The 72,089-nt window shown below is 40.1% G+C and overlaps 1 protein-coding gene across 1 annotated transcript; it reads right to left on the bottom strand.

Moving 5' to 3' along the window:
* Window positions 1–23,018: 23,018 nt before the first annotated feature.
* On the bottom strand, window positions 23,019–67,601 carry LOC105747724 (melanoma antigen preferentially expressed in tumors-like). The gene is made up of 4 exons (XM_049704521.1): window positions 67,504–67,601; window positions 25,409–25,708; window positions 24,367–24,693; window positions 23,019–23,532 (listed from the first exon to the last, which is right to left on the bottom strand). The coding sequence occupies exons 1-4, from the start codon at window positions 67,599–67,601 to the stop codon at window positions 23,019–23,021; spliced, it is 1,239 nt and encodes a 412-aa protein (XP_049560478.1).
* Between the last annotated feature and the right edge of the window lie 4,488 nt (window positions 67,602–72,089).

The raw sequence follows: 72,089 nt of genomic DNA, 5'->3' as shown, positions 1-72,089 counted from the left end.
CCCTTGCAACTCAACAATATAAAGGTAAACACTCCAATTTTTTTAAACTGGGGAAAGGCTCTGAATGGACATTTCTCCAAAGAAGACATACAAATGGCCAAGAAGGAAATGAGAAACTTCTCAATATCGTTAGTCATCAAGGAAATGCAAATTGAAACCAAAGTGAGTTACCAGGTCACACCCACTAAGATGGCTTTAATCAGTGAAACAAATGATAACAAGTGTTGGTGAGGATGTGGAGACATTGGAATTCTCATGTGTTACTGATGGGAATATAAAAGGAAGCAGTGGTTTGGGAAAACAGTTTGGCATTTCCCCAAAATGTTAAACACAGAGTTACAATATGACCCTGTAATCCCACTCCTAAGTATCCTACCAGGAGAAATGAAAACATATGTTCACTCCAAAACTTGTTCAGGAACGTTCATAGCAGCATTATTGATAATGGCCGAAAAGTGGAAACAACCCAAATGTCCTGTAGCTGATGAATGGATGAATAAATCTTGGTACATCCATATAGTAGAATATTATTCAGTCATAAAAAAGAATACTGTTCTGATACACGTCATGACATGGATGAACCTTGAAAACATGATGCTAAGTGAAAGAAGCCAGTCACAAAAAGTCAAATATTGTATGAAATGTCCAGAATCGGAAAATCCACAGGGTCCAAAAACAGATTAGTGGTTGCCAGGGTCTGGGGGAAGGGGAGGAATAGGGAGTGATCACTAATGGTTAAGGAGCTTCTTTTTGGGGTGGTAAAATTACTTTGGAATTAGATAGTTGTGGTGGTTGCACAATCGTGTGAATGTACTAAAAAGCACTGATTTGTATACTTTAAAATGGTGTGTGCATTATATCTCAATAAAAGATGGTTGTAGACTTGTACTTTAGAATTTTCCATTTGTTATTTTCTTGAACATCTTTCTTGATCAGTATATATTGAATTCCCTTGTTCTTTTGAACAGCTCTACTTTTCTGTTTTGAATTCTAGTGGGCATGAATGCTAGTGATAGATGGTTTGCTTTTCACTGGGTCTTTCTTCGTCATTACACATAGTGTTCATACTGGTACATGTGTCCCAGCAAGAAAGTGGCATAGATTTAGTGGTGGCATTGCATGGTCAGCGTGACTGTACTGTGGTACTAATGGAGATCACCTGTTGTTCTCCCACTGCAGGTGCCTTCAGGACAATGAATGGAACTACACCAGAGCTGGTCAGATCTGCAGTATGCTCAAGGTGAGGTCTGGGAAACAAGTGGGTTAAAGATGAACGTTTCTGGGCCTTCAGGGAGGCCAAGAAGGTGGAGGCTGGTGGCCTGGGAATGGAACTCGGGGAGCAGACTCTTATGACATTCCGAGTCCTCCTCTCCAGATCGAGGGCAAGACCCCAGAGGAGGCCTTCAAAGAAATCCCCTAAAAGGAGCCCTTGGATGTCATCTTTGTCTTCATCCACATCATCTTTTCTCTCCAGCCTCAGGCCACGCCCATGCCTGGGGTTGGAGGCCTGACTGACCAAGAAGCCAAAGTTACGTTGTAGGCCAGGTAACATAGCCACCTGAAGGGTCAGCTGTTCTGTGTCTTTTCCCCACTCACGATTGCTGTTTGGTTTCATAATAAAGAGTGCTGTTGCAAGCTGTATGTTGTGTGTCCTCCATTGCTCTTCCCTGCCCCAATCACGAGCCAGTAGGTCCAGGCCTCAACGTTCCTGCCTTCATCCCCGAGGAGGAGGCACCTTCTAACCCAAACAAGTGGGTTTTTTATACACTTTTTTTCCATTTATAAAACATGAAGATTCTGCACAAAAATGGGATAACAATGGGATTTAAAGTGCATGCATCAAAACTCCTTTATGTCCCAGCTAGATGGGTTTACATATTTCATGTGTCAAGTTGGGAAATTTAAAAATACGTGTAGACAATTGAAAATGGAAACACAGCATACCAAAACCTGTGTGACAGAGCAAAAGCAATGATCAGAGGAAAATCTATTAGTTGTTAGGTAAACGCAAAATAAAGCCACAATAGGATGCCACTTCACACCTACTACATTGCCTATAGCTTTTTTTTTTAAGGAACATAACAAGATGAACTTTGGTGAGGATGTGGAGAAATTGGAACTTCTGTACATTGTTGGTGGGGATACAAATGGTTTTGCTGCTGTGGAGAACAGTTTGTTGGTTCCTCACAAAATTTAACACAGAAGTACCATATGACCCAGCTACTCCACTCCTAGGTGTACACCCAAAAGAATTGAAAGAGGCGCCAAAACAAATTATTGTACGTGAATGCTCACAGCAGCATTATTCATTATATTCAAAAGGTTGAAACAACCCATCTGTCCATCAAGGGATGAGTGGATAAACAAATTGTAGTATATACACACATTGGAATATGTATTTTTGCAATGATTGAAATCCTTGTGATATGTGCTCACGGAAGTTGTCCTTCTGTTTTATCAGTGGTCAGAGAGTGACTTGACAGAGATTTCCTGAAGGGCCTGGAGCCAAAAAGGAAAGGAAAACAATATTGTCTAGTCTTTGCAGATTGGCTTCTGATCGGGGGCACTCCACCAATGCTTAGCCAGGCTGCCTCCAACTCTGCCTTAGCCTTCACCTCCTGCTTTTGAGGAGCCCAAAGGTCAGCCACATGTGCAAGCCTGGCTTCCTGTCAGACCTTTGCTGAGCCTGTGTCCTACCTTGTGCATATGCATTGCATTCTGGAATCTATGCTATGCCTTCAAAACTCTTATTCCCCCAAGAATTTTCCTCATCACCCTCACCCTTTACAGGCTTTGCGGGCTCTCTGCTGCTTGACTTATCTTATTTCCCTTGCCCCAGGCAGCTATGGGTACGGTACGTTTTTAGATGTTTTTGAGAGACGCAACTGAGAAAGCCACTCCGTGCCTGGGAGGGGCAGTGGGAAGCAAAACTCATCCTCTGTGCCATTCCCTCAGAGGTCCTCCATAGAGGTCAGAAGGCACAATCACAGTTTTGGGGGAGAACAAGATCCATATTATGACCCCTGGGACCAGCCAAAAGCACCGTGAATATGGCTGCAAGTCTCATGGGAGATCCAAGAAGGAAAGAGATATGAGAACATATGTATATGTATAACTGATTCACTTTGTAATAAAGCAGAAACTAACACACCATTGTAAAGCAATTATACTCCAATAAAGATGTTAAAAAAAAGGAAACAGTTTGGGTTTAAGTGGTAGGTTACAAAAGCAAGATAGAATATTCCTGACACCTCATGATACAATGTGAAAGAAAAAAAAGTCAGAGTATAAAACTGTATATTACAGTATGGTTCCTCAGAAGAAGATATTAATGAATGCTTATGTTTTTATGTGTAATTATAAACATTAATAAGTCAAGGCAAAGGAATGCGTGAGCGTGTCATCTGTTTATAAATGGGTGACTGGAATGCAGAATTGTTATTCGTTCAGATGTATGCTTTGCTTGTATAAAAGGATGTTTGTGTCTGGGTCAGCGTCTTCCCAGGTGCTTAGGGTGAAGCACTATACCTGTTGGCTCCTTACGCAGCATAACAAGGACAATTTATCATTGATAAGCAGATATGAGTATCTCCTCGCTGATTAATAAGCTGCAACACTTTACATGACTCACCCAACTTTTCCTGATCCGCGGTTCCTTACATGTAAGAATCAGGGGTTAGGGCTAACCGCCAGCTTAATCAAGATATAGAACACATACCACACTCCCTAAAGGTTCCCAGTTAATCTCCTCTTCTTCCTCTGGCCCCATGCAAACTTTGATCTGCTTTCCATTTCCATATATTAGCTTTTCCTGCTCTAGAATTCCGTATAAATGGAATCACACATCCTGTACTCCTTTGTGTCTGGCTTCTTTAACTTAGCATAATTTTTTTTTCTTGAGATCCACCCGTGTTCTTGCCTTTTTATTGCTGGGTAATATACCATTGTATTGATTTGTTTACCTTTAATGTTGTTTTAATCAAGTTTCAGGAGGAAGTGAAAGTCCAACCTCGTGTTCAATCAGCCATCTTCCTGGTCAGTGTTCTTTTCTTATACAATGGATATAATTTCAACCTTTACCACTCCATTATCTCTCTAGAGAAATACTATCTTTAGGTCTTTTCCAGCCTTTTCTCTTTTTCCTGTTCCCTCAGTACCAATCACTCCATATGTTACGTTTGTTCTGTCCCTTCCACGCTTACGCTGTGTTGTGACCGTCTCCTGAAGAGAAGACTTCACTGTCGAGTCAGCCCTGGGCTCCTGGGTGTTTGGCTTTAACCCATACCTGGCTCTGGGCTCTAGCCTTCCTCCCTGACCCTAGCACTGGTGGCCCCTGCCTTACCGCTGTGTTTTCCCATTCCCTCCCTCCCTCGCTCGCTCTGTCCCTCGCTTGCTCCTTCCCTTCCTTCTTTCCTTCCTAGAAGGAGAGCATTCTCTGTTTATTACATGGGAATTCTTATTTCATACTTTCCAGCACAGTTATGTATTTATTATGATTGGAATATTCTATGTATTCATTATTGGAATGTTATTTTTCCAAAACCATGATTATAAGATTTTTAAACTAAATATTGTAAAATACTTGCACTCTTATCATTTAAATTGTTCAGGCAGTTCTCAACCTCGTTTACACACTAGAGTCACTTGGGAAGATTGAAAAAGTCACTAGCGCCAGCCTACACCCACAACAATTAAAACAGATTTGGGGGCAGACCCAAACAATCACATTTTTAAAACTCATCATGTGATTGCAGTGTGCAACCAAGGTTGAAAACCACTATGTTAAAAGGCATCAGCTTTGGGGTTATGCTTGGCAGAAGACCTTAGGAATGCCTGCCACCTCACTTTGCTGACTTTCTACTCAGTGCTCTTTTTGGGGACCTAGTGATTCCATTAGCTTACAGTGGGGATTGGTAAACTGTGGTCCACAAGCCTGTTTCTGTATGACCTGCAAGCTAAGAATGTTTTTCCATAGTCGAATGGTTAAAATAATCCAAAGAAGAATCGTATTTCCCGGCATGTGAAAATTATTTGAAATTCACATGTCCCTGTCCGTATATAAAGTTTTATAGGAAGACAGCCATGCTGTGTCTGTGGCAGCTTTTGCTCTACAATGCAGATCTGAGTAGCTCCATCGGAAACTGAAAGGCCTGCAAAGCCTCAAATATTGGTCATCTGGGCCTTTCCAGGGAAAGTTTTTTGAGCTCTGGCTTAAGAGCATGTGTCCTTAAAGCAAATGCACAGTAACAGCAGTAAATGGCTGATGGTCCCTTTGGCTAAGCCTGGGAAGAAAATTTACTGTAGTTACTTGCGACTTCACTGTAGGGTCCTTCCTTCGTAGTCCACTCATTCATCGTGTTCTGGGTCAAGTGTGGGAATTGAGTAAGGGACTACCATTCGCCATCACGATAGCTCGAGTCACCAGATCTAGAGCTTGATTTATTTATTTTTATGTTCTTATATTTTATTATAAATAAATACTTATCTATATTTATTTTTACACTGATCAAATGCAACTTTGGAGTATGTTCAGATATTTCAAGATCCAAGGGATCTGTTGATCAATTAGCCACCTTCAACGATTGCTGTAGGTCAAACCAATGTGACTACCCTTCCAGCCTTGCTGCTTATTAAGGTAAACAGCACTCACCTTGAGGCAGGAGGTTAAGTGCTCCTACTGGGCCTGCAACTCCAGGACCACAACATCCCCACTGAAATGAGGGGATCTCCCATCTCATCTGTGGCCTACACAAGTCAGCCACTTCAGAACACTTCGAAGATGAAGATGCCCTCTGCACTAATGTGTTTCTCAGTGCTGTGGGGAAGGGAGCATCCTGTGAGTCCCTAACAGCATCTGTTTGGTCCACCAACACATTGACTTCAAAGGCATTTCATTCAAGTGACCACAGGCAACAACTCCTGCAACTGTTTCACCATTGTGTGCCATGGAACACCAATATTTCATCCTCTAATGTCAGTTGGATCCTTACTGTCTTCAGATCCACCTACGCCAAATACCTTTTTTCAGATTCCCACTTCCTTCAGGGCCCCTGGCTTGCAACCAATTTTGGTGTCAAGTACTCTTTCAATCAAAGTTCCCACTTGCCTATGCCAGCTATTCGTTCTAATAGCTATTTTATAAAAATAAGACGCTCTTAATAAAATATATTCCATAGCTGACAAAAACTCTGTGAGGGCCAGAAAAGCTGGCTTGGATGCTATGCAGCCAGGGGAAGTCCACTCACGCTTTGGGACTGCTATAGCTGAAACACCACTGCTGCCTGTGTGCTAACTGACATGTATGCATTCCAGGCACTCTGCTGTGACTGCTCCATAAGAACCAGAGATCCCTCCCATCATACACAGTTGACCATGTCACTGAGCCATACGTGGCTCCCATGTCATTCAGTTACGCCTCCAAGTCTCAGGATGGTGCATATGCTTGAAACCACCGATATCCCATTTAGAACCCGAGCTGTAAGGGGTTCTGGTTAATGTGTACACACACACACACACACACACACACACACACACTGGTTTCATCACACACTGGTTTCATGTTTTTAGCTTTTTGGTCACTAAAGAACAGGAAAGCTTATGAGTGTTCATGTATGTCAGAAGAGTTGCCAATGGAATCCGATTCATAGTTGATTTTATAGAACGTTATAATTTTTGCTTCTGTAAATGGTATATTCCGAATGGAAATGGTACTTTCTATTTGTTACAATTATTTTGTGTATATTAGTCTTATACTCAACAAACTTATTAATCTCTATCATTAATCTTAGTTTCCTTAGCGTCTCTTGAATTTACATGAAGGTAACTATGTTATCTTGACAGCTTTATTTTCCCTTGTACACATTTATTAATTCCCATGTGTATAGATGCATATATACATTCTGGCTCACTGTACTGCCTAGGAGATGTAGTATGATGCTAAAACAAAGTGGTCATGTAAGTCATCTTTGTCTCTCTTCTGATTTTAAAGGGAATGCTTCCAACATTTCGCTATTAAGTATGATGTTTGATGTAGTTTACCCTATTTTTAATATCTGTTGTCAGTCTAAAGAAACATCTTTCAATTTATGAATTGCTGAGAATTCCTGTTATTGTCAGTTTTACTGCTGATTGGTTGTTTCAATTTTTGTAGGCCTTTTTTTACTGAATATTTTGTGATAATCCTCCTTCCTTTATTTCACTAATGGGCTAAGTTAACTTCACAGATCTCCTAATGTTAAACCAATGTGGCATGCTTGGGATTAAACACGACTTTGTCATACTGTGTTTCCTGTCTTCGCCGTGGCAGGATTTAGCTTGCTATTAATTTATGTATACGTTTTACATTTGTGTAACTAACTGAGATTGGCTAATAATTTTGCCTTCTTGTGTATTCTTTGTCAAGAATACGTTTAATAATATTAAGATTTTCTGTTTCTTTAGCATGGAAAATCATGTTTTTCTCTGGGATTGATCTGTTTTCTCTAAATTTTAAATTTATCAGCATATCTTTTCCATAACACTGTTGTATCTTTTGAATCTTTGCTGAAACTGAAAGTGTGGCAGCTTTTCTCATTTCAGAGTGGCTTCTCCGTGCCATATCTCTAATTTTCTTGACCCTTGTTGCCAGATGTTTCCTTATTATCTTATCTTTCTAAAGTGCTTGCAGCTGGCATTTTTTTATTGTTGTTGGTCTCTGTCATATCTGTTATCAGTTCCGTTCATTTCTATTCTTATTTTTATTATTTTTCCTTGAAAAGGGTGGAAAGACAGATTAAATTTTATAAAGTAAATGATCCATGAACAGGCTTTTCATCTACCACCATGCTTTATTTTCTAATTTTTATGTTTGAATATAATGAACACTCAAGTATCCAAGCCATTCATCTGTTTGGAAGAGGCCCGCAGCTTTGCAGTGCTGCCACTGCCACCACGTGTATTCAGTTCCACTGTTGGCACATCAGATGTTTAAGGAAGAGGGAACTGGAGCACTACTGCTAAGTACAGCTGACCCTGGAACAACAGGGTTTGAACTGCGCGGGTCTGCTTATACTGGCATTTTTTCAACAAATGTATAAAAAGTACTCGTGTAGAACATCGTGTACAAGACAGGTATTGAAGTGGATAGCCTATCCTTACACAGGCATAAGGTGAGTGATATTTAATAAAAAATTAATGACGTTAGTTTTCTTACTGTTTTATAACTTTGCTTTCAAAGAATTACATACCCGTACAGTACGTCTCTCTGTCTCTCTGTCTCTCTGTCTCTCTCTGTCTCTGTCTCATAATTGGAGAAACTACACATCAGCCTATCATCACCACTGGTATGTGTTTTTTTAGTATAACAATGTTTCCAATGCTGTATCATGAAGATGACTGTGATACTGTATGCCATAAAAGTTTTATAATGATTCATTCATTAGTGTATGGTCTAGGCTAGCATGAAGCAATGGTATCCATCACACTAGACAACCATAAAGCAATCATATTGCTGCTTCTTTGTTATCAATGCACGGATCCCGATACCTGTAAAAAAATATGAATTTCTTTGTCACACGATCTTTCTACTTTTGGTGTCTAGTGTTAGTAGTACGTATAACATCTACCATGTTTTGTATCACATAAGACAGTATTGATATAGGTACTGACGGACAGACGATTCAATTTGTAAGCAGATGATGCAAACTTACGGTATCAATAAATACAGCACAGTACTGTAAATGTATTTTCTCTTCCTTATGATTTTCTTAATAACATTTTCTTTCCTCTGGCTTACTTTATTGCAAGAATACACTATATAACACATATAACACACAAAATATGTGTTAATCCACTGTTTATGTTATCGGGAAGGCTTCCAGTCAACAGTAGGCTATTAGTAGTTACGTTTTGGGGGGACTCAAAAGTTATCTGCAGAGTTTTGACTGTGCAGGGGGTCGGCGTCCCCAACCCCCGCGTTGTTCAGGGGTCAAGGGTATACACGTATTTCATTTAAGAGAATAGCATACAATTCAGAAAAGAGTATGTAAAGAACATCGACTTTGAAAACATACCTGCCTGGATTCAAATCCTGCTCTGTCCCATACTGCCCATGTGACTTTACGCAAGTACTCAGTCTCTCTGCATTTCAGTTGCGTCATACAGCAGTCAGTGGTCCTGTTTGCCAAGTGTTTCCATTTCTCCCCTGTTCCAGGCCCCTGGAAGAACTGCACTTCTTGCTTTATCCCCTTTGTTTGGGCAGGGCCATAAATGTGAGTAGTTCTGGCTAATGGGTTTGAGTGATATGTGAAATAATTCTGGGCCACAACATATGGTTGTTGGTGTGAGACCTCCCTCCAGGCCCAGGGCCCTCTTCCCCTCAGGCACAGCGAATGACAACTTTCTAGATGGTGGCTGCTCTGTCGGGTTCAGTCTCCAAGTCATTCTAGTAAGAAGAGATCAGATCTCCGACATCCACCATCCTGTGATGGACGTGCACCTGCCATGGACATGTAGTGGGAGTGAGGAATAAGCCAGTGATATTTGGGGATTGTCTATGACCACAGCATAGCTCAGCCTCTCCTGACTCACGAATCTCATCTGCCAACTGAAATAACACCCTCTCAGGATTTTTCTGAGGGTGAAATGACTTAACTTACATGACGAGGTTATCACAGTGCTTGACATATAATAGGGACTCAAAACATGGCAGCTTTAATTATTACATAATAATAAAACTGTTTTCGAAAACTGTAGGATATTTGTATAAAATGAGAGGTATTGTGTCTGCTCATCCTGACAGGTAAGTTGTACTTTTCTTTCCAGAGCGGGGCAGTATATTTGTTGCTATAGAGAAGACTGCTTAAGGATGTGCACTTACGCACTTGTCTTTGCCACCACGCTAGCAGACATATGTTTAGAAATTGAGGTTACCTCTGAAGACTAAAAAGTGAATAGATTTAAGCAGGAGGGAGACTGGCTGATGAGATAAGATAAAATGCATTTCAGAGCAATAAGTAATTTCTTAAAGAGAAGAAGAATAGATTATAATAATTATATACATACATTCTCTTGCTCTTAGTAAGCAAAGGCACAAGGTTTTAAAGTGGTAGATTTAGTGTGGACAGGTCTTCTCAGAATATTTTCTGGCAACACTCGTTCCTCCGATGCTCTGTGGAAAAATGTATCATCCCCGCATAAGTTGGGGAAACTATCCTTGCCTTTGACATTCATATTGCATATTAGCATATTATCTAAAAAACATCCTATGGTATGGAAATTCATTTACCTCTAGTCCTGTATGTTCCACACGTCTCTGAAGTAGAGTCCAATTTCGTTGTTGCTGTTTTTTGTGGCCCTAGTGTTTTGCAGAACAAGCTTGGAAATGCTGAAGTGAGAGAAAAATAAAGTGGATTATTTAAGCATCATGTAATATAAATTATCACAAGTGACAATATTCTTGAGCCATGTATCAAGAAGTATTTCTCCCCCATAAATGTAAACACAATCTCGCTATCTGCTCAACTTGACTCATTCAATACCACTTTTCATGACAGGCCAGGACCCTGCTGCTGAGAGATGACATCCAAGTCCATGAACCCCAGCCACCCCGTCCACGGCCGCCCCACCCACCCAGGCCAGGCCATTCTCCTCCTCCACTTCACTCTCTACCAGCAGCTGCTCCCGTAAGTCCAGGTTCAGGTCGCACACACCCACAGGCTTTCTCTGCCAGCTGTACAACAGTTAGGCCGTATCCAGAAGCCCCCTTCCGCCCCCCCACCTCCGTCCAACACTCTCTCTCGGGCCCTTGGCTCTTTGCCGGACCTCGATCTGACATTGCTTGGGCGCCTCTAAAAGCCCAGTTCCCTGAGTAAACTTCTAGTATCGGCGGGGGCACCTCCTACCCGAGTACCACCCACCGCGGCAGGATATAAAAGTTGGTGGAAAGGTTGGGATCTGAGCCAGAGTCTCCTCAAAGTCCCCCCTCAGCCAGAGCGCCCACCACAGCTCTAAAGGTCTTCTGCACCTATGGGTCTGACTCTTCTGGAGGTTAAGCCGAACTGCAGTTGAATAGACCCTCCCCACTCTTAAAGAGCAGACCCTCCTGCACGACCGTAGGTGATCACATGATTTCGGGGACCACCTGAACCACCGAACTGAAGAGCCCTCAATCTTCACGTGACTGAGGGGCCTGAGTCTCACCTGACCACATGATGGCAATGACCATAAGGTCCACTTGACCAACAGCGAGTGGTTCAGAAGCTGCAGAGCTGACATGAGTGGAAGAACTTTGGGTGCCATGTGTGGTAGGAGACACACTGTTGCCCATACATGGATATACAGCGTTTAGTAGCCCACAACCTTCACGTGATGGAGATTGCTGAACTTGACATGTACCCTGCTGGGAAGGGTACCAGATCATAGCATCCACATAACCGTAAGCAGTAGATCACATCAGCTGAGGTTACCACATGCTGGTAGCTAGTCAGGGTCACATGAGAGAAGGAGCCACATGACACACAGCGTTCAGGAGTCCACCATGCTCTAGTGACTTGAAGGGCTGGAGCTACCACAGGGTCATGGCGGCAACAGGGCCAAAGAGACCACATGCCCTTTGGGTTTAAGGGCCTAGGGTTCTGACCGGACAGGAAGGGCTGGTAACTATTGTCCACAGGATGGCAGCAGCCACATGATCCGCAGCTTTAGGATCCCACAAATCTCATGTGCCTGGGAGGGCTGAGTCAGCTTTCTGACAGTAGGGTCCAATGACAGTAGGGTCCAATGACAGTAGGGTTCTACTTGATCTGCAAGTTTCAGGGGAACATTACCTTCGGGAGAACAGGAGATCTGAGATTGCCCACATTCCTCATCTGCTCTGTGATGTTGGTGCCTCCGAGTGACCTTCTAAGCGCACAAGCTTGGGCTTTACGTACAGCCACCCCACTCTAACGTGTTAATTTTATGTGCTTTTTTTCCCGCCCCATAGCACATGAAATTTAACACATAACAAATTAACACATGAGGATGAAATAAGTCCTCCCCCAAACCACAGTCCTGGGCATGCTGTAGAAAGTACTGTTAAGAGCCTAAGCAGTGGGTACAGGTAAGCGCTGTTGACTTCCGTTTCAGGCAGGGCTAAAGGAAATTAAACCAAATCTAATGAGTTGTAGTTGTTAATTTCGGAGGCAAAGTGTATAGTGATTACTGCGGGCCATGCACTTGAGAAGGATAACTCATTTAAGAGAGGTAACTCTATAGATTACGTACTGTTACAGAACTTTCCAGATGCGAACACTGAAGTCCAGAGGTATTAAATCAATCACTTGACTAAGAGATCACGGATATTGCAGGTGGCACACCAGGACTGGCCCACAGGCCGTCTGGCTCCAGACTCTGTGTTCTGCTCACCCACCAGGTTCCTCACCAGAAGGTAACATTGGGTACACCCTAACTACTTCAGAAAATCTGGCAAATCAGCCCCACTTACTGAAAAGTTGAGATCTTGAGAGAGCTCTTTGGGATGCCACGCTAATTAGACCCAGTCAAATTTGAGTCTATTTCATGGCCTCTATTTAAGGTTTGTGTATAGATATAAACATATCTCTGATATGTGAAATATGTGTATATGAGTTGTTTATGAATTGCTTGATGATAGCTGAAAACATTTCCTTCTTTTAAATAAACACTGAAAAGAAGGTATCATAAAGTTTAGTCACCATACTCCCCGTGCCTGAATTACAACAATTACAAATGAGTGGAATCTGAATTCATTAGGGTTTACAGTGCATATTCCGTCTGTGTCTGCACAGAAAGAACAGAGAAAGGAGTAGGACAATATATATTGTAGGGTTTTTTTATTGCAAATCCAGAAACACCTATTTTGCTGATTTGTGTGGGAAGCTGCAGGATCATCAGTATGTCCAAAATAAGTGTGATCTGATCTTTCTGGTTTGCTGGCCTCGGTAAACGATGCTTTACATTGTTTGGATTATTTTGCTAGGTTCCTGCAATGTGGCATGGCTGCATAAATGAGCTGAAGAAAATGCAACAGATCAAACTTTCCACTGTGGTTAAAGTTGAGGTATTAAGAAAGACAAGAGACTCTGTGGTTCTAGGCCTACTGAAAAATGTCCTAGTTTGGTGTAAAGAATTGTAAGAGAAGACAGTTATTCGTGCAGGTCACTGTGTCTCATGTAACTGTGGAGAATTATTTGTGGGACACATAAATTCAAGAGACAAAAAAGGAGGCATATCTTTATTTAAAATAGAGCCTATTATGAAACTTTATGCTGGATTTAGGAAACATCTCCATGTAGTCATAGGATGGAATCTGATACCAAGACCTGATATAGTTGTTATAATTAGATACAGATGAGCAGATCAACAGTGCAAGATGCAGAACAATTTTATCGAGCCTATCTATGCTCACCTGATGGTGATTGGGGTCAACTTTTTTTACCAAAAGTCCAATTCTGGCCTCCTCATTATCCCTCTTAAGTCACATTTTGCTCCTGTCAGAACTGATAACTCAAATCAATCATTCTTTCTCTGAGATGACGATCCGGAGTTCCTCAGGACCTTTTGAAAACATTTAGCTACATCAGTGGGGCCCTGTCACCACGCTCTACTATATATCACGGGGGCGGGGAAGAAACTCTATGGTTAAAGATCTGTGTATCTGGGGTCCAGTTTAGGCATTACATTTATCAGGCACTGTGTTTAGGCAGCATGATAAACCATTTCTCTTGCATGTGATTTGGCAGGATTTCACGGGAACAAATTTTCCTTCTTTTATCTTTTTTGTTTTGAGGTGGTCACTTTGGGAGTTGGTGCCTGTGGTTTTAGGAGGAGGAGTGGCTTTATCTAACACAGAGAATTGGGAAAGGGGAGCAACAGAACAGTTGTGATGCTGTTTACCTAAAGGTAAATACTCAAATTCTTCTTGTTCTAACACACATATGTACAACTAAACTAGATGTTGTATGTGACTTTACTTTCAGAAAGCAAAGTTGACTTACCTAGCAACAGTACACAGGAGACAGCGTCATATGGGGCTGTATCATTATGGAAATTGCATTCAGAACCTGTTTCTCTTTGTTCCTTTTTGAAATTCGTTAAGATATATGGACGTAAGTTTACTGTCAGTGGTTTTTTTGTTTGTTTTTTTAACATCTTTATTGGAGCACAGTTGCTTTAGAATGGTGTGCCAGCCTCCGCCCTACAACAAGGTGAACCAGCCACACATACAAACACGTTCCCATATCTCCTCCCTCTTTTGTCTCCCTCCCTCCCACCCTCCCTATCCCACCCCTCCAGGCAGTCACAAAGCACGGAGCTGATCTCCCTGTGCTATGTGGCTGCTTCCCACTAGCTAGCTATTTTACGTTTGGTAGTGTATATATGTCCATGCCACTCTCTCACTTTGTCACAGCTTACCCTTCCCCCTCCCCATATCTTCGAGTCCATTCTCTAGTAGGTCTGTGTCTTTATTCTCATCTTACCCGTAGGTCCTTCATGACGTTTTTTTTTTTCTTAATTCCATATGTATGTGTTAGCATACGGTATTTGTTTTTCTCTTTCTGACTTACTTCACTCTGTATGACAGACTCTAGGTCCATCCACCTCGAAAGAAGAGAAACGGTTGCAGTTACTGTGCTGTGGCGTAGAGTTGAATATCCCTACCCACCAACCATCATGATGTAAAATTCTACAGCCCTAGGTTGAATATAATAGGTCGAATAAGAGGCTTATCCTGTGAGGATTACCATAGCATGGAAATAGGAAATTACATCCACAATTAAAATTTCTTCTGGGCAAAGGATGGAGAGAAGTGAGAAGATAAGGATTCTGTACAGGGTGCTTATTCATAAGCTGTGTCTTTTGTCATGATATGACTCTCCAGTACAATTCGGAAACCCCATCCACGTGAAAACCATTGAAAATAAAATTGTGGTTCATAGATTTTCATAGTCCTAGTCGAGAATGAACTTTTTCCTGGGCTGCTTCTTTTTATCCACTCAAACATTTTCCCATTCAAATCATAGTTCTAGAGTGTGACGTCAGGAAGTTGGCAGAATAGGAGTCTCCAAGTAAACATTTTGCCTAATCAGCCATGGGCGAGAGTGTTTTTGTGGGGGCCCCAGTATCAAGTGAGGAAGCCCCAACACCCTGATCCTTTAAAAAAAAATTCCAAGAACAGACACGTTGAAGAGAGTAGGAAGAACAGCTTCACCCTACCAATATCAAACTTCCCACAAGGCTACACATATCAATGCCTAGATAGATGCACTAGGCCTGCAATTCCTCCCATGGGAGATAGTGAGAATGTGGTGAGCACCTGAATACCCAGTGGTGCTAGACGCTGCCCAGGAATCCCACTTCTTTCTTGCCCAAACCCAGAACCCAGAGGTGATGAGCATGGCTGAATAGTCTTGGGATAGCAAGGAGAAGGGGAAAGGGCAAAGGCTTACAGCAAACAGGGCACCAAGCTCAACAAAGGGCTGCAGTTCTACTAACTGCCTCACAGACTGTACCTTACAAACCTCATAGGACCCATCACCTACAGAAGCCTCAATTTGCCCACGAACATATCGAGCACTCTATATGCCGGTCCCCCTTAGAACCGGCATTCCGTGGACACCCCTGCAGAAGGTGCACTCATGCCTCAACACATCATGCACATATGCATAAAGAGAACTGGCACCACTCTGCTGGATGGTGAGAACAGACATACCTTAAACACTTCAGGGTACCGAAATGGGGAAAATAAACAGGAGGCTGTCAGCCTGTGTCCCGGCTTTGTGCAATTGAGAAAAGGCGTGTATCATCCAAACACTTCCTTCACAAGATGGAGCAAGAGGGGCAGAGCTGGTGAATCCACAGAAAAGGCCTCAGGGAACCCCCAGTATCCCTAGCTTGGCTGAGTGTTGCAGGTGTTTCTCTCCTGATAAAGGTCAGTAAAGGCTGATGGAGGAGATTGCTTCCTTAAATGTGAAGACACCAACACGAGATTTTCAGGGGCAGGAAAAATATAGGAAGCCCAACACCCCACAAATGATACAAGATAATTTCCCAGTAACTGACCCCATAGAAATGGAGGTCCATGAATTGCCTGACAAGGAATTCAACATGATTGTTTTAAAGATGCCCAGCCAGCTACAATACAACTCAATGAAATCAGAAAAGCAATACCTGAACAAAATAAGAAAGTCAACAAGGATAGAGAACTCATGAAAAGGAGCCAAAAGGAAATTATGGAGCTGAAGAATACAATGGATGAATTTAGAAATATAACAGACAGCTATAACAACAGACTTCATCAAGCAGAAGAAAAAGATGTATGAACTCAAAAAGAAGTAATTTGAAGTTATCTAATCAGAGGAGAAAAAAAAGAATGAAAAATATTGGGGAAAATCTATGGGATTTTTAAAACACCATTAAGTGGACTCATATATGGATGATGGGGACCCTGGAGGAGGAGGAAGGGAGAGAGAGAGAGAGAGGCGGGGGGGATTTTATTTATAGAAATAATGGCTGAAAACCACCCAACTCGTGGGAGCAACATGGACCCCCAAGTTCACGAAACTCAAAAGTCCTCAAACAGTTTCATCTCATAGGAGGTTATATGAAGACACATTATAATAAAAATATCAAAGACAAGGAAAGAATTGTTTTTCTTTTCTTAACTGACTTTATATTTTACTTATTTATTTTGAATACTTACAACAATCTAGAATTTTTCTCATTTCTATTAAAAGTTAATTTTTATTAGAGTATAGTTGCTTTACAATATTGTGTTAATTTCTGCTCAACAGCAAAGTGAACCAGCCATATATATATATATATATATATATATATATACACACACACACACACACACACACACACATACATATATCCCATCTCTTGTGGATGTCTTTCCTATTTGGGTCACCACAGAGCATTGAGTAGAGTTCCCTGAGCTATACAGTAGGTTCTCATTCGTTATCTATTTTATATATAGTAGTGTATATATGTCAATCCCAATCTCCTATTTCAACCCACCCCCCCTTCCCACCCTGGTATCCATATGACTGTCCTCTACATCCGTGTCTCTATTTCTGCTTTGCAAATAAGTTCATCTGTATCATTTTTCTAGATTCCACATATAAGGTATATATTATGATATTTGTTTTTCTCTTTCTGAATTACTTCACTCTGTATGACAGACTCTAGGTCCATCCACGTCTGTGCAAATGGCACAATTTCGTTCCTTTTTATGTCTGAGTAATGTTCTATTGTATATGCGTACCACACCTTCTTTATCCATTCTTCTGTTGATGGACATTTAGGTTGCTTCCATGTCCTGGCTCTTGTAAATAGTGCTACAATGAACATTGGGGTGCATGTACTTTTTGAATTATGGTTTTCTCAGGGTATATGCCCAGGTGTGGTGTTGCTGGGTCATATGGTAGTTCTGTTTTTAATTTTTTAAGGAACCTCCATACTTTTCTCCATAGTGGCTGTATCAATTTTCATTCCCACCAACAGTGTAAGAGGGTTCCCTTTTCAAAGAGAGAATTGTAAAGTCTGTAAGAGAAATGCCACTTGTCATATACAAGGGAACAGCATAAGGCTATCAGATTTCTGAAAAGAAACCTTGCAGTCCAGGAAAGAGTGGGATTATACATTCAAAGTGCTGAAAGAAAACAACCGACAACCAAGAATACTCTATTCAGAAAAACCGTCCTTCAGAAATGAAAGATAGATGATGACATTCCCAGACAAGCAAAAGCTGAGGGAGTTATTCTCCACTCGACCTGCCTTACAAAAATGCTAAAGGGAGTTCTTTGAGTGAAAACAAAAAATTAACAACATGAAAACCTACGAAAGCATAACTCATACGTAAAAGTAAGCATATAGTCAAATTCAGAACACTCCAACATTGTAATGGTGGTGGATAAAACACTTTTAACTTTAGTATAAAAATGGAAAGACAAAAGTATTAAAAATAAATACAGTTGCACTAATTCATTAGTGCTCACAATATAAAAGATACAAACTGGGACAACAATAACATAAAATGAGGTGGGAAGAGGTAAAAGTGTAGCGATTTTGCATATGATCAAAGTTAAGCTGTTATCATCTTAAAGCAGACTGGCATAACTAAAGATGTTTTATGTAAGCATGGTGCTAACCACCATGGTTAATTAGTTTTCTTTTTTTTTTTGGTAAGTCTTTGAAATGCAGTGCATTATCTCAATATGTAAGCAATATGAACATATTATTAAATAATTTTGTATCCTTTCTCTTCTTTTAATTGGAATATGGTTGATTTACAATACTATATTAGTTTTAGGTGTACAGCAGAGTGATCCAGCATTTTTTCAGATTATACTCCACTACAAGTTATTATCAGATAATGCCTATAATTCCCTGTGCTATACAGTATATCATTGTTGCTTTCCCATTTTATACATAGTAGTTGTATCTCTTAATCCCATGCCCCTAATTTGATTTGTCCCTCCTACCTTCCCTCTCCCTTTTGGTAACCAAAAATTTGTTTTCTATATCTGTGAGTCTGTTTCCATTGTGCATATGCATTCACTTGTATTAGTTTTTAGATTCCACATACAAGTGGTATCATACAGTATTTGTCTTTCTATATCTGACATTTCACTAAGCATAATATTGTCTAGGTCCATCCATATTGCAGCAAAGAGCAGAATGTCATTCTTTTCATGGCTGAGTAATATTCCATTGTGTGTGTATATATGCCATATTTTTCTATCAATTTGTCTGTTGATGGGTACTTGGGTTGCTTCCATATCTTTGTTATTGTAAATAGTGTTGCTATGAACCTTTCAAATCAATGCTTTTGTTATTTTTCTGTAAATGTATCCAGGAGTGGAATTGCTGGATCATATGGTAGTTTTATTTTTAGTTTTTAAGGGAGCTCCATATTGTTTTCCATAGTGGCTGCACCAATTTACATTCCCACCAACAGCATACAAAGATTCCCTTTTCTCCACATCCTCTCCAATATGTTATTTGTAGACTTTTTGATGATTGCCATTCTGACAGGTGCGAGGTGATATGTCATTGTTGTTGTGATTTGCATTTCTCTAAATATTAGCGATGCTGAGCATCTTTTCATGTGCCTGTTAACCATGTGTACATCTTCTTTGGAAAAATGTCTATTCAGGTCTTCTGCCCATTTATCATTGGGTTGTTTGTTGTTTTGACATTGAGTTCTATGAGCTGTTTATATATTTTGGATATTAACCCCTTGTTGGTCACATCATTTGCAAATATTTTTTCCCAATCCTTGGGTTTTCTTTTCATTTTTGTTGATGGTTTCCTTTCCTGTGCAAATGCTTTTAAGTTTAATTAGGTCTCGTTAGATTATTTTTGTTTTTATTCCTTTTGCTTTAGGAGATTTATCCAAAGGAATATTGGTATGATTTTTATCAAAGAGTGTTCTGCTTATGTTCTCTTCTAGGAGTTTTATGTTTTGAGGTCTTTCATTTAGGTGTTTAAACCATTTTATTTTTGTGTATGGTGTGAGGGAATGTTCTAATCTTTGTTTTACATGTAGATGACCAGTTTTCCCAACACCACTGATTGAAGAAACTGCCTTTTCTCCATTGTATATTCTTGCCTCCTTTTCTGTAGATTAATTGACCATACGTGCATGGGTTTATTTCTGGACTGTCTATTCTATTCCATTGATCGATGTGTCTGTTTTTGCGCCAGGCCCATGCTGTTTTGATTAGCTTTGTTTCATAGTCCGAAGTCTGGGAGGGTTATACCTCCAGCTTCATTCCTTTTTTTTCTCAAGATTGCTTTGGCAATTTGGGGTCTTTTGTGGTTCCATATGAATTTTTGGATTCTTGGTTCTAGTTCTGTGAAAAATGGCATGGGTATATGATAGTGATTGCATTAAATCTGTAGATTACTTTGGGAAGTATGGACATTTTAACAATATTAATTCTTCCAATCCCACAGCATGGGATATCTTTCCATTTCCTTGTTCATCTTCAGTTTCCTGCATCAGTGTTTCATAGTTTTCAGATAGGGCTTTCACGTCCCTGGTTAGGTTTACTCTTAGGTGTTTTATTCTTTTCAATGTGATTTTAAACTGAGTTTAGACTTGAGGATATGAGGAGGGGGAAGGGTAAGCTGTGACAAAGCGAGAGAGTGGCATGGACATATATACACTACCAAACGTAAAATAGATAGCTGGTGGGAAGCAGCCGCATAGCACAGGGAGATCAGCTCGGTGCCTGGTGACCACCTAGAAGGGTGGGATAGGGAGGGTGGGATAGGGAGGATAGGGAGACGCAAGAGGGAAGAGATATGGGAACATATGTATATGTATAACGGATTCACTTTGTTAGAAAGCAGAAAGTAACACACCATTGTAAAGCAATTATACTCCAATAAAAATGAAAAAGAAAAACTTTCATTTTGTGATATTTCATTATTAGTGTATAGAAATGCAACAGATTTCTGTATGTTAATCTTGGATACTGAAAGTTTGCTTAATTCATTCATTAGTTCTAATAGTTTTTGAGTGGAGGCTTTAGAACTTTCTATACAAAGTATCATGTCATCCGCAAAGAGTAACGGTTTTACCTTGTCCCTTCCAGTGTGGGTACCTTTTATTTCTTTTTTCATCTGATTGCTGTGGTTAGGACTTCCAATACTATGTTAAATATAAGTGGTGAGAGTGGGCATCCTTACCTTGTTCCTGAATTTAGTGGAAAGTCTTTCAGCTTTTCGCCATTCACTATGATGTTGGCTGTGGGTTTGTCGTAAATGCCCTTATCATGTTGGGACATGTTCCCTCTATACACACTTTGTTGAGAGTTGTTGTCATGAACGGATGTTCAATTGTGTCAAAAGAGTTTCCTGTGTCTATTGAGATAATCATGTGATTTTTATCTTTCATTTTGTTGATGTGGTGTCTCACACTGATTGATTTGCAAATGTTGAATCATCCTTGTGACCCTGGAATAAATCCTACGTGATTTATGGTGTATGGTCCTTTTGATATATTGTTGGATTTGCTTTGCTAATATTTTGTCCAGGACCTTTTCATTTGTATTAATCGAAGATATTGCCCTCTCATTTCCTTTTTCTGTAGTGTCTTTGTCTGGCTTTGGTGTCAGGGTATCGGTGGCCTTGTTGCATTCTTATTTTATGATGTCTTTGAAATGCCATGTGTTATCATTTCAACAAAGCAACAACATATACAATTCATTTAACATGTTTATCTTTCTAAGTCAGAAATGCAGTAGGAAAATGGAGGTAACAACAAGTTATTAACTATTTTTATTAATTATTAATTAAGTTTTACATTATTTTCTCTGTTTTTGAAATGCAGTTTATCACTTCAACATGTAAGCAATAAGAAAAAATAATTGTAAAAAATTTTTTACTGAGTCTTTAAAATGTGTGTGCTATCATTTCAACAAGGAAACAATGTAAACAACACTCATTACTTTTACATTCTTCTTTCTTACTAAGTCTTTAAACTACAATCTGTTTTCATTTCAACAATGAAAATGCAATCTGTTTTCATTTCAACAAGGAAACACTATACAGAAAATACTAATTATTTTTTCCATTCTTTTCTGTTATCGTTGACATCTTCTATGTTACCATTTCAACATATAAACAGTAGGAACAACCTATTAATTAACTTTATTTTCTCTCAATTAGTCTTTGGAATGCAATGTTTTATCACGTTGATATGTAAACATATAAACACGTAATTATTATAACATTTTTCTTACTAAGTCTTTGAAATACAATGCTATCATTCTAACATGTAAGTATATAAAGAATTTAATTTACATTCTTTTATCTTTACTGTCTTTGATATGGAGTATGTTATCATTTCACCATGTAAACAATACACGTAGATTATCAATTAGTTACTCTACATCCTTTGTTTCTTACTAACTCTTGGATACACACAGTGCATTCAACACCTAGGGTACATCACATTTGAGATTAGCCAAATTTCTAGAGTTCAGAAGCCACATATGTTTAGTGGGCACCATACTGAGCAGTGCAACTCTAGTGGAGGGGCAGAGGGAGCAAATACATATGCAACAATGTGTACGATGAAGGAAATATACATGGTACCTTAAGCAAAAGCAGCAGCAGAATAAATCTGCTTAAATGGGGAAGTAAGAGAAAACCTATCTGAGGAGGTAACATTTAAGCCATGACCTGAGGCCTGAGCAGCTACCCAACAGCACAAAAAGACCAATATCATTTGAGCAGACTATGTGAGGGGAAAAAGTGAGAAAAATACTGTGTTATGGGGGAATAAATAATTTCCCAAGTCTTCCAAGAAAGAGTAGAGAAACTGATAAATCATAGGAATGTCTACACTCTGAGTGAGATCAGGGACTTTATCTTTCTTAGCACCTGGAAAAGTACCTAAATCATAACAGATACTTGGTGAATGTGTGTGGAATAAGGAATAACTGAGCCAGGGGTCTGAGACCTGGGAAATTAGGCAGCAATATGCTGATGAAGATACCAGTAGGTAGTGGGCATAGTTTGTTTCCTTTTAGTTGCATATGGTTTCTCAAAAGCCACCTGAGGAAATCAGAAATACAAGAAGTTTGCAGGTCCCTAGAGGGTAAAATTATTCAACAACTACCACCTCTAGGAAGAGTTTCAATTGATCTGACTTGTGTCAAGTGCCCATAAATGGATAAGTGAACCAATCAGTGTGGATAAGGAAATGATGTACCATGGCTGGGTCAGCTTACGTCACATACTCAACACTGTGGATAGTAACCAGAAAATGTAGAGGGCAGTGGGCAAGAGATCCAGCGGACATTTCAAATTCCTCTATTTCCTTTTTAAAGTTCCTCTTTTATAGAGATCAGTTTACATATCCAGTGTTCCTAACCCCAGTTTCCTAGAACAGTAGGACTTTATATATGTGTCTCTACAAACTTGGGTTTTAGGCAAAAAAAAAAAAGTGAACACTTTCATGGCCACACATCGTGTTGAAACACCTCCCTGTGCTGTGGAAATCACTCTGAACAACTGACCCATTTCATGTCATTCCTCTGTGCCCCGTGCAGCATCGCCTCCAACTGAGCCTGAACTTCAGCAAGTTTCTGTCGGTCCAAACGGTCATGAAAAATCCATTCCTCGTAGCAATGGACAGGGACAGGATAAATCACATACTTCAGCTTCATCAAGGAAGTCAAGTGCTGCAGAAGGCTCTTGAGCACAGGCATTGTAATGGGATTGAAGGCAAAGCTAAGGACATGGAGCTGAGTACAGTGGCTCAGGGCTGGGATGACGGCAGAGAGAGTAGAATCAGTTATCATACAATTGTTTATCACCAGATGTTGCAGGGTGCTTGAGACCTTCTCCAGCAGAGCCTGGAAGGGCTCATAAACTTCTGAGAAGATGTGGTTGTTACTGAGACTCAATACCCTTAGGTGGGTGGCCTGAGAGCTCTGGGACAGGACAGTGACATCTCTGTGAGAAAGCTGACAGTGAGGTAGATACAGTGAATCCAACTGAGGTGGCACAACTCTACAGAGAGAAAAATGTAAGGTTATTTCAGAAGAATGAGGGCAATGAGCCCCAAATTTTAGGTACCTAAGGCTCTAGAATAAACTACTGTGTTCATGGTTTGCAATAAGTGGTTAACAATGTGGACTTTGGGATCAGACTTTATAGATTTGTGACCCTGAGAAAGTTACTTTACCACTCTGAGGTACAGGGTTTTAATCTTGAAAACGTGCACAGCAGTAATTATTATACAGAACTGCGGGAAAGATTAAGTGAAGAAATTGCATGCACTTAGTATATACGACATAATCAGTGTTGGATCTGATTCACTTATTTGGCGAGGATGGGTCTGGGAAAACAGCCAACTGAGGGTTTCCTTTGACTAGTACCCAGATGACAACCTCTCCATTCAGGGTGTAAGCCTGGGGGGAAATACAGGAGCAATATTATCTGGCAGTGTTAACTATTGGGGCCCATCCATGGGCATGTGCATTAGTCCTATAGCTTAATGTTTCTCCATCTGAATGCCTCCCCTTCCTCTCTAGAGAGCTGTAAAGTCCAATAGGAGAAGGACTGAGTCTTTTTCACCAATATATTTACAGACTTCTTTTAGGGTCTGCCCACGGTCACTGAATGAATGAATGAATGAATGAGCACAGCTTCCTTTTCTAACCTCATCTACTGCTCAACATAAGGTACCCCTCTCTCCCCCAGCTATGTTCAAACTCCCAGCAGTGCCTATGCTGAGGCAAAGAGAGAAATGGGTTACAAGGAGCTTAGGAAGATCCAAGCATGGTCTCTTCTGTGTTAACAATGAGGTGATCAGGGAACCCAGGCTCCTCCCCACCCCCTCACCTGAGCAGTTTGTGCAGTTGATCTGTGAGGCAGAAGAAAGACAAGCTCAGCTCCTGGAGATGGTCCAGCCGCCCAAGGCAGAGGAGAAAAGATCTGAATTTCCTTCTATTATAAGTTTTAAAGGGGATGTTACACAGAGTAAGGCTGTTCAGGTGGATCATCTGAGCCAAAAGGGTGACGACTTCACTCAGATTAGCCTGATCCATTTCCAGGTTCTCAATGCACCCCAGATCCAGAAACTGCAGGATACTTTTGTGCCCAGACATTCTATCGATTTGCAAATCTCTGCAGCAGACGTGCAAGGACCCAACATTCTGCTGAATCTTACTACAAATGAAAGAGAGGAATTGCTTTGTTCTCAAGGTACTATTGAGGGAAATATCCACTAGTAATTCCATGGGTTCCTGAGCTGACTGAGGCTCAGACCCAGAATTACCAATCCCGAGGCACATGACTCTATGCTGAGCTTCTTCTATCTTAAGGATAGAGTGCTGAGAGTAAATGCATGACTTAAAACAGAAAGGGAATGCAGTCCCAATCTCAGAGCATATTGTCTTACAGACCAGATCACTCCTTAAATCTAGGATCCTCAGTTTGGGCCCCCTGTAAGGAAAGGAAGAGACAGAACACATGAGAGACAGCTGATTTTAATATAACCCAGCAAGATCAATGATGAGAAGCAGGGACAGAACACTTTAACCCTGGTTTTCACTTCATTGCCATTCACCAAGAAGTTCTTTCCACACAAATGCAGCGTCTTTCATCCTTTCCCCACCCCCTCCTTCACCTCCGGTCTTTCCCTGTCTCAATGCCCATACTTCACTTCTGTGTAATCGCACTCAAATCCATTCATAGTTTCCTCAAACACCTCTACTCTATAATCAACTCTATAAGGCAATAGAGTCCCGAAGGACTGACAGCTCTGCAAAGACTGCAGTATTCACCACTGGCTACTGTTGGGAGACCGTTAGGTATTCCCCTGCCCCAGGCTACAGCATACACTCCTGCTGACTCCCTGTGTCTCTACTGGTCATAGTCTTACCAAGAGGAAGAGTTCTGGGCAGGGAGGATCTGCAGACCATCAATCACGGCTTCCAAGATGTCATAGTATGATTCCCGTGTGGTCAATGACCCAATATGGAGACAGCGAAAAGGCCAAACCTTCACCATTGCCTTTAGGATCGTCTTATGCCCACCCAAGAAGGCAGCGTTGAACAATGGAACAAAGAGGTCTCTTGGGATTTCGTCCAGGGCATGGATAGTTGCAGGCTCATTATTCAGCAGACTCTTTGCAGCAAGCTCAAGGAGGGTGACTGTGGTCTTTTGGTCCATCTTCAAAAACCTGCTTCAGAGTGGAGAATTTTTAGAAATCCTGAGAAGGTATCTATAGTCACTTGTTTGCTTCCAGGGTTAGCTGTGGACAAAATACTTATTGAATAAGTATGTGGTGAACCATAGGGCCAACTCAAGTGACCACTACTATAGGAATAGAATGAAAATGGACTTGTGTGCACGCACGCATGCACACACACACACACACACACACACACACACACACTTCCATGAGATAAAATGCCCTTAGAAAGCAGAGGTAAGTTAGCAGAAGACAATGCTGACCACCTAGCTGCCTTCCTCAAATTATTTCCTCCTGAGGAGCTTCCAGATGGCAGAAGAGTAAGAAGTGGAGATCACCTTCCTGCCCACAAATACATCAGAAATACATCTACATGTGGAACAACTCCTACAGAACACCTACTGAATGCTGCCAGAAGTCCTCAGACCTCCCAAAAGGCAAGAAACTCCCCAAGGACCTGGGTAGGGTAAAAGAAAAAATAAAAAACAGAGACAAAAGGATAGGGATGGGACCTGCAGCAGTGGGAGGGAGCTGTGAAGAAGGAAAGGTTTCCACACACTAGGAAGCCCCTTCGTGGGCGGAGACTGCAGGTGGCGGAGGGGGGAAGCTGTGGAGCCACAGAGGAGAGCGCAGCAACAGGGGTGTGGAGGGCAAAGTGGAGAGATTCCCACACAGGGGATCGGTGCTGACCAGCACTCACCAGCCTGAGAGGCTTGTCTGCTCACCCGCCGAGGTGGGCGGAGCCTGGGACCTGAGGCTCGGGCTTCAGAGGTCAGATACCAGGGAAAAGACTGGGGTTGGCTACATGAACACAGCCTGAAGGGGGCTAGTGTGCCACGGCTAGCAGAGAGGGACTCCAGGAAAAAGTCTGGAGCTGCCAAAGAGACAAGAGACTTTTTCTTGCCTCTCTGTTTCCTGGTGCACCAGGAGAGGGGATTAAGAGCGCTGCTTAAAGGAGCTCCAGAGAAGGATGCGAGGAAATAGTTAATCAAGTCCAGGAAGCACAGAGAGTCCCATAGAGGATAAATCCAAGGAGAAACACGCCAAGACACATATTAATCAAACTATCAAAAATTAAACACAAAGAAAAAATATTAAAAGCAGCAAGGGAAAAACGACAAGTAACACATAAGGGAATCCCCATAAGATAAACAGCTGATCTTTCAACAGAAACTCTGAAAGACAGAAGGGACTGGCAGGACATATTTAAAGGGATGAAAGAAAAAACCTACAACCAAGATTACTCTACCCAACAAGGATCTCATTCAGATGTGAAGGAGAAATTAAAAGCTTTACAGACAAGCAAAAGCTAAGAGAATTCAGCAGCACCAAACCAGCTTTACAACAAATGCTAAAGGAACTTCTCTGGGCAAGAAACACAAGAGAGGGAAAAGACCTACAATAAAAAAAAAACCCAAAACAATTAACAAAATGGTAACAGGAACATACATATCGATAATTACCTTAAATGTAAATGGATTAAATGCTCCAACCAAAAGACATAGATTGGCTGAATGGATGTAAAAACAAGACCCATATATATGCTGTCTACAAGAGACCCTCTTCAGACCTAGGGACACATACAGACTGAAAGTGAGAGGATGGAAAAAGATACTCCATGCAAATGTAAATAAAAGGAAAGCTGGAGTAGCAATTCTCATATCAGACAAAATAGACTTTAAAACAAAGACTATTACAAGAGACAAAGAAGGACACCACATAATGATCAAGGGATCTATCCAAGAAGAAGATACAACAATTGTAAATATTTACGCACCCAACATAGGAGCTCGTCACTACATAAGGCAAATACTAACAGCCATAAAAGGGGAAATCAACAGTAACCCAATCATAGTAGGGGACTTTAACACCCCACTTTCACCAATAGACAGATCATCCAAAATGAAAATAAATAAAGAAAAACAAACTTTAAATGATATATTAAACAAGATGGACTTAATTGATATTTATAGGACATCCCATCCAAAAAGAACAGAATACACATTCTTCTCAAGTGCTCATGGAACATTCTCCAGGATAGATCATATCTTGGGTCACAAATCAAGCCTTGGTAAATTTAAGAAATTTAAAATCGTATCAAGTATCTTTTCTGACCACAATGCTATGAGACTAGATAGCAATTACAGAAAAATATGTGTAAGAAATACAAACACATGGAGGCTAAACAATACACTACTAAATAACCAAGAGATCACTGAAGAAATCAAAGAGGAAATCAAAAATTACCTAGAAACAAATGACAATGGAGACACGATGACCCAAACCTATGGGATGCAGCATAAGCAGTTTTAGGAGGGAAGCTTATAGCAATACAATCCTACCTCAAGAAACAAGAAACATCTCAAATAAACAACCTAACCTTACACATAAAGCAATAGAAAAAGAAGAACAAAAAAAACCCCCACCATTAGCAGAAGGAAATAAATCATAAAAATCAGATCAGAAATAAATGAAAAAGAAATGAAGGAAACGATAGCAAAGAAAAATAAAACTAAAAGCTGGTTCTTTGAGAAGATAAATAAAATTGATAAACAATTAGCCAGACCCATCAAGAAAAAATGGGAGAAGACTCAAATCAATAGAATTAGAAATGAAAAAGGAGAAGTAACAACTGACACTGCAGAAATACAAAGGATCATCAGAGATTACTACAAGCAACTCTATGCCAATAAAATGGACAACCTGGAAGAAATGGACAAATTCTTAGAAATGCACAACATTCCGAGACTGAACCAGGAAGAAATAGAAAATATGAACAAACCAATCACAAGCACTGAAATTGAAACTGTGATTAAAAATCTTCCAACAAACAAAAACCCAGGACCAGATGGATTCCCAGGCAAATTATATCAAACATTTAGAGAAGAGCTTACACCTATCTGTCTCAAACTCTTCCAAAATATAGCAGCAGGAGGAACACTCCCACACTCATTCTATGAGGCCACCATCACTCTGATACTAAAACCAGACAAAGATGTCACAAAGAAAGAAAACTACAGGCCAATATCACTGATGAACATAGATGAAAAATCCTTAACAAAATCCTAGCAAACAGAATCCAACAGCACATTAAAAGGATCATACATTATGACCAAGTGGGGTATATCCCAGGAATGCAAGGATTCTTCAGTATATGCAAATTAGTCAACGTGATACACCATATTAAAAAACTGAAGGAGAAAAGCCATATGATCATCTCAATCGATGCAGAGAAATGTTTCAAGAAAATTCAACACCTATTTATGAAATAAACCCTCCAGAAAGTAGGCATAGAAGGAACTTTCCTCAACATAACGAAGGCCATATATGACAAATCCACAGCCAACATCGTCCTCAATGGTGAAAAACTGAAAGCATTTCCACTAAGATCAGGAACAAGACAAGGTTGCCCACTCACACCACTATTATTCAACATAGCTTTGGAAGTTTTAGCCATAGCAATCAGAGAAGAAAAAGAAATAAAAGGAATCCAAATTGGAAAAGAAGAAGTAAAGCTGTCACTGTTGGTAGATGACATTTTACTATACATAGAGAATCCTAAAGATGCTACCAGAAAACTACTAGAGCTAATCAATGAATTTGGTAAAGTATCAGGATACAAAATGAATGCACAGAAATCTTTGGCAATCCTATACACTAATGATGAAAAATCTGAAAGAGAAATTAATGAAACACTCCTATTTACCACTGCCACAAAAAGAATAAAATATCTAGGAACAAACCTACCTAAGGAGACAAAAGACTTGTATGCAGAAAATTATAAGACACTGATGAAAGAAATTAAAGAGGATACAAATAGATGGAGAGATATACCATGTTCTGGATTGGAAGAATCAACATTGTGAAAATGACTCTACTACCCAAAGCAATCTACAGATTCAATGCAATCCCTATCAAACTACCACTGGTATTTTTCACAGAACTAGAACAAAAAACTTCACAATTTGTATGGGAACACAAATGACACCGAATAGCCAAAGCAAGCTTGAGAACGAAAATTGGACCTGGAGGAATCAGGCTCCCTGACTTCAGACTATACTACAAAGCTACAGTAATCAAGACAGTATGGTACTGGCATGAAAACAAAAATATAGATCAATGGAACAGGACCGAAAGCCGAGAGATAAACCCACGCACATATGGTCACAGTATCTTTGATAAAGGAGGCAGGAATGTACAATGTAGAAAGGATAGTCTCTTCAATATGTGGTGCTGGGAAAACTGGACAGGTACATGTAAAAGTATGAAATTAGAACACTCCCTAACACCATACACAAAAATAAACTCAAAAGGGATTAAAGACTTAAATGTAAGGCCAGAAATTATAAAACCGTTGGGAGAAAACAGGCAGAACACTCTATGACATACATCACAGCAAGATCCTTTTTGACCCACCTCCTAGAGAAATGGAAATAAAAACAAAAATAAACAAGTGGGACCTAATGAAACTTAAAAGCTTTTGCACAGCAAAGGAAACCAAAAACAATATGAAAAGAGAACCCTCAGAATGGGAGAAAATATTTGCAAATGAAGCAACTGACAAAGGATTAATCTCCAAATTTACAAGCAGCTCATGCAGCTCAATAACAAAAAAAAACCCAATCCAATGCATAAATGGGCAGAAGACACAAATAGACATTTCTCCAGAGAAGATATACAGATTGCCAACAAACACATGAAAGAATGCTCAACGTCATTAATCATTAGAGAAATGCAAATCAAAACTACAATGTGATATCATCTCACACCGGTCAGAATGGCCATCATCAAAAAATCTACAAACAATAAATGCTGGAGAGGGTGAGGAGGAAAGGGAAAACTCTTGCACTATTGGTGGGAATGAGAAATGATGCAGCCACTATGGAGAACAGTATGGAGGTTCCTTAAAAAACTAAAAATAGAACTACCATACGACCCAGCAATCCCACTACTGGGCATACCCTGAGAAAAGGTCATGAAGTACCTAGGGGTAAGACGGGAATAAAGACACAGACCTACGAGAGCATGGAGTTTAGGATATAGGGAGGGGGAATGGTAAACTGTTACAAAGTGAGAAATGGCATGGACATATATACTCTACCAAACGTAAAATAGGTAGCTAGTGGGAAGCAGCCGCGTAGCACAGGGAGATCAGCTAGGTGGTCTGTGACCACCTAGAGGGGAGGGATAGGGAGGCTGGGAGGGAGGGAGATGCAAGAGGGTAAAGATATGGGAACATATGTATATGTATAACTGATTCACTTTGTTATAAAGCAGAAACTAACACACCATTGTAAAGCAATTATACTCCAATAAAGATGTTAAAATAAATTAAAATATAGGGGCAAAACCAGATTTGACACACACAGAAAAGGAAATGTCAATGTGACCACACAGGCAGAGGTTGTTTTGATGTGACCACACGCCAAAGGATGCTGGCAGCCACAAGAAGCTGGAAGAAGCAAGAATGGATTCTCTCCTGGAGCCTCCAGAAGGAAAACAGCCCTGCCAACACATTGATTTCAGCTCAGTGATATTGATTTCAGACTTGGCTTCCAGAGCTATGAAAGAATAAATTTCTGCCATTTTAAGCCACCAAAAAAATAAAATAAAATAAAATAGAAAAAGGAAAAAAAAGGAAAATGGTCAGAGAACCTCGGTGTAAGACGGGAATAAAGATGCAGACCTACTAGAGGCTGGACTTGAGGATACGGGGAGGGGGAAGGGCGAGCTGGGATAAAGTGAATGTCAGGGACATATATACACTACCAAACGTAAAATAGATCGCTAGTTAGAAGCAGCCCTATAGCACAAAGAGATCAGCTCGGCACTTTGTGACCACCTAGAGGGGTGGGAGGAAGATGAAAGAGGCAAGAGATATGGGGACATATGTGTATGTATAGCTGATTCACTTCGTTATAAGGCAGAAACTGACAAACCATTGTAAAGCAATTATACTCTAATAAAGATGTTAAAAATATTATTTTCTCCCAAAAGGATACAAACCAATAAGAAGGAAAATGCATCTACACAAAAGCCACACCCTCATCAGTATTTTAAAATGGAGAAGGCCAAAAATTCAAAAGTATTGTGAGTAAAAAAAGAAAAATCATGAATCCTGGCATAAGATTTGTCACACTCCCATTACTAGGCTTTGTGGAAAACAAAAAGACAGACCAAGAAAAGCTGCCAAGAGAGAGGAAAGATGGAAAAGGGCTGAAAGCTGATCTAAAACTACAGCAGAAGGACTAAGCCCAGAATAAATCTAAAAATACCAAAAATGTGTCCTAGAATATGAGAGCCTGGACTACAGGGAAGGCACTCCAAAATCGGAGCTTATGAAGGGACAGAGATGATTTAAAGTGCAGTCTTTGAAAGATATAACTCTTAGGGAAGAAGAAAGGCAAAGAGTTAGGGAGAAGCATCCATTGGCGCTTGGGTAATGATGGAGAAAATAAACAAAAGGGGAAAATTAAGGATCTTGCAAGACATAAGAGAACCGCAAAATCAGAGCACTCAGGACTTCTCCCTTCATCACCAAAACAAACAAACAAAATAAAAAAGGATCTGGTCTTTGCTATACTAACAAAATTTCACATTATTAAACTAGGAATCTTGTCGAAGAAACCAGTATCATACAGATGAACAGAATGAAGGGAATTCCATACAAAGCTTTGTTAAAAAAAAAAAATAGATGAGGGAACAAAAGTGCATACATATTAAACAACCATGAAGGAGAAAAAGAATGGAAGTCAACACTCCAAACAAAATTAATTATACTCAAGCAAGCATTGGAGGATATGAAACCCACCTTAAACAGAATATTTAAAAAAATCAAAAGACAGAGATTGAATAAAAAGAAAGGCTGAAGCATAGATTTCATAACCAACTTGGGTGTCCTTTAAATATCACAGCCTACAGAAAAAGCTTTTGAACTTGCAGAAACTTAGGAAATTCTGCACCCCTCAGCCCTTCCTAAGGAAGCTACTAGAGCAGGGGTCTGCAAACTGGCCCACTGAACCAAATTCAGCACACTGCTTGATTTTGTAAATGAAGTTTTATTGGATCAAAGCCATGATCAATCATTTATGTATTGACTATGAATGCTTTTGCACTACAGTAGCAAAGTTGAGTAGAGAGACAGTGACACTGTGACCCAGGAACTTACAATATTTCCTATACTTCTCTTTACAGAATGTTTGCCAAGTAATCTAAAAGAGGAACTGGGATTGTGATCCCACTGCGATGAGAAGGAAAACTTCACCAAAATACCCAATGGTGAGTATTTTACATACAATAGTAAAATGAAGGTGGGGGAAAGGGGAGAAGGCTAATGTACAAAAGTTTTATGCTGTGAAAAAAACCCACAGAAACTCTGCAACTAAAAATGAGAGAAGGTAGAGAAGTAGAAGAAAATACAACAAACTTTTTATCATAATGCAGTAGGTGAGTGTTAAATGATACTGGAGGAAAAAATGCATAGACCAGAGAGTAAAGTTAAGAAAACAGGTGGTTCAGGATGATTTTAAGAAAGCATTAAACGTGACCAAAAACATGTCTTAATGATAAAAACCAAAACTCACAATGAAGATATAACCCTTAGGAATATTTATGCACCAATAACAAACAAACACCTTATAAAGGAAAAATGCAATGAGACGTAGATAAAATAATAATAATAACAGGAAACAGTAACACTAGGAGATTTAATACACCAAACTCAGTCTAAGGCTGATCAAGTCATATAAAAAAGAGAAAGCTAATCAATATGTTATATAGGGAATATATTCTTGTCAAAAATGGATCATAATTATCTCACAGAGATTAGATAATTAATTTCTATAAAGTAGAAATAGTACAAACAATCCTCTCTAACCCCAATGCTATAAAAGTTAGTAACAAAAATTGAAAACAGAAAGGCCTTTCCACCTGAAAAAAATTTTTTACAGCTTCTCTTAAAAACTGTTGAATATAAGAAGAGATGCAAACTGAAGTTGTAAAGAAATTTTTTAAAAGATTGACTGAAAAACTACATATTGGCATCTATGGGATACATTTAGAGCAGTGATCTGAGGCAAATTCACACAGTAGGCACTTTTATGAGTAAAAATGGAAGAATGAAGATTAATTAAAGTATGGCCTCAAAAAATGAAAAAACAAAAGCAACTAGGTAAAAAAGAACAATTAAAGAAAGCAAAACATAAAACCAGAAATGAATGAGATACAAAATAGAAAAATGAAATCTTGTTTTTCAAAATGGACAAACCCCTAGCGGGCTTGATGAAGGAAGAAAGGGAGAGATCACACATACACAAAATAATAGACAAAGGAGAAATAATCATTGAAACAGAAAAAAGAGGAGATTACTTTGCCAACCTCTATGCAAATAAACTTGAAAATCTATATGAAATAGGTAACTTCCTAGATAAATACAAATTACCAAAATTCTGATTCTAGTGTTAGAAAGCTTAAATTAGGCAATTTTCACAGAAGAAATAAAGTTATTACAGCAATACCCTCAAGAAGCACCTTGCTCAGATGGTTTTACAGGTGAATCCTAGTAAACCATCAAAGATCAAATAGTACCAAAGCTCTATGAGTTATGTAAGAACATTAGAAAGGAAGGAAACTTCCCTAACTTCTTATATGAAGCCAGTAGGATGCTAACAGGTAAAAGGTAGATACCAAAATACTAAATAGAATATTAGCAAACATCCAACAATACATTTAGAAACTAATATACTGTGATCAAGTGCAATTTATTCCATTAATACAAGGCTGGCTCTATATTAGGAATTCCATTGATATCATTCACCATCGTCATATAATTAAGGACAAATATCGTATGATTAAAACCACAGATGCCAAACAAATCTTTGGGAAACTTCAACACCCATTCATGTTAAGAAAAGAAAAACCTCAAGAAGTGGGAAAGAGGGACGCATTCTTAACATGATAAAAGATATATAATTAATTCCTCATGCAAGTATTTTATTTAGTGGGGGACTACCAGAGGTTTTCCAATAAGCTCAGGAATAAGAAAAGTATGCCCATTATATCATTCCTGTTCAGTCTTCAACTACAAGCATTAGTCAGTTGACTAGAGAAATCAATTAGATTTCTGAGAATGAATAACAAGAAGTAAAGCCACCTCTGTGTGCAGATATTACCGTACACCTGAAAAGCCCTATAGAAACAATGACAGATTGAGTAAAACAATAAGAGAAATCATCAAGGTAGTAGGATATAGAGTTACATACAAAAGTCAATGGTCTTTGTGTGCACACACACACACAGCTGGAGGACACTTTAGTAGAGAAAATTCCATATACAATAGCAAAAACAAAGCTTAAATGCATAGAAATAAACTTAATGAGAGCAGCTATGCAAGGACAATTTTTAGACACTCCTGAACGACATAGAAGGAAACTTGAATAAGTACAAAGACATTGGTCAATGTTCTTGGATAGAATAACACAACATTAAGAAGATGTCAGTTCTCCCTAAACTAATGTATAAATTTAATATAATCTCAAAAATACCAGCAAATGTTTCTATGGAGTTAGATCAATGGATAATAAAATTAATATATTTTTTAAAAATCATGCAAGAATAGCCAGGATATAAGTGAAAAAGAAAACCTGTAAATGGGGAGTAATGATACCAGACATTAAAGCATGCTATAAAGCCTCGGTAATTATAACACTGTGGTACTGGTACATGAGTAGACAAATAGTCCAGTGAAACAGAATAGAAAACCCAGAAAAATGAGAATAATATATGGAAATTTCAGTATATGATGAAAGGGCATTTAAAAGCACTGAGGCAAAGATGGACGTTCAATAAATGATGCTGGAACAAATGAGACATCTGGGAAAAGAATCAATGTAGATCCATACCACACACCATACACAGAAATAAACTGTAAACGGGTTAGGAATCTAAACAAATGAAACCATAACAAAATCTTTAAGAAAATATGGCAGGACTCTGCTTTAACCTCAGCGTAGGGAAAGGCTTTCTAACTGTGACTCAAATTTCCAGAGGCAATGAAAGAAAACAATGATCTATGTGACTACGAAGGATTTTTTTAATGTACGGCAAACACATCATAACTAAGTCAAAAGGCAATTGACAAACTGAGATAAAGTATTTGCACATGCCTCACGGACAAATGAATAATAGTCCAAGTATATACAGAACTCTGAAGTATTGAAGGACAAAAGGCTAATATTTCTACAGAAAAATGGGAAAAGATATGAACAGATAATACACAAAAATATATAAAACAGTCCTCAAAATATAGTCACACTTTCTCATAATTAGACAAGTGCATACTAAGACAATGCCGAGATATCATTTCTCACCTACCACATCAACAAAGGTCACAAAAGTAGGGCAACATGTTCTGTTAGTGAGTCTGTGGGGAAACAGTCACAGTAGCTAGTGGGAGTGAAAACCAGTACAACCCTTCTGGAGAGAAATTTGGAAATACCTAACAGAAATACACATGCACTTAACTTTTGGCCCAACAATACTACTGCTGGGAATAAAACTTGAAGATCCATTTCCACCAACACAAAAATACTTATGCCTAAGGTTATTCACTGCAGCATTGTTTGTAGTTGCAGAATGTTGAAAACCAGTTAAATGCACATATGTCAGCCGAGTCCAATGCAGCTGTATAAAAAGAGAAACAAAAACAAAAACAAAAAAACAGTGAAGCCCTCTATGGCATAAAGAGTTTTTTTATGGGATGCTGTTAACTGAAAAAGGAAAAGTGCAAAGGAGCATTATAAAATGCCATCCTTCATTTAATATACAAGGGAATATAAGAACACATATATGTATCAGTTCATTTGTGCAGAGTAAATACAGGAAAGATTAAACCAGAAGCTAACGAGATTGGTTATCTACAGGGGGAGTGTGGGAAATAAGTGGCGAATGGGAGGGGCTTAGAAGGCATGAGGAAAGAGTGACACTTGTCTAATAGATGTTTCTGTGCAGCCCTGACTCTTTGAATCACAGTAATATTTCACATACCCGAGAATTAAATAAAAAATTAAAATCAACTAAGATGTGGGGAGGAGGCAAAGTCAAATACAAACACCAACAAATTAACCTAACTATATTACAAATGAATGTCTTAACCACAGCTGAAGAGGGGAGAAAGAAAATAGCTAAGCTAAGCAACTTAGGGAAATAGTAGTTCTTTGACTGCATCCTCTGAGGCCTAAGACATAAAGAACTGTACACAAACACAAGTTATCAAATCTGTTTCTAACAGGCGTATTGGGTAGCCTTTCTGCAAGTACTTCATGTATATATCAGGAATGAACAAGTAAGTAAATATTGAAGATAAGGAGAGCCAGGTGAGACAAAGAAGTTACAAACAAGGCTACAATGGATTAAAATAAGAAGTATCAGTATGAGCTCCTGGCTTTCAATATCTATACATATAGGTAGAGAAATTGAGAAGTATCTGTAAGCATGAGTATATACATACAATATATTTCCTTCATTTGTGGACGGAGAGGGAGGACTTAGCAGCAATGAAACCGCAATAGCAATGAACACACACTGAGATATTGGTTTCCAAATGTCATTTTCCAAGAAAAGGAAGCATGGCTCTTTGCAGAAGTGTTTTGATTTCAGGGCCGTGGTGGGGACAAAAACACAAGATGAACAGGAATACCTTACAATGCCAGCAAGGAAGTACACAAAAAAGGATCAGGTCATGCTGAAAGAACACAGACCCCACCAAAAGGAGCTTGCAGTCACCAAAGCTGGAACAATTCAAGAAACTAAATAATGATTTAATTTGATTATAAGTCACAATATAACATAGTTATTCATGATTCAATACTGACAAATAATTTGATTAGCTATTTGATTCAATAATTTGAAATAAAACAAGTTTTATAAACAACTTGATAATTTATAAATAAATAAATGGGGGAGAAAAGACAGCTCCTCAGAATTCCAATGAACCAATGTAGTAAGAATAAGGAAATAGAAAGTCACCATTAAGTCATAATTGTTGTAGGCAAGATCAACAGATGGATTTTAAAAGTCGTGAATAACAGTCTGAGAAGAAATAGGATATTTTCATGGTCTGAAAGTATTTCCTACACGATATTTAGTACTTACAAATAGGAAAACAGTACTATTACAATGGAGCAACACAGTTGTCCCTACCTTAATCAAGTGTTGCAAATGAATATCATCATTAATACAACATATGGACATCATGTAACCCCTCACATGATGCTTGGAGCAAGGAACAGAATTGCTTTTGCAGCGCCGTGGTATAAGACCTAAAATTAAGGCACAGTGACATGTATGCCTTGACATTTGGGGGAAACCCAGAGGGTCTCAAATGGACTAACCACAAGTTCCCATTCCCCTTTTGTGCTGCCGGGAAGAAGGTCCCCTAGCCAAAGAACCAGCCTTATCATGGGAACTAGCCACAGTGCCTGCTCGCCCCTCACTATCAGGTTTCAGTTCCCTACCAGCTCACAGAAGTATTCAAACAAGCCAATCACATCCTCCCATGTGAACCAAGGGTCACCTCGTCCTCTTGCTACTACAGACTGCCCCCCACAGCCCCTGCTTGTTCACTCTCTTCCAGAGAATGACTCCTGTGGGGCTCTACCTGGCCAGTGGTGTCCTCCTCCCCAGGCTGTGAGTAAACGTTACTAATAAGCTGCTCTGGGTAGTATCTGTCCAGTGTCAGGTGTCGTGTGTTCAGCCACCCCCATAACACAAGGGTGGAAATTCCTCCATCACCAATGGGATGAAGGGGAGGAGAATAAAACAGGTACTGTTGCCAAAAATGTATAAGTTCAATCAAATCACAAGAACACATCAGACAAACCCAAGTTGACACACATTCTATAAAATACCTGACCAGTATCTTCAAAAGCGTCAAGATTGGGAAACACCCAGAAAGCTTAAGGAACTGTCAGCCTGGAGGAGACTAAGGAGAAATGATGGCCAAATGCAATGTGGTATCCAGAATGGGATGCTGGAATAGAAAAATGAGATTACTGGGACAAATGGTGAAATTCAAATAAAGTATGTAGATTAGTTAATAGTACTGCATCAACGTTAATTTCCTAATTTTGATAGTTTTTCTTTGGCTGTATAAGATGTTAACATTAGGGAAATCTGGGTGAAGGCTTTCTATACTACTTGCAAAGTTTCTGTGAGCCTAAAAGTATTTTAAAATAAAGAATTAAAAAAATCACTGGTTAAAGGAATGGTTATTGTATAAACGACATTGTTTAATAAGAGTTTAACTAATTGAAATACAGTTAGGAGGATGGATAAATGCTCATGCCGCATCATCCATTAAAAAACTATTTAAAACTGCTTTAGAGAGCCCAGTAAAATAAATAAAAGTGCAGTCATCTCCAAGATGTAGATGAGTATTTATCTGCTCTTCAGAAGGTAACCATTTTAAGTATAAAAGAAATGAAATACCATATATATATATATATATATATAGAGAGAGAGAGAGAGAGAGAGAGAGAGAGACCAGAGAGAGACAGAGAGGTGGGGGAGGGGGGAGAGAGAGACATACATTTCAATACTTACAATTTAAAGTCTGGGATATCAAAACAAACCGCAAACAAAACTGAGGTGCAAAGGAGAAATACAATTTTTTTTTTTCCCTATACGCGGGCCTCTCACTGTTGTGGCCTCTCCAGTCACAGAGTACAGGCTCCGGACGTGCCGGCTCAGCGGCCATGGCTCACGGGCCAAGCCGCTCCATGGCATGTGGGATCTTCCCTGACCAGGACACGAACCCCTGTGCCCTGCATCGGCAGGCGGACTCTCAACCACTGTGCCACCAGGGAAGCCCCAACTTTTTTTTTAAGAAGCAGAAGGCTGATCGAGGGATTTTAAACAGAGAGCAGGAAATGATTAGCCACACAACTGAAGCGAATCACAGCTGAGGAAAGAGGAACGCACGGAGCATGGACAGGACAGTGGACCCAGCAATCCGTTCGATTGCCTGTCTTATTAACCCCCAAACCTTGAACCTGGGTAATTTAATTTAGGTCAATAGAGGCGTAATTTACAGAAAGAATGCTGTTGTAATTTACCTGATTGGAACAAGAGTTGGAAAAAACTTGAGCTGTCCAAGACCCCAGCAGTAGGAGCAGGTTCCTCCCTCTCCAGAGCTTGGAGTGGAGAAGCCTCAGTGTTTCCGGAACTGGGCGTCTTAACGGGTCCCTCTCAACGTTAAGCTCACCGGAAGAGGACTTGGATTGGTGCAGCTCAGGTCACGTGACCCCCTATCACTCAATCAACTCTGTACTGGGAGGAGGGGCCAGATTCCCGACCCCACCCAGAGGGCCGAGGGGAGAGAGCCTTATGCAGGAGAGGGTTCTTCTCAGGCGCCAGCGCCACTCTCCTACATCTCCTTGGTACAGTGTCTCTCCTTGTCACCTGGGCACCACCTGGCCAGGGTTACTGCCAGGCCGGGTCTCAAACCTAGAGAACTGACGTCCAAATTGATAGTCTACACAACAGAGGGTGTGAACTTAAAAACGAGTGGCGGGCTTCCCTTGTGGCGCAGTGGTTGAGAGTCCGCCAGCCAATGCAGGGGACACGGGTTCATGCCCTGGTCCGGGAAGATCCCACGTGCCGTGGAGCGGCTGGGCGTGTGAGCCATGGCCGCTGAGCCTGCGCATCCCGAGCCTGTGCTCCGCAGCGGGAGAGGCCACACCACTGAGAGGCCTGCATACCGCAAAAAAAAAAAAAAAGAAAAGAAAAAGAAAAAAACACGAGTGGCCAATGATGACAAAAAGCCATCAGACTTTAGTGTCCCTGGGGCTCCACTATATTAAACAAGCAGTCGAGTCCCCCACCAAAACATAGGAAAAATGTATTCTTGCCTCTGTGCAGTAAAGCCAGCATAGCATTTACATTGATATTTGACAAAAGCAACGTAATGGAGAAAACTGCCACCCACTAATAACTCTACTATCAATTGCAAGGATAGCTAATAGTATTTGTTTCCAACCCTCTCCCTGGACTCTTGCTTCCACTTCTTCCCTGTCTGCTTCCTTTTCTGATCCCAATTGTTTACCACCTTTTGGAATACAATACACTTTATCCATATGCAATTTTGTAAATTGGCCATCTCCCTTGATGGAAAAATATAAATTCCAGGAGGGCAGGAATCTTTGTTGGTTTGTTCATTAACATATCCTAAGTGCCTATAGTAATGCCTGGTTCACTGGATACTTGAATATTTGTTGAATGAATTTTTCTCCAGCCACACTAGTCTCTTTTCTGTGCCTCTAACCCTAACTCACCAAACATGTTCTCCTACAATTATGTGTTTTCCTGTAACAGCCTGCCCCAGATAGCCCTATAACACCTTCCTTACTAAACTCACATCTCTGTCAACTTATCAGACAAGCCTTACTTTTCTTCATGACACTTAGCATTTGATCATAACTTTTCTGGGTTTTTCGTTTGTTTATTTGTTTTCTTTTTTGTTTTTATTTTGCTTTTGTTTACTTTTGTTTTTCCTGTTTCCTTTCTTCAACACTTTTTCTTTTTGTTTTAATTTATTTTTGGCTGTGTTGGGTCTTTGGTGCTGCGCGTGGACTCTCTCTAGTTGCAGCAAGTGGGGGCTACTCTGCATTGCGGTGCACAGGTTTATCATTGCAGTGGCTTCTCTTGTTGCGGAGCATGGGCACTAGGTGTGCGGGCTTCAGTAGCTGTGGCACACGGGCTCAGTAATTGTGGCTCACGCGCTCTAGAGCACAGGCTCAGTAGTTGTGTCACATGGGTTTAGTTGCTCCGTGGCTTTGGGATATTCTCAGACCAGGGCTTGAACATGTGTCCCCTGCATTGGCAGGCAGATTCTTAACCCTTGTGCCACCAGGGAAGACCAACATTTTTTCTTATACTCTTATTGTAGATAAAGAATTAGACCAGCCATGGCCATTTTAATTTTTGCAGTACAATGTCATCTGTCAGTAGATGGGGTAATGACATCAAATAACTTAAGACTGGATCCCTGGTTTTATGGCTCTACCACTTAGTGGTACCACAAGTTGCATGACCTTGGCCAGGCACATCAACTCTTCCAAGATTTCATTATCCATATTCAAAAGGGGAACGGCAATATATTTTTAAAAATTTATTTATTGGAGACTTCCGGGAAGATGGCGGAAGAGTAAGACGCGGAGATCACCTTCCTCCCCACAGATACACCAGAAATACATCTACGCATGGAACAACTCCTACGGAGCACCTACTGAACGCTGGCAGAAGACCTCAGACCTCCCAAAAGGCAAGGAACCCCCCACGTACCTGGTTAGGGCAAAAGAAAAAACTAAACAGAGACAAAAGGATAGGGACGGGTCCTGCACCAGCGGGAGAGAGCTGTGAAGGAGGAAAAGTGTCCACACACTAGGAAGCCCCTTCGCGGGTGGAGACTTCGGGAGGCGGAGTGGGGGAGCTTGGGAGCCGCGGAGGAGAGCACAGCAACAGGGGTGCGGAGGGCAAAGCGGACAGATTCCAGCGCAGAGGATCGGGCCGACCGGAACTCACCAGCCGAGAGGCTTGTCTGCTCGCCCGCCGGGGCGGGCGGGACTGGGAGCTGAGGCTCCGGCTTTTGTCGGAGCGCCGGGAGAGGACTGAGGTTGGCGGCGTGAACACAGCCTGCAGGGCGTTAGTGCACCGCGGCTAGCCGGGAGAGAGTCCGGGGAAAAGTCTGGACCTGCCGAAGAGGCAAGAGACTTTTACGTCCCTCTTTGTTTCCTGGTGCACGAGGAGAGGGGATTAAGAACGCTGCTTGAGAGAGCTCCAGGGACGGGCGCGAGCCGCGGCTAAAAGTGCGGAGCCCAGAGACAGACATGAGACGCTAAGGCCGCTGCTGCCGCCACCAGGAGGCCTGTGTGCGAACACAGGTCACTAGCCACACGCCCTTCCGGGGAGCCTGTGCAGCCCGCCACTGCCAGGGTCCCGGGATCCAGGGACAACTCGCCCGGGAGATCGCACGGCGCGCCTCAGGCTGCAACGTCACGCCGGCCTCTGCCGCTGCAGGCCCACCCCACACTCCGTGACCCTCCCTACCCCCCGGCCTGAGTGAGCCAGAGCCTCCGAATCAGCGGCTCCTTTAACCCCGTCCTGTCTGAGCAAAGAACAGACGCCCTCCAGCGACCTACACGCACAGGCGGGGCCAAATCCAAAGCTGAGCCCCTGGGAGCTGTGAGAACAAAGAAGAGAAAGGGAAATCTCTCCCAGCAGCCTCAGAAGCAGCGGATTAAAGCTCCACAATCAACTTGATATACCCTGCATCTGTGGAATACCTGAATAGTCAACGAATCATCCCAAATTAAGGAGCCCTGTGGATGAAAGGCTCTTGGTGCTGCAGCCAGGAGTCAGTGCTGTGCCTCTGAGGTGGGAGAGCCAACTTCAGGACACTGGTCCACAAGAGGCCTCCCAGCTGCACATAATATCAAACAGCAAAAATCTCCGAGAGATCTCCATCTCAACGCCAGCACCCAGCTTCACTCAACGACCAGCAAGCTACAGTGCTGGACATCCTATGCCAAACAACTAGCAAGACAGGAACACAACCCCACCCATTAGCAGAGAGGCTGCCCAAAATCATAATAAGTCTACAGACACCCCAAAACACACCACCAGACGTGGACCTGCCCACCAGAAAGACAAGATCCAGCCTCATCCACCAGAACACAGGCACTAGTACCCTCCACCAGGAAGCCGACACAACCCACTGAACCAACCTTAGCCACTGGGGACAGACACAAAAAACAACAGGAACTACGAACCTTCAGCCTGCAAAAAAGGAGACCACAAACACAGTAAGATAAGCAAAATGAAAAGACAGAAAAACACACAGCAGATGAAGGAGCAAGATAAAAACCCACCAGACCTAACAAATGAAGAGGAAATAGGCAGTCTACCGGAAAAAGAATTCAGAATAATGATAGTAAGGTTGATCCGAAATCTTGGAGATAGAATGGACAATAGAATGGACAAAATGCAAGAATCAGTTAACAAGGACCTAGAAGAACTAAAGATGAAACAAGCAACGATGAACAACACAATAAATGAAATTAAAAGTACTCTAGATGGGATCAATAGCAGAATAACTGAGGCAGAAGAACGGATAAGTGACCTGGAAGATAAAATAGTGGAAATAACTACTGCAGAGCAGAATAAAGAAAAAAGAATGAAAAGAACTGAGGACAGTCTCAGAGACCTCTGGGACAACATTAAACGCACCAACATTCGAATTATAGGGGTTCCAGAAGAAGAAGAGAAAAAGAAAGGGACTGAGAAAATATTTGAAGAGATTATAGTTGAAAACTTCCCTAATATGGGAAAGGAAATAGTTAATCAAGTCCAGGAAGCACAGAGAGTCCCATACAGGATAAATCCAAGGAGAAATACGCCAAGACACATATTAATCAAACTGTCAAAAATTAAATACAAAGAAAACATATTAAAAGCAGCAAGGGAAAAACAACAAATAACACACAAGGGAATCCCCATAAGGTTAACAGCTGATCTTTCAGCAGAAACTCTGCAAGCCAGAAGGGAGTGGCAGGACATATTGAAAGTGTTGAAGGAGAAAAACCTGCAACCAAGATTACTCTACCCAGCAAGGATCTCATTCAGATTTGATGGAGAAATTAAAACCTTTACAGACAAGCAAAAGCTGAGAGAGTTCAGCACCACCAAACCAGCTCTACAACAACTGCTAAAGGAACTTCTCTAGGCAAGAAACACAAAAGAAGGAAAAGACCTACAATAACAAACCCCAAACAATTAAGAAAATGGGAATGGGAACACACATATCGATAATTACCTTAAATGTAAATGGACTAAATGCTCCCACCAAAAGACACAGATTGGCTGAATGGATACAAAAACAAGACCCATATATTTGCTGTCTACAAGAGACCCACTTCAGACCTAGAGACACATACAGACTGAAAGTAAGGGGATGGAAAAAGGTATTTCATGCAAATGGAAACCAAAAGAAAGCTGGAGTAGCAATTCTCATATAAGTTATATATATATATATATATATATATATGTAGTTTGCTTGAGTGCAGTGTTTTTTGTTTTCTGTACTGAATTCATTAGCATGGGTCGGTATAAAATTTAGCATAGGTCAATATGTAATTTGTAAACTAATAAGGTCTTAAAAGTGAGGAATTAAGTCTTTTAAATTTAATTATTTATTGTAAAGAGCAGAATAGCATACATAAACAGGTGCCTAAGGAAAACTTGTATTCTAATATGGAACTCTCATGAACACCTTTTTTTTTTTTTCTTCTAACGGTATGATAGTAGGCCATTTGATTATTTTTATGGCTTTAACTTTACAACAATGAAATATTCGTAAATTTTAAAAAGTATTTTTCTTTATTTGATGCGGGTGGGATACTGGAGAAATGAAAGGTCAAACATCTATTGAGGAATCCATACTTGTCTATATATTGTGTACTTTTATTTCAAGAACTGATTTAAAATTCCTAAAAGGATGCTATAATAAGTTATTATGCCATTTTACAGACTGAATTAAGTGAATTTCAGGGAGGTATGAAACTTGCCTAAGGCTATCCAGCTACCAAGCGGTAGAAGTGAGAATTAAATCCAGGTATACCTATAAAAAAAAAAAAAAAAAAAAAAAAAAGAAGGCGAGGGCAGCACCAGGGTATGGGGTTGTTAGTTTTATAGGGGTGAGTAATTTCATACGCTGATGAGTGGGAGGAGTATTCCAGCTATTTTGGGGAAGGGGTGGGGATTTCTAGGAATTGAGCCACCGCCCACTTTTTGACCTTTATGGTCATCCTTGGAACTGTCGTGGCACCTGTGGGTGTGTCGCTTAGCTTGCTGATGTGTTACAATGAGTGTATACTGAGGCTCAAGGTCTAGTGGAAGTAGACTCGTCCGCCATCTTGGACCTATTTTGTTCTAATCAGTTTATGTTGTGTCCTTGGGCTATGTAATTCTTTTAAAGGTTGTGCCCTGCCCCCTTTCCTCCTGTTTCATATTGAATATATAATATTTACCAGAGTATGTTTTAATAATTAATACATGATATATTGTATAATTAATTTATATATCATATATATAATGATATCTATAGGTATTTGTTCTAATAAGTCATTAAAAATAAATGAATATTCTTTTTCTTTCATAAAAAAATATATATAAACATTTTTCTATGTCAATAAATATCCCCCTCCATATAAAAAAAAAAATAAATAAATAAAATTATGATTTTAAATAGAAGTGCCTAGCAGGGAGGATTATGGGAGAAGTCTGTGCTGTGAGAGAGTGCGGATGCTTGCTACTTACAGGACATAGACAAATAGCTTCTCTTTTCTTAGACTAAATTCTTTATCAGAAGTATAAACTTAATTTGTAGGAACTCAGATTTTTATAAGGATTGGTAGAAACCATTAAAAGAAAGTTCATAGCAGACTGACAACTATAAAGCTATTAATTTGTTTGCTCTTGTAATTGTAATTATTACTATTACTCTCATAGTTAGCATTGCTGCAGCATTATCAAATCTGATTAACTCTTTCTGTTGAGCTCTTTTATTGAGTGGTAAAATGAGTACATACTCTCTTGGAACAGTGTCTCTCATTAGAATTACCTGGGGATTCTTGTTAGGAATTTAGTTTCTTGTGAATCTCATTAGGATATTTGGAAATGAGGACCAGGAATGCACACTTTAAAAAGAAACCGAGGGCTTCCCTGGTGGCGCAGTGGTTGAGAGCCCGCCTGACAATGCAGGGGACACAGGTTCGTGTCCCAGTCCAGGAAGATCCAACATGCCGTGGAGCGGCTGGGCCCGTGAGCCATGGCCGCCGAGCCTGCGCGTCCAGAGCCTGTGCTCCGCAACGGGAGAGGCCACAACAGTGAGAGGCCCGTGTACCGCAAAAAAAGAACAAACACAAAAAAAGAAACTGAAGTGATTTTCCACCCACACTCAAGTTATGATTTGTAAAATTCACTGTATTACCTTTTGAATTAAAGTTACATTCTCTGTGGGATTTCTATTCTACACCCAATTTAAATCTAGAATATGTCTATTTCTAATTATTTCAAACCAATTAACTTTCCTTATTTAGTAATAAAATACACATTTACTTTAAAAAAAAATTTATTTATTTTCAGCAGGTCCTTATTACTTATCTATTTTATACATATCAGTGTATACATGTCAATCCCGATCTCCCAATTCATCCCACGACCACCCACAACGCCCAACCGCACTTTCTCCCCTTGGCGTCCATACATTTGTTCTCTACATCAGTGTCTGTATTTCTGCCTTGCAAACCAGTTCATCTGCATTATTTTTCTAGATTCCGCATATATGTGTTAATCTATGATATTTGTTTTTCACTTTCTGACTTACTTCACTTTGTATGACAGTCTCTAAGTCCATGTACGTCTCTACAAATGACCCAATTTTGTTCCTTTTTATGGCTGAGTAATATTCCATTGTATATGTGTACCACGTCTTCTTTATCCATTCATCTGATGATGGGCATTTACGTTGCTTCCATGACCTGGCTGTTGTAAATAGTGCTGCATTGGTGTGCGTGTGTCTTTTTGAATTATGGTTTTCTCTGGGTATATGCCCAGTAGTGGGATTGCGGGGTCATATGGTAATTCTATTTTTAGTTTTTTAAGGAACCTCCATACTGTTCTCCCTAGTGGCTATACCAATTTACATTCGCACCAGCAGTGCAAGAGGGTTCCCTTTTCTCCACACCGTCTCCAGCATTTGTTGTTTGTAGATTTTCTGATGATGCCCATTCTAACTGGTGTGAGGTGATACCTCATTGAAGTTTTGATTTGCATTTCTCTAATAATTAGTGATGTTCAGCAGATTTTCATGTGCCTCTTGGCCATCTGTATGTCTTCTTTGGAGAAATGTCTATTTAGGTCTTCTGCCCATTTCTTAATTGGGTTGTTCCTTTTTTTAATATTGAGCTGCATATGCTGTTTATATATATTGGAGATTGATCCTTTGTCTGTTGATTCGCTTGCAAATACTCTCTCCTATTCTGAGGGTTGTCTTTTTGTCTTGTTTATAGTTTCCTTTGCTGTGCAAAAGCTTTTAGGTTTCATTAGGTCCCATTTGTTTATTTTTGTTTTTATTTCCATTACTCTAGGAGGTGGATAAAAAAGATCTTGTTGTGATTTATGTCAAAGAGTGTTCCTCTGATGTTTTCCTTTAAGAGTTTTATAGTGTTCGGTCTTACATTTAGGTCTCTAATCCATTTTGAGTTTATTTTTGTGTATGGTGTTAGGGAGTGTTCTAATTTCATTCTTTTACATGTAGCTGTCCGGTTCTCCCAGCACAACTTATTGAAGAGACTGTCTTTTCTCCATTGTATATCCTTGCCTCCTTTGGCATACATTAGTTGACCATAGGTGTATGGGTTTATCTCTGGGCTTTCTATCCTCTTCCATCGATCTATATTTCTGTTTTTGTGCCAGTATCATATTGTCTTGACTACTGTAGATTTGTAGTATAGTCTGAAGTCAGGGAGTCTGATTCCTCCAGCTCCGGTTTTTTTCCCTCAGGATTGCACTGACTATTCAGAGTCTTTTTTGTCTCTATATAACTTTTAAGACTTTTTGTTCTAGTTCTGTAAAAAATGCCATTGGTAATTTGTTAGGCATTTCATTGAATCTGTAGATTGCTTACGGTTGTATAATCATTTTCACAATGTTGATTCTTCCAGTCCAAGAACATGGTACATCTCTCCATCTGTTTTTGTTATCTTTGATTTCTTTCATCAATGACTTATAGTCTCTTGAGTATAGGACTTTTACGTCCTTAGGTAGGTTATTCCTAGGTATTTTATTCTTTTTGTTGCAGCGGTAAATGGGAATGTTTCCTTAATTTCTCTTTCTGATTTTTGTTGTTAGTGTATAGGAATGCAAGAGATTTCTGTGCATTTATTTTGTATCCTGCTACTTTACCAAATTCATTGATTAGCTCTGGTAGATTTCTGGTGGCATCTTTACGATTATCTATGTAGAGTATCATGTCATCTGCAGACAGTGACAGTTTTACTTCTTCTTTTCGAATTTAGGTTCCATTTATTTCTTTTTCTTCTCTGATTGCCTTGGCTAGGACTTCCAAAACTATGTTGAATAATAGTGGTGAGACTGGACATCCTTGTCTTCTTCCTGATCTTAGAGGAAATGCTTTCAGTTTTTCACCATTGAGAATGATGTTTGTGGTGGGTTTGTTGTATATGGCCTTTATTGTGTTGAGCACATGCCACGGAGCAACTAAGCCCGTGCACCACAACTACTGGGCCTGCATGACACAACTAATGAAACTCGCGTATCTGGAGCCCATGCTCCGCAAAAAGAAAAGCCACCGCAATGAGAAGTCCGTGCACTGCAAAGAAGAGTAGCCCCCGCTAGCCGCAAGTAGAGAAAGCCCGTGTGCAGCAACGAAGACCCAACGCAGCCATAAATAAAGAAATAAATATATTAAAAAAAATAAAAATAGGGGCTTCCCTGGTGGCCCAGTGGTTGAGAGTCCGCCTGCCGATGCAGGGGACTTGGGTTCGTGCCCCAGTCCAGGAAGATCCCACATGCCGTGGACCAGCTGGGCCCGTGAACCATGGCCGCTGAGCCTGCACATCCGGTGCCTGTGCTCCGCAACGGGAGAGGCCACAACAGTGAGAGGCCCATGTACCGCAAAAAAAAAAAAAAAAAAAATTAAAAATAAAAAAAAGTAATTAAATAAATAAAAAAACAAGAATTGAAATCTTGCAGAGTGTGTTTCCTGGCCACGATGGAATCAAATTAGAAACCAGTAATGGAAAGCAAAAAGAAGAATCCCTAAACACTTCTTCAAGGGCTCTTTAAAAGTCAAGACTCAGTAGCAGGGGCTGGCTGAGCCTTAGGGCTAAGGCAGGCACTGTGGAAAGGTGTTTTTCATTCTTTCTCCTAATGAGAATATACATATCTTTATGAAGGAAGCAAATCTCTCTCTGGTATGCCTTGAGTTCAAAGTTTTAAAGACAGATTTTGCCATTTTACATGCACTCATTTGTGTGTTAGAACACCTGTGCATAATACTTATATATATCATACCATGCACTTTTACCAGCTATGTAGGTGTTCTAACTATCGCCACAAACAAGATCAAAAACTGTTTCATCACCACACATTTCCCTCATGCTAGCCTTTATAGCCACACCCACCTTCTTCCTGATCCCACATCCCTAAACTCTGTCAAACATTATTATAATTTCCTAAATGTCATAGAAATGGAATCATTTAGGAACGGATTTCTTTCACTCAGCATAATTCTCCTGAGATCCATCCAAGTTCTAAAGTGTGTCTATCATCTGTTCCTTTATATTGCTGAATAGGATTCCACGGTGTGAATGTACCACAGTTTGCTTACCCATTCCCCCGATGAAAGACATCTGGGCTATTTCCACTTTTTAACCATTGTGAGTAAAACTGTGATGAACTTCATGTAAAGGTTTTTGTGTAAACATAAATTTTCATTTCTCTGGGTAAATTGCCCAGAGTGCAACTGCTGTATCATTTGGTAATCACATGTTTCGTTTTGAAAAACCTGCCAAATTGTTTTCCAGACGGCCTGTACCACTTTGCATTCCCTTTGGCAATGTGTGAGTGACTCAGTTTATCCAGTGTTGCCTGCATTTGGTTTTGTCACTTTTTTTCAGCCATTCTAATAGGTGGGTTTAAAATTTCATTGTGCTTTTAATTTGCATTTGCATGATGGCTACAGATGTTGAATAGCTTTTCCTAAGCCTATTTGCCCTCTGTTCATGTCTTTCATCCATTTTATAATTGGATTAAGAGGCAAGAAGTTACCTCTAGAGAGCTGCCCTGACTCTGGCTAACAGGCAGAGTAAGAGAATGTGAGGCCCCTCGAGACTCACTTTTCTTGACAGGGAGGGCAGAAGTGGGGCTGAAGCTATTAAATGTTCCTCAAATTAGGACTGAACTTGGATATGGAACAGGATTAAGAGATGGGGGCATCTCTGGGTCCATCTGTGGAGATCTGGATAGGGCAGAAAAAGAAGGAGGATATGGGGTAGAGGAAAAACAGTGGAAGGAGGGAGATACCGGGGGATGCCTTCTAAAGGATGCTAGATTCACCACTCTCAGCCTGCTCAATGGAGTGCAAAAAACTATTCTCCTAGACGTGTGGTTTTCAACTGTGGATATCCATTAGGATCCCCTCTAATGCTTGGATTCAACCAGCTGAATCAGAGCCTCTAGGGATAAGCCTACTCATCAGTATATTTAAGGTTCACCCCAGTTGATTCTAATGAGCTGTCAAAATTGAAAACCTTATCGGATGGTGTATTAGGTTGCTATGGCTGCCATAACAAGACACCACAGGCTGAGTAGCTTAAACAACAGAAATTTATTTCTCACAGTTTTAAAGGTTGGAAGTCCAAGATCCAGGTGTCCACAGGTTCGGTTTCTTCTGAGGCCTCTCTCCTTGGCTTGCAAATGGCCTCCTTCTTACTCCTTCTTCACATGGCTGTCCCTCTGTGCATACACACCCTGGTTATCTCTTTATGTGTCCTAAACTCCTCTTATAAAGAAACCAATCATATTGTATTAGTGTCTACCCTAATGGCCTCATTTTAATTTAATCACCCCTTAAAGGCCCTATCTTCAAACACAGTCACATTCTGAGGTACTGGGGGTTAAAGCTTCAACATATGAATTTGGGTAGGACACAGTTCAGTCCACAACAGATGGTATGAGAAACACCATGGTCTGAGACATTCATCTCCCTTTTAGCTACCTTCCTGGAACTACTATACAACACTTCTGCCATCACCTCATTAGGTAGAAGTTGGTCATGTGACCATTCTTGGCTGCAAAGGAGGCTATAAATGTGGTCTTTTACTGGAAACATTACTGTCCCAAATAAATTTGGGATTCTTTTATTAATAAAGAAAGAGAATAGGTATAGAACATATGCTACACTTTCATACCCAAGGCAGCTAGAAGCACTACCTCAATTATCATGTTCTTTCTACCCAGTTTTCCAACCACAGTTTTCATGGGTTCAAACAAAACTGCTGCTTCAGAGACACCTGAGCTCACTCTCCCATCCTCCCAAATCCCATGTCCCAGACTATGCCTGAGTCCTCACAACTTAGCATGCTTAATCTACGTCATTCACTCACTCAGTCATTCATTCAACAAGTATTTATTGGTTACCAGTGATATGTGAGGCACTGTGATAGGCACTGGAGATAAATCAGAGAACCTGACAGACAGGGTCATGGTTCTCATGGAGCTCACATTCTACAGGGGTTGATACACTCAAGATTTGAGAGCCATTAAGAAAATAATATGGGAAAATGTGACAGAGAATGACTAGGGTGGGGAAGGCAAGGAAGGATTTTCAGAAGACGTAACTTAGATTTAATATTCAAATAACAAGAAGTACACAGTCAGCAGTGGGAAGATATAGGAGCTGAGTGCTTGAGGCAGATAGAAGAGCAAGACGAAAGGCCCTAAGATATGGGCAAGCTTGGCAGTTTTAGGGAACAGCTTGTATGCCAGTGTGTATTGGGAGGACAGTGTTAGAAAATGATGTGAGAATGGTAGGAGGGGCCCAATAACAGAAGGTCCTGTGGGCCATGGGAAGGACTCTGGGTTTTGTTCTTATTATGATGGAGCCATTGGATTCTTTCTGAAAGGAAGGGAATTATTATTATAATCTACCTTATTAAAGCTCATTCTAAATGTTCCTTGGAGGACAGACTGAAATAGAGCAACTGTACGATCAAGAGACAAGATTAGGAGGCTACTACACACATGACAGTGAGAGGTTACAGTCTCGTAGACCACAGTCGTAGCAATGGAAGGCGAGATATGGGGTTTGAGATGAGATGTATCTTGGAAGTACTGAACTTGTTGATGAAGTCCACGTTTGTGGTAAGGGATATTGAGGAATTAAGTGTGTCTCTTGGAATTTGGATTTTTGCAGCTGGGTTAGGGTGGTTTTCTTCGATGAGGAAATGAATGGAAGACCAGCTTCGGTGCAATGCCAGGAAACTGACCGTTCAGTTTTGACCATGTCGTTTGTGGAGCCTATGAAAAATCTGGGTGGGGAGCATGTGGTTGGATGTATAAGTCAGGAGATCCTGAGAATATTCTTGGCTGTGGCAAAAAAAAAAAACCCAAAACAAACAAACAAACAAAAAATACAAGCATGCAAGCAAACACAGAAAAAGCCAAACTGTACAGTTCAATCTGAAAATACAGGTTGATTCCACATATGAGCATGACTCAGCTCTAGATTCTGGAAGGGATACAAAGACATATTAAAAACCAACTTCACTGAGCTATAATTTGTGTTCAACATAATGCATCCATGTTTTTTGTTTTTTTTTTTTAGCTGTGCTGCGTGGCTTGCAGGATCTTAGATCCCCAACCGGGGATCGAACCTGGGCTGCCAGGGGCTACTAACTGTCAGAGAAGAAAGATATATGTGTGGAATATAACTATCATTCATCCACTTATTCATCCATTCATGCACCTAGTGCATGTCAAGCTTAGTGCTAAGAAGGGAAGATAGGACCATGAAAAAATTCAGACAATGTCTCTGTCTTCCTGAAGATTAGGAGTCGAAATAGTGGCTCTGGTTGCTAAATAGTAAGGGAGGTATTTGGTGAGATAATTGGGCCCCCAAAAGGTCTAACCCCAGTGCACAGACTCAACTCTTCCCCTTCTGCATGTCTCATTGACAATGCTGTGGCATGACCTAGAACATAGAGCTGTTAGAATAGAATAAGCCTGAACATTCTGTGCATAAATGGCTGAGGAAACAGCTTTCCAAACTTTCCACCCAGCAATCAGCCCTGATTATGTGCAGAAGTAGATCTCAATTTCATTTAATTCTCACAGTTGGAGTTGTATGACTAATTATTTTGTCTCTGTATCTAATTAAGAAGCTGAGGTTAAGAAGGGTCAAGTATCTTGGAAGAAAATAGCAGATCTATTGATAATAGGCAAGTGTTAGATTTTAAGCTGTGAGCTACTAACAAGTGTGGAATACTAGTTCCCATCCTTTAGGTCCAGGCTGAGGTAGTAGCAATGCAAATTTCTCAGTCAAATGCCTGGGATTCATTGGCCATTCGAGAAATTTAGGAACTGCAGAAGCTATAGGAAAATGAAAGCCTAACATATCATCCTCCTGCCTGCTCCGCATCATTGCTCCTGCCTCTGCTCTCTTGTTTTCTATGGTAACGTCATCTTAACATTAGGTTCTGTTATTGACTGAACTGTGTTCTCCCAAAATTCATATCCTGAAGCCCTAATTACCAGTGCCTCAGAATGTGACTGGATTTGGAGATAGGGCCTTTAAAAGGTGATTAAGTGAATTTAAGGCTGTTAGGGGATACGTTAATCCCATCTGACTGGTGTGCTTATAAGAAGAGGGGTTTAGGACACACAGAGAGACAGCAGAAGTGTGTATACAAACAGGGACAACCATGTGAAAAAGCAGCAAGAAGATGGCCATCTTCAAGCCAAGGAGAGAGGCCTTAGAAGAAATCACCCCTGCTCACACCTTGATCTTGTACTTCCAGCCTCCAGCACTGTGAGAAACAAATTTCTGTTGTTAAGCCTCTTAGTCTGTGGTATTTTTGTTGTGGCAGTCTGAACAGTCTAATGCAGGCATTATGAACGTGTTTCAGTAGTTCATGAAGCAGGTAGAGTAGACTGTCAGAAAGGATGAAAATAAAGTGATGGTAAAAAATACCAATGGTCAGTAAAACTGAAAGAAAGATGGTTAATTTGTATTACTATCAGGCAAAATAGACATCAAGCAATTGCAACCAAGAAGGCTACTATCAAACCATAAAAGAAAATGTGTTGAGAAGATTACAAATTCTGAACGTACATTCACCCGATAACATATCTTCAAAAACATATATAGCAGTAAGTAACAAAGCTACAAGTAACAGAAAGTAAAATCCACTTTTGTGTATACGATAAGGAAAGATACTGGCTTATATAACTGAGAGCCCAGAGGTAGAGGAGACTTTAGGTTAGTTGATCTAGTGGCTCAAAGATATAAAGACTCAGGCCCAATCTTGAACCAATGACTGTGGCTAGGGACATAGGATTATTGCATGAGATCTAGAGTAACTCTGGTCTCACTCTTGGAACTAGCAGGCAAATTTCCCTCAAACATGTGACTGTGTGAGGGAGGAAATGCACTAATGAAAATTTGAGACCACTTAGGAAGATGAGGAATGTATATTGCGTAGGTAAACAAAAATATTCACCTTCAGGCACCATTTGAAAGCACAATTATCAGTATGAGCATAATACCCACAGTACTCAAGCTCAAATGGTTTTCAACTACTATGTCTTTCCAGGTAACAAATACTTCTATTCAGGAAATACCTACATTGAATTAGTGAATGGGTAGCTACAGAGCACTAGAGCTCTCACCCCTGCAGTAAGTTTAGGAAGGACCACAAAGGCATCCATGGTAGCGTACTTAAATCTCTTTTTCTTTCTCAAATTTTTGGCAAAGCTTTTTCTTTACTATCGTACTTTGATATTATTGTGTCAGGATAGTTTGACTAGAAGGGAATGGATTCTTTATAGTTACAATTTCATCAAGTATTGCCATTCTGTACACATACAACACAGAGTTCATAAAGGTATGAAAGGTGAGAAGCAAGAAAATTGTCAACATTTATGATCAGCAACAATTTTCTTTAAAGAGCACCATTAAATTTCAATATGGAATATCTTTAAAAGCTTCAAGCTTTTAGAAGAAATCCAGCCTCATGAAAATGTAATAAAATTAAAGAACATCTTCTGTTAATGTACATATTTGTAAATATGCAAAAAGGAATATTCCTCTGGGAACACTAGCCCAGGAACCACCACAGCCCTGCCGCCTGGCATACCAGGACCCAGCCCATACACCAACAGTCTGGCACCAGCTCTGGGACACATTGGGCCCCTCAACAAGCTGCTCCTGGATCTGGCCTCACTCACCAGTGAGATGATGCCATCTTTAGGACACCCCCGACCCTATACCCAGCCATGTCAGGAACTGGCCGCACACACCAGCAAACCGGCACTAGCTTCAGGAATCCAAGGCCCTGCAGCCAGAGACCCAGGGACCTGGCTCTGCCCACCAGCAAGCCAGCACTAGCTCCAGGACTCCCTGGGCCACAGCCCCACCCACCAGCAGGCCAACACCAGTTCCAATACACCCCTCAGCCAGCTGCCCTGGGATCCAGCCCCACTCAACAGTGAGCCAACACCAGCTTTTGGACACCCCCAAACCCGGCAGCCAGCCATGTGGAACTGGCTCTGCCCACCAGCAGGCTGACACTAGATACAGGACCTCTAGCCCCACCACCACCCACTGCAGAGCCTAGCACCACCCACCAGTGGGCCAGCGCTAATCCCGGGACTTCCTGGGGCACTGCAGCCAGCAGCCTCATGACCCAGCCTCACTCGCCAGTGGCCACCAGCCTCTGCACAAGGCAGGGCCTGGCAACCCACTGGACCAGGGGCCAGCCACACCTACCACACCACCCACAGTAGTGTGCTGGTCACAGCAGAAGGACACATGCAGCCCTAACAGGGGGCACCCTTAGAGCATATAGCTTTGTGACCAGAGGGGAGAGCTCGGCTGGGTCACACAGGACGTCTCCTACAAAAAGCCACTTCTCTATGGTTCAGAAATGGAGCCAACCTACCAGACACAGAGAAATAAAACAGCAAATTGGACAAAATGAGGCAACAGAGGAATCTATTCCAAACAAAGGAACACGATAAAACCCCAGAAGAAGAACAAAGTGAAGAGGAGATAGGCGATCTACCTGATAAAGAGTTCAGGGTAATGATCATAAAGATGTTCAAAGAACTCAGGAGAAGATTGGATGAACAGAGTGAGAAGTTTTTTTTTTTTTCAGAGTGAGAAGTTTTTAACAAAGATTTAGAAAATATGAAGAAGAACCACACAGAGAAGAATACAATAACTGAAATGAAAAATACACTACATGGAATCAACAGTAAATGAAATGATGCAGAGGAATGGACGAGCAAGCTGGAAGACTGAGTAGTAGATATAACTGAAGCAGAATAGAAAAAAGAAAAAAAGAGAAAAAGAAATAGGACAGTTTAAGAGACCTCTGGGACAACAGCAAGTGTACTAACATTTGCATTATAGGGGTCTGAGAAGGAGAAGAGAAAGAGAAAGTGAAAGGGGCAGCAAACATATTTGAAGACATGATAGCTGAAAACATCCCTAACCTGGGAAAGGACAGAGATATCCAGGTTTAGTAAGCACAGAGAGTCCCAAACAGGGTCAAGCCAAAGGAGACCATACCAAGACACACTGTAGTTAAAATGGCAAAATTTAAAGATAAAGAGAGAATATAAAAAGCAGCAAGGGAAAAGCAACAAATAACATACAAGGGAACTTCCATAAGGCTATCAGAGCAACTGGAATGAATCCAACTGGATCACGGTGTATGATCCTTTTTAATGTAGCATTGGATTTGGTTTGCTAATATGAGGTTGAGGATTTTTGCATCTATATTCTTCACAAATTTTGGTCTGTAATTATCTCTTTTGGTAGTGTCTTTGTCTGCTTTTGGTATCAGGGTGATGGTGCCTTCATGGAATTAATTTGGGACTGTTCCCTCCTCTTCAATCTTTTGGAAGAGTTTGAGAAGTATAGGTATAAGTTCTATATATGTTTGGTAGAATTCACTGGTGAAGCTGTCTGGTACTGGACTTTTGTTTGCAGAGAGTTTTTGTTTTGTTTTAATTACAGATTCTATTTCACTTCTGGTGATTGATCTGTTCAAATTATCTGTTTCTTCTTGACTCAAATTTGGCAGGCTGTATATTTCTAGACACTTGTTCATTTCTTCTTGGTTGCCTAATTTGTTGGCATATCACTGTTCATAGTATTCTCTTATGTGTTTTGGTTTTTGTGGCTTTTTTTTGGTTTGTTGTGGTATTGGTTGTTGCTTCTGTTTCATTTCTTAGTTTGTTTATTTGGGCCCTTTCTCTTATTTTCTTGGTGAGCCTGGCTAGAAGTTTGTCGATATTCTTTGTCTTTTCAAAAATCTAGTCCTTGGTTTTATTGATCTTTTCTATTTTTATCTCTATTTTATTTCTTTCCTCTGATCTTTCCCAAAGAAGTGACTTTGGGAATTTTTTTATTCTTCCTTTTCTAATTCTTTTTCTCTTTCTGTTTATGTGAGATTTTTCTTGTTCCTTGAGGAAGGCCTGAATCGCTATGTACTTCCCTATGAGAACTGCTTTTGCTGCATCACATAGATTTTGGATGGTTGTGTTTTCATTGTCATTTGTTTTGAGGTATTTCCTGATTTCTTCTTTGATTTCATCATTGACCCACTGGTTTTTTGGTAGCATGTTGTGCAGTCTCCATGTATTCGTTGTTTTCCCATTTGTCTTTCTGTGGTTGATTTCTAGTTTCATAACACTGTGGTTATAAAAGATGCTTGAAGTCATTTCCATCCTCTTAATTGTGTTGAGGTTTGTTTTTTGACCTAGTATGTGGCCTCTCCTAGAGATCGTTCCTTGAATGCTTGAAAAGAATGTGTATTCTGTTTATGGGGGTGATGTAGTGTCCTGTAGATATAAATTAAGTCCAAGTGGTCTACTGTGTCATTTATGGCCTCTCTTGCTGTGTTGATTTTCTGTCTGGAAGATGTGTCCATTAATGTCAGTGAGGTGTTAAAGTCTCCTAGTATCATAGTATTCCTGTTAATTTCTCCCTTTATGTTTGTAACTGTTTGTTTTATATATTTAGGTGCTCCTATATGGGCTGTATATATGCCAACTAGTGTAATATCCTCTTCTTTATTGATCCCTTTATCATTATATAATGTCCTTCTTTGTCTTTATGGACTTTGTTTTAAGTCTATTTTGTCTGATATCTGTATTGCTAAGCCCACTTTCTTGTTGTTTCCATTTGCATGAAATAGCTTTCCATCTGCTCACTTTCAATCTGTCTGTGTCTTGTGCCCTGAAGTGAGTCTCTTATAGGCAGCATATTGTACATTCTTGTTTTTTTTTTTTATCCATTCAGCCACTCTGTCTTTTGATGGGAGCATTTAGTCCACTGATATTTAAAGTAATTATTGATAAGTATGTACTTACTGCCATTTTAAACCTTGTTTTCCAGTTGACTTTGTAGTTCTCTATATCTTTCACTTTGGCCATTTTAATTATGCTACGTCTTGGTGTCACTCTATTTGGGTTCTTCTTGTGTGGGTCCCTCTGTGCTTCCTGTACCTGGATATCAGTTTTCTTCCTTAGGTTTGGGAAGTTTTCAGCCATAATTTCTTCAAATACATTTTCTATCCCCTTTGCTCTCTCCTCTTCTTCTGGTACCCCTATTATGCATATGACTGTGCACATTATGCATATGATTATGCATATTACACATGCTTTATATTATCCTATAGATCTCATATGTTTTCTTCATTTTTTAAAATTTGTCTTTCTGTCTGCTGTTCTGATTTGGTGATTTCCATTATTCTATCTTCCAGATCACTTATTTATTCTTCTGCTTTGGTTAGTCTGCTATTTATTGCTTTTAGTTTGTTTTTTATCTCGGCAATTGAGTTGTCTAGTTTTGATTGATTTCTCTTTATAGTTTCTAGTTCCTTGTTGCAGGGATCTGCATTTCTATCAATAATCTTTCTTAATTTCTGTAGCCTTTTTTTTACCTCCTTTCTGAACCTGGGGACTAGTAGACTGGTGAGGTCTCTTTCATTATTTGTTCCTTCAGGGGATTTCTCTTGTTCTTTTTGTTGGGAAGAGTTCCTCTGTTTTTCATTCCACTCAACTTTCTTTCTCTCTGAATTTAGGAGAAGCATGAATCTACTGTGTTCTTGAAGGGGTGTTTTGAGGTTGGAGGATCCCTGTGTAGACGGTATGAGTCCAATATTTTTGGTGCAAGGGCTGGTTTTGGTGTGGGTGCTTGCCACGTATTTCCTTAAAGTGTGCTGGCCCTTGTTCCCTTGATAGGGGGTGTGTTTGAAGTTGTGTTGACCAGAGCCTGCACTGGTTGTTGGCTGGGGCCTCCTCTTTGCTCGATGGGTGTCACAGCCCTGTTGGGGCTGGGGTCTGCTTCCCAGCTGTTGGAGTAGAAGCCCTGAGGGTCAGGTTCAGTCAGGTTCCATTGCCCCTGAGCACATGCCCTGATGCAAAGGAGGTGACCACTGAAGCTAATGAGGTCCGTGTGGTCACCACAAACCTATGTGCCTCCCGTGCAGGCATCTATGGTCCTGCCCAGACGCAGCCCAAGGTTGCATCCCTTTCTCTGTTGTGTTTTCATCCCAGACCTAGTGCTGGGCTGTGGTGTGGAGTAGGCTGGTGCTGGCGGCCGGGGCCCTGTGGCTGCAGGAATTGAGGTGGTTGTGCCGCTGCCTGGAACCTGGGCTGCCTCTGTGGCAGACCTCTCCCAGGACCTGTCAGCTCCAGATCTGGCTCCAAGCTATGGTGTAGTGTGAGCGGAGCAAGTGTACTCCCACCGTGAAATGAACGGCTGCATACTCCTGCCAAGAGCCCGTCCAACCAAGATGCAGTGCCCAGCTGCTGTGCCTTTCCATGGTGCCATCTGGTGCATGTGCTGGCAAAGTCCACCACAGCCAGACCTGCCCCCACTGTGTGCACACTGACAATGGGCACTGTGGGAGGACCTGCCCCCACTATGTGCGGGCTCACCATGGGCTCCTTGGTTTGGCCCAGACCGTACCCCAGGCCCTCCGGGCTGTCTCCACACATCTAGATCAAGTCCTCTCCCCGGACCTGTGTACCTAAGATTCAATGCTCAGCTGCTGTGTGCATCTGAGGCCCCGCCACCTTGTGTGTGCTTTGGGTTGGGAAGTGCAGCAAGGCAACAGCCGCCAGAGCCGGTCTCTCTCTGCCCTGATTGTTAGCAAGCCAGCACGCATGGACTCCTTGTGAGTAGATTTTAGGCTTTTGCAGCCCCTCCAACTATCCCAACGGCTATTCCAGCAGGCAAGGGGGCTCCTCAGGGCAACTGTCTGCCTATGTGTATCTTTCCTCCTTTACATATCTCTCCCAGGGGTGCCAGGACCGTCCTCATGCCTTTAAAATTTTTTTCTGTCCTTCCTGGATACGTAGAGACATTCCTTGCAGCTTTGGTTGTGTAGGAGATCTTCTGCCAGTTTCCAGTTGGTTTTCTGTGAGAATTGCCTCATATGTAGGGGTATTTTTGATGTGTTTGTGGGGAGAGGTGAGCTCCACATACTCCTCCTCCACCATCTTGATCCCACTCCCCATTTGGGAGACTTTGAACTGCATCAAAGTATCCCATATAAAAACAGATACACTAGACTAAATTAGAATTTCAGAATCCAGTGATAATCAACTATTGCAAGTGCCTGTCAGTTTTTAGAGAGCACAGTATATGCCATGTTTTTCCAGATTTTGTGGGGGAAAAAAAGGTAGAGCATCATGTACATTTTAGATTATCATTGGACCCAAAGAGGCTACATGAAGTAGATAATTAAAAATCATCTGGTGATGTTATGGAAATGCAAAGTTCATTGATAGAACTTAGTCCTCAAAGCCTGCTTTTATTCTAAAGAAAACTGGCAAAGGTAACTCATTTACATCATATGGGAACATACCCACCAGCAGTAGATGGCAGTGTGATATCGTAACAAGAAAACAATGTGGCTGTTTACGTAAAAACCCATCTCACAATATTTTCAAAGACTATAGTTAGAATTATTTGGGGGGGGGGTGTGGCAAAATATTAATTACAATGAGTGGATAACAAGAGCCAAGCTAGGACCACTTCAATTCTCACTGTCTACTAATTTTTAAAGCCTTGAAACTGTAGTATGCATGTGGCCTTCACTGTGGCATCTCCCTCCTCTCTCGTTGCCTCGGATGGTACAGGAAGAGCTGTAGGGGCAATGTGGAGAGAAGAACCACAAGCTAAGACACTATCCTATTCTTTGAGATTCAAGTGGCATATTATTTTAAAAATATGACAATATTTTTTTTGTATTGCTTACATGTTGAAGTGATAAACTGCATTTCAAAAACAGAGAAAATAATGTAAAACTTAATTAATAATTAATAAAAATAGTTAATAACTTGTTGTTACCTCCATTTTGCTACTGCATTTCTGTCTTAGAAAGATAAACATGTTAAATGAATTGTATATGTTGTTGCTTTGTTGAAATGATAACACATGGCATTTCAAAGACATCATAAAATAAGAATGCAACAAGGCCACCGATACCCTGACACCAAAGCCAGACAAAGACACTACAGAAAAAGGAAATGAGAGGGCAATATCTTTGATTAATACAAATGAAAAGGTCCTGGACAAAATATTAGCAAAACAAATCCAACAATATATCAAAAGGACCATACACCATAAATCACGTAGGATTTATTCCAGGGTCACAAGGAAGATTCAACATTTGCAAATCAATCAGTGTGAGACACCACATCAACAAAATGAAAGATAAAAATCACATGATTATCTCAATAGACACAGGAAACTCTTTTGACACAATTGAACATCCATTCATGACAACAACTCTCAACAAAGTGTGTATAGAGGGAACATGTCTCAACATGATAAGGGCATTTACGACAAACCCACAGCCAACATCATAGTGAATGGCGAAAAGCTGAAAGACTTTCCACTAAATTCAGGAACAAGGTAAGGATGCCCACTCTCACTACTTATATTTAACATAGTATTGGAAGTCCTAACCACAGCAATCAGACAAAAAAAGAAATAAAAGGTACCCACACTGGAAGGGACAAGGTAAAACCGTTACTCTTTGCGGATGACATGATACTTTGTATAGAAAGTTCTAAAGCCCACCCAAAAACTATTAGAACTAATGAATGAATTAAGCAAACTTTCAGTATCCAAGATTAACATACAGAAATCTGTTGCATTTCTATACACTAATAATGAAATATCACAAAATGAAAGTTTTCCTTTTTCATCTTTATTGGAGTATAATTGCTTTACAATGGTGTGTTACTTTCTGCTTTCTAACAAAGTGAATCCGTTATACATATACATATGTTCCCATATCTCTTCCCTCTTGCGTCTCCCTCCCTCCCACCCTCCCTATCCCACCCTTCTAGGTGGTCACCAGGCACCGAGCTGATCTCCCTGTGCTATGCGGCTGCTTCCCACCAGCTATCTATTTTACGTTTGGTAGTGTATATATGTCCATGCCACTCTCTCGCTTTGTCACAGCTTACCCTTCCCCCTCCTCATATCCTCAAGTCTAAACTCAGTTTAAAATCACATTGAAAAGAATAAAACACCTAAGAGTAAACCTAACCAGGGACGTGAAAGCCCTATCTGAAAACTATGAAACACTGATGCAGGAAACTGAAGATGAACAAAGAAATGGAAAGATATCCCATGCTGTGGGATTGGAAGAATTAATATTGTTAAAATGTCCATACTTCCCAAAGTAATCTACAGATTTAATGCAATCACTATCATATACCCATGCCATTTTTCACAGAACTAGAACCAAGAATCCAAAAATTCATATGGAACCACAAAAGACCCCAAATTGCCAAAGCAATCTTGAGAAAAAAAAGGAATGAAGCTGGAGGTATAACCCTCCCAGACTTCGGACTATGAAACAAAGCTAATCAAAACAGCATGGGCCTGGCGCAAAAACAGACACATCGATCAATGGAATAGAATAGACAGTCCAGAAATAAACCCATGCACGTATGGTCAATTAATCTACAGAAAAGGAGGCAAGAATATACAATGGAGAAAAGGCAGTTTCTTCAATCAGTGGTGTTGGGAAAACTGGTCATCTACATGTAAAACAAAGATTAGAACATTCCCTCACACCATACACAAAAATAAAATGGTTTAAACACCTAAATGAAAGACCTCAAAACATAAAACTCCTAGAAGAGAACATAAGCAGAACACTCTTTGATAAAAATCATACCAATATTCCTTTGGATAAATCTCCTAAAGCAAAAGGAATAAAAACAAAAATAATCTAACGAGACCTAATTAAACTTAAAAGCATTTGCACAGGAAAGGAAACCATCAACAAAAATGAAAAGAAAACCCAAGGATTGGGAAAAAATATTTGCAAATGATGTGACCAACAAGGGGTTAATATCCAAAATATATAAACAGCTCATAGAACTCAATGTCAAAACAACAAACAACCCAATGATAAATGGGCAGAAGACCTGAATAGACATTTTTCCAAAGAAGATGTACACATGGTTAACAGGCACATGAAAAGATGCTCAGCATCGCTAATATTTAGAGAAATGCAAATCACAACAACAATGACATATCACCTCGCACCTGTCAGAATGGCAATCATCAAAAAGTCTACAAATAACATATTGGAGAGGATGTGGAGAAAAGGGAATCTTTGTATGCTGTTGGTGGGAATGTAAATTGGTGCAGCCACTATGGAAAACAATATGGAGCTCCCTTAAAAACTAAAAATAAAACTACCATATGATCCAGCAATTCCACTCCTGGATACATTTACAGAAAAATAACAAAAGCATTGATTTGAAAGGTTCATAGCAACACTATTTACAATAACAAAGATATGGAAGCAACCCAAGTGCCCATCAACAGATGAACTGAGAGAAAAATATGGCATATATACACACACAATGGAATATTACTCAGCCACAAAAAGAATGACATTCTGCTCTTTGCTGCAACATGGATGGACCTAGACAATATTATGCTTAGTGAAATGTCAGATATAGAAAGACAAATACTGTATGATACCACTTGTATGTGGAATCTAAAAAACAATACAAGTGAATGCATATGCACAATGGAAACAGACTCACAGATATAGAAAACAAATTTTTGGTTACCAAAAGGGAGAGGGAAGGTAGGAGGGACAAATCAAATTAGGGGCATGGGATTAAGAGATACAACTATTATGTATAAAATGGGAAAGCAACAATGATATACTGTATAGCACAGGGAATTATAGGCATTATCTGATAATAACTTGTAGTGGAGTATAATCTGAAAAAATGCTGGATCACTCTGCTGTACACCTAAAACTAATATAGTATTGTAAATCAACCATATTCCAATTAAAAGAAGAGAAAGGATACAAAATTATTTAATAATATGTTCATATTGCTTACATATTGAGATAATGCACTGCATTTCAAAGACTTACCAAAAAAAAAAACCTAAAATTAATTAACCATGGTGGTTAGCACCATGCTTACATAAAACATCTCTAGTTACGTCAGTCTGCTTTAAGATGATAACAACTTAACTTTGATCATATGCAAAATCGCTACACTTTTACCTCTTCCCACCTCATTTTATGTTATTGATGTCCCAGTTTGTATCTTTTATATTGTGAGCACTAATGAATTAGTGCAACTGTATTTATTTTTAATACTTTTGTCTTTCTGTTTTTATACTAAAGTTAAAAGTGTTTTATCCACCACCATTACAATGTTGGAGTGTTCTGAATTTGACTATATGCTTACTTTTACGTATGAGTTATATGCTTTCGTAGGTTTTCACGTTGTTAATTTTTTGTTTTCACTCAAAGAACTCCCTTTAGCATTTTTGTAAGGCAGGTCGAGTGGTGAATAACTCCCTCAGCTTTTGCTTGTCTGGGAATGTCATCATCTATCTTTCATTTCTGAAGGACGGCTTTTCTGAATAGAGTATTCTTGGTTGTCGGTTGTTTTCTTTTAGCACTTTAAATATATAATCCCACTCTTTCCTGGACTGCAAGGTTTCTTTTCAGAAATCTGATAGCCTTATGCTGTTCCCTTGTATATGACAAGTGGCATTTCTCTCACAAACTTTACAATTCTCTCCTTGAAAAGGGAACCCTCTTACACTGTTGGTGGGAATGAAAATTGATACAGCCACTATGGAGAAAAGTATGGAGGTTCCTTAAAAAATTGAAAACAGAACTACCATATGACCCAGCAACACCACACCTGGGCATATACCCTGAGAAAACCATAATTCAAAAAGTACATGCGCCCCAATGTTCATTGTAGCACTATTTACAATAGCCAGGACATGGAAGCAACCTAAATGTCCATCAACAGAAGAATGGATAAAGAAGGTGTGGTACGCATATACAATAGAACATTACTCAGACATAAAAAGGAATGAAATTGTGCCATTTGCACAGACGTGGATGGACCTAGAGACTGTCATGCAGAGTGAAGTAATTCAGAAAGAGAAAAACAAATATCATAATATATACCTTATATGTGGAATCTAGAAAAATGATACAGATGAACTTATTTGCAAAGCAGAAATAGAGACACGGATGTAGAGGACAGTCATATGGATACCAGGGTGGGAAGGGGGGGGTGGGTTGAAATGGGAGATTGGGATTGACATATATACACTACTATATATAAAATAGATAACGAATGAGAACCTACTGTATAGCTCAGGGAACTCTACTCAATGCTCTGTGGTGACCCAAATAGGAAAGACATCCACAAGAGAGGGGATATATGTATGTGTGTGTATATATATATATATATATATATATATATATATATATGGCTGATTCACTTTGCTGTTGAGCAGAAATTAACACAATATTGTAAAGCAACTATGCGCCAATAAAAATTAAATTTTAATAGAGATGACAGATTAAGGAAACTAAGATTAATGATAGAGATTAATAAGTTTGTTGAGTATAAGACTAATATACACAAAATAATTGTAACAAATAGAAAGTACCGTTTTCATTCGGAATATACCATTTACAGAAGCAAAAATTATAACGTTCTATAAAATCAACTATGAATCGGATTCCATTGGCAACTCTTCTGACATACATGAACACTCATGAGCATTCCTGTTCTTTAGTGACCAAAAAGCTAAAAACATGAAACCAGTGTGTGTGTGTGTGTGTGTGTGTGTGTGTGTGTGTGTGTGTGTGTGTGTGTGTGTACACATTAACCAGAACCCATTGCAGTTTCCTGCATCAGTGTTTCATAGTTTTCAGATAGGGCTTTCACCTCCCTGGTTAGGTTTACTCTTAGGTGTTTTATTCTTTTCAATGCGATTTTAAACTGAGTTTAGACTTGAGGATATGGGGAGGGGGAAGGGTAAGCTGTGACAAAGCGAGAGAGTGGCATGGACATATATACACTACCAAACGTAAAATAGATAGCTGGTGGGAAGCAGCCGCATAGCACAGGGAGATCAGCTCGGTGCCTGGTGACCACCTAGAAGGGTGGGATAGGGAGGGTGGGAGGGAGGGAGACGCAAGAGGGAAGAGATATGGGAACATATGTATATGTATAACGGATTCACTTTGTTAGAAAGCAGAAAGTAACACACCATTGTAAAGCAATTATACTCCAATAAAGATGAAAAAGGAAAACTTTCATTTTGTGATATTTCATTATTAGTGTATAGAAATGCAACAGATTTCTGTATGTTAATCTTGGATACTGAAAGTTTGCTTAATTCATTCATTAGTTCTAATAGTTTTTGGGTGGGCTTTAGAACTTTCTATACAAATTATCATGTCATCTGCAAAGAGTAACGGTTTTACCTTGTCCCTTCCAGTGTGGGTACCTTTTATTTCTTTTTTTGTCTGATTGCTGTGGTTAGGACTTCCAATACTATGTTAAATATAAGTGGTGAGAGTGGGCATCCTTACCTTGTTCCTGAATTTAGTGGAAAGTCTTTCAGCTTTTCGCCATTCACTATGATGTTGGCTGTGGGTTTGTCGTAAATGCCCTTATCATGTTGAGACATGTTCCCTCTATACACACTTTGTTGAGAGTTGTTGTCATGAATGGATGTTCAATTGTGTCAAAAGAGTTTCCTGTGTCTATTGAGATAATCATGTGATTTTTATCTTTCATTTTGTTGATGTGGTGTCTCACACTGATTGATTTGCAAATGTTGAATCTTTCTTGTGACCCTGGAATAAATCCTACGTGATTTATGGTGTATGGTCCTTTTGATATATTGTTGGATTTGCTTTGCTAATATTTTGTCCAGGACCTTTTCATTTGTATTAATCAAAGATATTGCCCTCTCATTTCCTTTTTCTGTAGTGTCTTTGTCTGGCTTTGGTGTCAGGGTATCGGTGGCCTTGTTGCATTCTTATTTTATGATGTCTTTGAAATGCCATGTGTTATCATTTCAACAAAGCAACAACATATACAATTCATTTAACATGTTTATCTTTCTAAGTCAGAAATGCAGTAGGAAAATGGAGGTAACAACAAGTTATTAACTATTTTTATTAATTATTAAGTTTTACATTATTTTCTGTTTTTGAAATGTAGTTTATCACTTCAACATGTAAGCAATAAGAAAAATAATTGTAAAAAATTTTTTACTGAGTCTTTAAAATGTGTGTGCTATCATTTCAACAAGGAAACAATGTAAACAACATTCATTACTTTTACATTCTTCTTTCTTACTAAGTCTTTAAACTACAATCTGTTTTCGTTTCAACAATGAAAATGCAATCTGTTTTCATTTCAACAAGGAAACACTATACACAAAATACTAATTATTTTTTCCATTCTTTTCTGTTATCATTGACATTTTCTATGTTACCATTTCAATATATAAACAGTAGGAACAACCTATTAATTAACTTTATTTTCTCTCAATTAGTCTTTGGAATGCAATGTTTTATCATGTTGATATGTAAACATATAAACACGTAATTATTATAACATTTTTCTTACTAAGTCTTTGAAATACAATGCTATCATTCTAACAGGTAAGTATATAAAGAATTTAATTTACATTCTTTTATCTTTACTGTCTTTGATATGGAGTATGTTATCATTTCATCATGTAAACAATACACGTAAATTATCAATTAGTTATTCTACATCCTTTGTTTCTTACTAATTCTTGGATACACAGAGAACATTCAACACCTAGGGTACATCACATTTGAGATTAGCCAAATTTCTAGAGTTCAGAAGCCACATATGTTTAGTGGGCACCATACTGAGCAGTGCAACTCTAGTGGAGGGGCAGAGGGAGCAAATATATATGCAACAATGTGTACCATGAAGGAAATATGCATGGTACCTTAAGCAAAAGCAGCAGCAGAATAAATCTGCTTAAATGGGGAAGTAAGAGAAAACCTATCTGAGGAGGTAACATTTAAGCCATGACCTGAGGCCTGAGCAGCTACCCAACAGCACAAAAAGACCAATATCATTTGAGCAGACTATGTGAGGGGAAAAAGTGAGAAAAATACTGTGTTATGGGGGAATAAATAATTTCCCAAGTATTCCAAGAAAGAGTAGAGAAACTGATAAATCATAGGAATGTCTACACTCTGAGTGAGATCAGGGACTTTATCTTTCTTAGCACCTGGAAAAGTACCTAAATCATAACAGATACTTGGTGAATGTGTGTGGAATAAGGAATAACTGAGCCAGGGGTCTGAGACCTGGGAAATCAGGTAGCAATATGCTGATGAAGATACCAGTAGGTAGTTGACATTTGTTTGTTTGTTTCCTTTTAGTTGCATACGGTTTCCCATAAGCCACCTGAGGAAATCAGAAACACAGGAAGTTTGCAGGTCCCTAGAGGGTAAAATTATTCAACAACTACCACCTCTAGGAAGAGTTTCAATTGATCTGACTTGTGTCAAGTGCCCATAAATGGATAAGTGAACCAATCAGTGTGGATAAGGAAATGATGTACCATGACTGGGTCAGCTTATGTCACATACCCAACACTGTGGATAGTAACCAGAAAATGTAGAGGGCAGTGGGCAAGAGATCCAGCGGACATTTCAAATTCCTCTATTTCCTTTTTAAAGTTCCTCTTTTATAGAGATCAGTTTACATATCCAGTGTTCCTAACCCCAGTTTCCTAGAACAGTAGAACTTTATATATGTGTCTCTACAAACTTGGGTTTCAGGCAAAAAAAAAAAAAAGTGAACACTTTCATGGCCACACATCGTGTTGAAACACTTCCCTGTGCTGTGGAAATCACTCTGAACAACTGACCCATTTCATGTCATTCCTCTGTGCCCCGTGCAGCATCGCCTCCAACTGAGCCTGAACTTCAGCAAGTTTCTGTCGGTCCAAACGGTCATGAAAAATCCATTCCTCGTAGCAATGGACAGGGACAGGATAAATCACATACTTCAGCTTCATCAAGGAAGTCAAGTGCTGCAGAAGGCTCTTGAGCACAGGCATTGTAATGGGATTGAAGGCAAAGCTAAGGACATGGAGCTGAGTACAGTGGCTCAGGGCTGGGATGACGGCAGAGAGAGTAGAATCAGTTATCATACAATTGTTTATCACCAGATGTTGCAGGGTGCTTGAGACCTTCTCCAGCAGAGCCTGGAAGGGCTCATAAACTTCTGAGAAGATGTGGTTGTTACTGAGACTCAATACCCTTAGGTGGGTGGCCTGAGAGCTCTGGGACAGGACAGTGACATCTCTGTGAGAAAGCTGACAGTGAGGTAGATACAGTGAATCCAACTGAGGTGGCACAACTCTACAGAGAGAAAAATGTAAGGTTATTTCAGAAGAATGAGGGCAATGAGCCCCAAATTTTAGGTACCTAAGGCTCTAGAATAAACTACTGTGTTCATGGTTTGCAATAAGTGGTTAACAATGTGGACTTTGGGATCAGACTTTATAGATTTGTGACCCTGAGAAAGTTACTTTACCACTCTGAGGTACAGGGTTTTAATCTTGAAAACGTGCACAGCAGTAATTATTATACAGAACTGCGGGAAAGATTAAGTGAAGAAATTGCATGCACTTAGTATATACGACATAATCAGTGTTGGATCTGATTCACTTATTTGGCGAGGATGGGTCTGGGAAAACAGCCAACTGAGGGTTTCCTTTGACTAGTACCCAGATGACAACCTCTCCATTCAGGGTGTAAGCCTGGGGGGAAATACAGGAGCAATATTATCTGGCAGTGTTAACTATTGGGGCCCATCCATGGGCATGTGCATTAGTCCTATAGCTTAATGTTTCTCCATCTGAATGCCTCCCCTTCCTCTCTAGAGAGCTGTAAAGTCCAATAGGAGAAGGACTGAGTCTTTTTCACCAATATATTTACAGACTTCTTTTAGGGTCTGCCCACGGTCACTGAATGAATGAATGAATGAATGAGCACAGCTTCCTTTTCTAACCTCATCTACTGCTCAACATAAGGTACCCCTCTCTCCCCCAGCTATGTTCAAACTCCCAGCAGTGCCTATGCTGAGGCAAAGAGAGAAATGGGTTACAAGGAGCTTAGGAAGATCCAAGCATGGTCTCTTCTGTGTTAACAATGAGGTGATCAGGGAACCCAGGCTCCTCCCCACCCCCTCACCTGAGCAGTTTGTGCAGTTGATCTGTGAGGCAGAAGAAAGACAAGCTCAGCTCCTGGAGATGGTCCAGCCGCCCAAGGCAGAGGAGAAAAGATCTGAATTTCCTTCTATTATAAGTTTTAAAGGGGATGTTACACAGAGTAAGGCTGTTCAGGTGGATCATCTGAGCCAAAAGGGTGACGACTTCACTCAGATTAGCCTGATCCATTTCCAGGTTCTCAATGCACCCCAGATCCAGAAACTGCAGGATACTTTTGTGCCCAGACATTCTATCGATTTGCAAATCTCTGCAGCAGACGTGCAAGGACCCAACATTCTGCTGAATCTTACTACAAATGAAAGAGAGGAATTGCTTTGTTCTCAAGGTACTATTGAGGGAAATATCCACTAGTAATTCCATGGGTTCCTGAGCTGACTGAGGCTCAGACCCAGAATTACCAATCCCGAGGCACATGACTCTATGCTGAGCTTCTTCTATCTTAAGGATAGAGTGCTGAGAGTAAATGCATGACTTAAAACAGAAAGGGAATGCAGTCCCAATCTCAGAGCATATTGTCTTACAGACCAGATCACTCCTTAAATCTAGGATCCTCAGTTTGGGCCCCCTGTAAGGAAAGGAAGAGACAGAACACATGAGAGACAGCTGATTTTAATATAACCCAGCAAGATCAATGATGAGAAGCAGGGACAGAACACTTTAACCCTGGTTTTCACTTCATTGCCATTCACCAAGAAGTTCTTTCCACACAAATGCAGCGTCTTTCATCCTTTCCCCACCCCCTCCTTCACCTCCGGTCTTTCCCTGTCTCAATGCCCATACTTCACTTCTGTGTAATCGCACTCAAATCCATTCATAGTTTCCTCAAACACCTCTACTCTATAATCAACTCTATAAGGCAATAGAGTCCCGAAGGACTGACAG

Source organism: Orcinus orca, chromosome X (genome assembly GCF_937001465.1).
Source record: "Orcinus orca chromosome X, mOrcOrc1.1, whole genome shotgun sequence".
Taxonomy (NCBI): Eukaryota; Metazoa; Chordata; class Mammalia; order Artiodactyla; family Delphinidae; genus Orcinus; species Orcinus orca.
Note: the sequence above shows the minus strand (reverse complement) of the source record. Positions and strands in the feature narration are given on the sequence as shown.

What these genes read in the sequence shown, in the direction of transcription:
- LOC105747724 (XM_049704521.1), bottom strand. Translation starts at nt 67,601, where the DNA reads ATGTCTCAACATGATAAGGGCATTTACGACAAACCCACAGCCAACATC. An exon ending in GCCCAGAACTCTTCCTCTTG is followed by an intron (nt 24,694 to 25,408) that starts GTAAGACTATGA and finishes TTTCATTTGTAG; the next exon opens with TAAGATTCAGCAGAATGTTG. An exon ending in CAACTGCACAAACTGCTCAG is followed by an intron (nt 23,533 to 24,366) that starts GTGAGGGGGTGG and finishes TTCTCTCTGTAG; the next exon opens with AGTTGTGCCACCTCAGTTGG.